Source organism: Artemia franciscana, chromosome 10, assembly GCF_032884065.1.
Source record: "Artemia franciscana chromosome 10, ASM3288406v1, whole genome shotgun sequence".
NCBI lineage: Eukaryota > Metazoa > Arthropoda > Branchiopoda > Anostraca > Artemiidae > Artemia > Artemia franciscana.
Genome location: NC_088872.1, coordinates 27,426,453 through 27,487,367, shown reverse-complemented (window position 1 = coordinate 27,487,367; position 60,915 = coordinate 27,426,453). Strand labels below are relative to the sequence as shown.

Here is a 60,915-nt window from a genome sequence, read left to right as displayed (position 1 = left end):
TTATTATTATTATTATTATTATTATTATTATTATTATTATTATTATTATTATTATTATTATTATTATTATTATTATTATTCAGGAAATACTTTCTAGCAGAAGCATTTAAAAAATAGATGTTACAGAGCATTAGCCTTAAATATTTCATTAAGTAAATTATTAATTATTGAAGTTTTATCCTGGGCAAATCTAAAGGACACAGACTTCTATACATACAAATATTATTTATAAAAACAAATTTACAAGCATTATTATAACACAGAAATAATGAATAGAAACTAAAAAAATGGAAAAAACAAAATATGAAAAAAGCTTAAAAAGGATAAAACATAAGTAAAAAGAACCATGAATTATGAACAGGCGGGGATCCTACCAACCATTTCCAGAGAGGAGCTTGTTACTGGAGGTAAATTTAAACCATATTAAGATTATTTTGAGGGTTTTAAATAAGTAAGTAAGTACGTAAGTAATTTCATTGCACGAAAATTCACATGGAATTAAAACGGAGTATAACATAAGGAATATCACCAAACGTATTTAAACAACGTGTGGATTAGCAAAACTACTGGCATAGGATGGCTATCCACGGGTTTGTTCTTCTCTTGGCGTTTTTCATAAAATATTAAGAACAAATTTACAAGCATTATTATAACACAGAAATAATGAATTCAAACTCAAAAAATGGAAAAAACAAAGTATGAAAAAAGCTTAAAAGGATAAAACATAAGTAAAAAGAACCATGAATTATGGACAGGCGGGGATCCTACCAATCATTTCCCGAGAGGAGGCTTGTTACTAGAGGTAAATTTAAACCATATTAAGATTATTTTGAGGGGTTTGGATAAATAAGTAAGTATTTAAGTAATTTTATTGCACGAAAATTCACATGGAATTAAGACAGAGTATAACATAAGGAATATCACCAAACGTATTTAAACATCGTGTGGATTAGCAAAACTACTGGCATAGGATGGCTATCCACGGGTTCGCTCTTCTCTTGGCGTTTTTCATAAAATTATTAGCGACAGGGTTAACACAGACTGTTGGATCGGATACACCATAATCACGCATGATATAGGAGTTACTCGTCCATGGTGGAAGTCTCAGAAGGAACTTCACGGATCGAAAAATATAACTCTTACTTTCGCGCATTGAGCGGACGACAGGTATTTCCAAAAAGGTGCTATATACAGTATATGTGGACGGCAATGACATTATACAGCGACACAAGATATTTACGGCAGAACTGATGTCTGTTAACATGACCAATTTTCACCTCTACGTGGCACACAAGCAGCGGCCCGGTGGAGTGGAGGCTGCGACCAATTGGTAAACCAAGGTAAGTAATACTCTCAGATGGTTTCACAACTGAATCGCCCAAAGGGATTTCTTATTCGCAGTGCTCCGCATTAAAAAACAAAACGGCAGATTTTGACACATTTAACGACAAACCTACGTTATTGTTTTCCATATTCAGTACATAAAGATTCTTTGATAGTCGATAAGTGGACCTGTTCAAATCAACCAAGTCGTCAACATACATCACCAACGAAACATCAATCCCATTTGAAACACAAGACATTGCTACTCGGGCCTGCGCTGGCAGAACACTATCGTTGTAAAAACTCGGAGATACAACCGAACCTTGCCTGACTCTTTTACAGACCAGAACAACAGCGGATTCGACCGGATGTCAGGGTATTTTGATTTGCACTCCAAGGTTACTGTAAATATAATATCATACTCTAACAATACACAAGTTTAGACTTGTTTACATGCTTCTAGAAGAATATGCATGCGCATCGACGAGTCAAAAGCCTGGATCACCTCAAAAGAGCCAATAACTAGTGGATCATGCGTTGCCTCAGAATAAGACAAAACGGCAGCAAGGGCGAAGAGAGCATCAGTGCAATCGAGCCTTACCGTAAAATCCAACTGGTGGTTTGGCATTTAGCAACAGTGTCTAAAATTTGACGATATAAACATTTTTAGAAGCTTGCATAAAACTGGTGACACTGCAATAGGGCGATACGAGGAGCATATGTTGGCTGGCTTCTCTTTTTTCAGGATGGGCGTAAGTTGCCCTGTACAGAAAACATTGGGTACAAAACCGAATATGAATATGATTTCGTACAATAATATTAACATTTCATACAAAAGACGAGTACCATTCACAAGGTGAAGTGCCCGCAAACCGTCAACTCCGCGCGTTTTTTTTTCTTTTTGAGCCTAAAGGCATTTGCAGTAACATCCGAAACAGATACGGTCCAGTCCACAAAACTCGAGTTTGATAGCACAAATTCAAGTGGTTCGAAATATGGTCTAGCTATACTAGGATTCGGGGCACTAAATTCGCTCGTAAAGTAAGCTCACCAGTCATTTGGTTCACTAGGTACGGACTTAGGCATGTTTGGGCGATCTTTCATGCAATCTTTACATAAACAACTTGGATAATTAATTATTCTCTTTGTATAGTCATTTTTCACATTCGTGTGATGCTGCTTGAGGGCTTTCTCAAATTTACGTTTTGTTTGTACACGGGGAAAGTTCAACACACCGGATTGAGGACTACCACCTTCCCTTAACACTGAGAACCAGAATTTAGAATCCTGACATGCTTTCACTAGGTCTTGATTTTTTGAGAACCCGGGTATTTCAGTACCTTTAGGAATTTTCCTAACGGGAATAGCAGCTTTTTTTGCGGTTAGTAGTGTGCGGGTGGTTTCAGCACAGAAGGCATTAACCTGTATTTTAGTTTCCTGGATATGCCTTTGCACATTGGCTTGTAATAGACTAAATGGCCCGCTGATCTTCTGAAGCGTTGTGTCAAGCACTGTCCGATAAAGCGAGCAGTCGGCCTTTGACTAATCTTTTATTCTAAGCTTTTTTTGGATACACACATTAACACATAATTCAATTGGATTGTGGTTGGCGGAGTGACTTCCCATTAGCACACTCACTGTGCCACTCATGTTTGGTGTGCATGCGAAATGGTCTATATTTGGGACTGAACCACTAGTATGTACAAAATTGAAATCTTTATCTTTTGGGAGCACACTATACCGACTTTCAAGTGCACTTAGGATCAGCTGGGACCAATGAGTTGTCAACTAGATTACAGCTGTAGTATACGACTATAACGCATTCCAGTTTCAACAACATAGTAGTCTTGAGGCACTTTGCAAAAGCTCGCACCGCTTTCGAGAATCGATGATCTTATTCTTCATCGCTGTAGTTTGTAGGAAAGTAGACATTGACGGTCACAAGGTTTCCAACCCTTATATCCATAACGTATTCAGCTGCATGGAGACTCTCGAAATCAACGGCAGAACTACATACGATCGCTAATCCACCAGAAGACCTCCCGCGTTGACGAGACTGGGCTGGTACAAAATAAAATGTATGATTGTCTAAACTTGAGTAGGCTGAGGCTATCATTTGTCAACAAATGTTCTTGGATTCACAGAATATCGCTAAGCGGACATAGTTCTTTAATTAAGGGGATCCAGTGAGACACACCTCCATTCATATTCCATGACACAATCCTAGTATTCTGTTCATTCATCGGAGCGTTTTCATTTTTCATTTGCTTCTTCATCTCGGGATATTGGAATGACTGATATGTATGTTTTTTCGATTTAAATTCTGCACATCAAAATGGTTTCGTGCATGGGTACTAGCATTCGACGTATGGCCATGGACACCACAACGTGGACAAGTCTGGAGAGTGGAGCACGCCACTGAAAGGTGAGCAAATTTCTGGTAATTATAGCATCCTTTTGGGAGGTAAGCAAATTCTTCAATCAGAAAGTGTTCAAAATCGAGTTTGGCAGGCTTTTCATAGCCAGATCTAGCTGATAACGGGGGGAAAAATACAACTTACAGGTTCGACTAGCACCACACTGCTCTTCACTTTTGCAACATGAAATGCAGGGTTTCATCATTTCGGCATCATATATGGTCGGAATGTTTTTGATCACGCCTACAAAATCTGAGGATTTCGCCTAAGCTTCTACACTTTTTGAATTCTGATTGATTGAATAAGCAATGCTGTCAGCCTACTGCTTTGTTTTAACAGCGATCCGCCATTCAGATCGGTTTCTTTTCAATTTGGCATCATCAACCGATAGCTGTTCTCCTCACGTGCTAGTAGGAAATTGTTTTTGTTCTTCTGGTGTGTTAGTGGGGGGCGGGCTCTTCAAAATTACGGAATAGGATAGTGGAGAATGTATATCTGGGGTGGGATTAGGTTGGCTTCCGTCGCTTATAGGATTGCCGGAAGGCCTTGAGAGAGGAACTTGGTTTTAACATTCGAAAAAACCCGAGAACTGCCGCCACATTTCATTCACCGACGATAAAATACATGCGCCTACTTCTGCTCCACTGGCCAGAACTTCTGGGATCAAATATAACAAAATTTGGGAGTTTTATCCTTTCTTTAACGTATCATGCAAGTAGCTTATCAAAATCCACTAAATTATCCTCATCTTGTACGCAATTCGTATATCAATCACCAGTTATGGCCTCCTTAGTTAATAGTTTTTTTGTCTTTACAATCGAATCTCTATTAAAAAATTCCACAGCTCGTTTTAAAAACACTTCCTTCTTTGTTCTGACAGCCATTGATCGCGATGCATAGTTCAAACGGCATTTAGAATTATGGTCTCTCCCATGCTTGAAACCGCTTTTACACTTTTACACAGGGATAAATTCGATGTGTACCCAATGAATGCCAGAATACCAGCGGGTATAGAATGTACCCCAATAAACAAGGGAAGCGTCAGTCCCCGTTCACCTTATCCCTGCAGTTTAAGGGATGCTCTCCCGGCAGGTACAACGGCACTTGCAACGAGGAACTGCCCCTCTACTGCTTGCAAATTACGGTTAAGTTAATGTCTTATTAAATCACTTTACGTCTACACTCTTTGAATGCTCAAAATTAACGCCATTTCTTAATCTCTTCCTTTACTCAATTTCACTTGTCACGCAATCCAATTAGATTCAGAGTTAAATCCAGTTTTTATCCTCACAGTTTGAAGACAAAACCAATACGATATTTAAAAACATCAATATTAATGAAAATGTCTCGTTTTCTTGAGCCAAGACTATACATTCTTGATTGACATGCGCACATTTGAATAATATTTTCTCTTCAAGTTTAACTTAACCTCTTTAGAGCTAAATTTAAGCCATATTAAGATATTTTTGAGGACTTTTAATGAAGATACCTTGTTTCTTTGACTGAGCGTTAGATTTCACTCCCCCTCATCCGAAAATTTCTTTTAACTTCTTCCACCTTAACTTTAAGCTGTAGAACATGTTAATTCACGCCACCTTGGCAATATGTGGCTGGCCCGTAAAACCGACAAAAAGCGGTTAAAACTCGACAAACGAAAAGACTAAGCGTGAAAAAAGCTTACAATGGGTAAAATATAAGCATAAAGAACCATGAATCAAAGAAAGGTGAAAACCATAGTAAGCAATTCCATCGGGCCCATTCGCATTCAGTCCCACCGGGCTCCTAGCTTCCAATGCCACCGGGTCCCTGGTAATCTTTTAGGGGTGATAGCAAGCAAATCCAACAGGAAGGATTACTATTAGATGTAAATTTAAACCATTTTAAGAGCTATTCTTGAGCGGTCTTAACGAAAATACCGCGTTTTGTTGAACCGAGACTATGCATATTCACTCGACTATGACAACATGTGGCCAGCCCACCCTTTAGCAAGCAATTTCAGGGTGATGGGGGAACTATTTGTACATACAAATTATAATAATCAAACCAAATTTACAAAGCATTATTAAAAAACCAAAAAGCAGCTAAAACTCAACAACGGATAAAACAAAACTTGAAAAAACCTGACATTGGATAAAATATAAGCAAAAAGAACCATGAATTAAAGAAAAGTGGAGGTCCTACAAGCAATTCAAGAAAGGAGGGGGTTGTTATTAGAGATTAGTTTAATCCATATTAAGAGCTATTTCTTAGAGTTTTTTTTTATGAAAATAAAACGTTTTATTTAACCAAGGCTATGCATATTCACGCTACCGTGATAATATGTGGCTAGCACAACTTAGCAAGTAATTCCAGAGGAAAGAAGGTTGTTATTAGAGCTAAATTTAAGCAATATTAAGAGATATACCTTAGAGGTCCTAATGAAAATCCCTCATTTCTTTTAGATTTCAGTTCCCCCGCAGCCAAAAAATTCTTTTACCCCTCCCACCTTAACTTTAAGCTGTAGAACCTATGGGCTAATCAATTTCTAGCCTGTGACAATGAATGACTGACACATGGCACCCTCTGGCAGGCATTATTACATATGTTACATTTTTCGGGTATTTTTCTGAAAAAATATTTGTTTAGCCCAGAATCGAGCGTTCATACATAATTAAAAAATCCACATTAGTGTTCATTTTGATGACTCCTAGAAATTGAGGCTATCGTGGCACAATACAACAGCCCCCAAATGAGACCCTTCTGGCACAGATTATCACACTTAAGGGGTTTTCAACCTTTTTTCCACAAAATATATTTATAAACTAATAAATGACAATTGTCTATATTTTAACTTGTTGCATGCTGAGTTTTGCTCGCAAAACTTGTTGCATGTTCATTTCTTCTCATCGTGAGAAGGATTTTGTCCATGGAACTTCTGCGGGCATATTTTTGTTCGTGGAACATGTTGCGTGCTGATTTTGTTTGTGAAACTTGTTGCGTGCTGATTTTTTGTTCGTGAAACTTGATGCATGTTGATTTTTTCTTCATGAAACTTGTACAATGATTTTCTCCTTGTAAAATTGATTTTGTCCATGGAACTTGTTAAGTGCTGATTTTTGTTCACAGAACTTGTTGCATGCTGAGTTTTGTTTGTGAAATTGTTTCATGTTGATTTTCCCCTCGTGAAACTTGTAGATTCATCCTTCTCCTCGTGAAACTGATTTCGCTCATGGAACTTGTCGTATGTTAGTTAGCTGACACGTCTTCTAACCTAACTTGACCTAGCCTACCATGTGTAGGGTAGGTGAAGACTCCGAAACGCTTGGTACACTCCCTCAAACCTAACCTAACCTACTACAAGTGCCATGAACAAAATCAGTTTCACAAGGAGAAAACCAATGTAAAAGTTTTACGAAGAGAAAAATCAAGATGCAACAAGTTTCACGTACAAAAATCAGCATGCTACAAGTTTCATCCACAAAATCAGTTTCACGAGGAGAAAATATCAATGCTTAAGTTTCACGAAGAGAAAAATCAAGATAAAACAAATTTCACGAAAAATCAGCACATGGCAAAGTCTAAGGACAAAAATCAGCACGCAACAAGTTCTATGAATAAAAAATTAGTTTCACGAGGAGAAAATTAAATATACAGGTTTCACGAGCAAAAATCAGCAAACGACAAGTTCCATGAATAGAAAATCAGCACGGAACTAGTTCTAGGAACAAAATCAGTTTCATGATGAGAAAAACCAATGTATGAGTTCATTAAGAGAAGAATTAAGCTACAACAAGTTTCACGAACAAAAATCAGTACACACCAAGCTTCATGAACAAAATCAGTTTCACAAGGAGTAAATCCAATGTAGAAGTTTCGAGAAGAGAAAAGCCAACGTGCAGCAAGTTTCCCGAACAAAAATCAGCACGCAACAAGTTTCAAGAACAAATTCAAGACGCAACAAGTTCCACGAACGAAATCAGTTTCATGATGAGAAAAATCAATATAAAAATCAACTAATGTGTGCCTGAAGATAACACCGGAATGGTAGATTCTGCTATGCTGGCCTCAATTAAAAGGAGTCATCAGAAGAAATGCTATTGGGAATTTCTTATAAGGTTTAAACGATTGATTCTAGTCTAAACGGATATTTTTGGATAAAATGTCTGAAAATGCCCTATGGGTGATAATGGTTGACAGAGTGTGAAAAAGGGCCAGTCATAATGAGACATGATTTTGTGAATTGACATGGCGCATCACGTTGAAGGTGGCTTGCAGAAACAAGATATACTGGATTTAAAACATATTTTTAACAGGAAAAAAAACCTGAAAAATGTCTTAAGAATGATATGGGGTGCCAGAGGGTATCGTGTGCCGTCCATGGTTTGCCACGGTGGCTTTAATTGCCTTGGACTAGCACGTTGATGGTGGCTCGCTAGAAAACTATCCAGTGGATTTAAAGCATATTTTTATAATGAAAATATCAGGAAAATGCATTTGGAATAACGAAATGTGCCAGAGGGTGTCGTGTGCCATCCATGGTTTGGCACGGTGGCTTGGATTGCCTTGTACTAACACATTGGTGTTGGCTTTCTATAAAACTATCCAGTGGATTTAAAGCATATCTTTGCAATGAAAATATCAGGAAAATACATTTGGAATGATGAAGTGTGCCAGAGGGTGCCGTGTCATCCATAGTATGCCACGACAACGTGAACTACCTCGGACAAAGACGTTCTATAGCTTAAAGTTAAGGTGGGAGGTGTTAAAAAAATTTTTCCGCAGAGGGGGAATGAAATCTAACACTCAGTCAAAGCAACGAGGCCTTTTCATTATGACCTCCCAGAAATATCGCTTAAATATAGCTCTAATAACAACCTTCCCCCTCTTAAATTGCTTGCTAGGGTGGGCTAGCCACAAATTGTCACGGTAGCTTAAATATGCATAGTTTTGGCTCTAAGAAACGTGGCATTTTCATTAAAACCTTTCAGAAATAACCGAATACAAAAATGTGTCTCATTTTTCATTGTTCGTGTGTTTCATTTTAAAAATTTTATTTTGCTAGCATCAAGATTTAATTTATGGAATCTATGAGGCGGGTGCATCTAATAGAGCAATAGAAACAAGACATTTTCATTAAGACCTGTACGGGTTTTTCAACCTTTTTTCGCCCAATAATAATTTGATAAACTAAAATGACAATTGTTTTTACTTGGACAGCGGAAACTTGCCGTTTCATTTATAGATTGCGATGTAACCATGACATGTGACACTCAATGGCTGACACACAGCATCCTCTGGCAAGCATTATTACATATAAGGGATTTTTTGGACATCTTCCATGAAATGTATCCGTTTACAATAGAATCGATCGTTTAAACTTAATAAATAACCCCAACAACGTTTCTTCACATGACTCCTGCCAGTTCAGGCCACCGGGGCAAAATCTACCAGCCTGAGAACCTGGTGCACATTATCACAGTTAAGGGTTTTTCAGTCTTTTCCCCACAAAAATAACTTTATACGCTAAAATTGACCATTGTTTTTATTTGAACAGCGGGAACTTCCCATGTCGTTGTTTGATTACGATGTTCCATGATAATTCTCATCCTGTGACCCTCAATGGCTGACACGCAGCACTTTCTGGCAAGCATTATCACACGTTGTGTATGACCCCAAAATGGAATTTTTGACATATGAAGAAAAAAATAATGAAGGTTACCTTAGATGGAGCGCCATCTAACCTTACTTAACCTATCATGTTTAGGTTAGGTTAACGTAGCCTACTAACATGTAAAAAAAAGCTGAATCCTTAACAAACGGTGCGAGTTTGCATAAAATACAAGAATCTTATTGTTTATCTAGCGTTAAATCTGGTCAGTTGCAGGTACCCAGAGTGAGACACGTTGGTTGCAGTTACCTTGGTTAGTTATAGGTGGGTTGCTGGTACCCACGCTGTTGGAAATGGTACTTTTAGTGACCAAGGACTATTTCCTTTTGTTTTGGGTAAGCTTGTATCATTGTCTAAGAAGATATCTCTAAAAATTGTCTAAGAAGGACTATTTTCCTATGTTTTGAACAATTTTGTATCATTCTCTCAGGAAACATCTCTAGAAATTCTATAAGATGGATATTTTCCTAAATTTAGAACAAGTTTATATCATTCTCTGAGAGAAAATTTCTAGAAATTCTCTAAGAAGGACTATTTTCAAAGTTTCGATCAAGTTTATATCATTCTCTGAGAAAACATTTCCAAAAATTCTCTAATAACGAGTGTCTTCCAATTTTTGAACAAGTTTACATCATTCTCTATAAAAACATCTCCAAAGATTCTCATAGGACTATTCCAATTTTTGAACAAGTTTATGTCATTCTCTACGAACACATCTCAAAAAATTCTCCAAGAAGGAATATTTTTTTATGTTTTGAACAGGTTTATATCATCCTCTAAGAAAAGAAATTCTGAAGTTTTTCTAAGAAGGATTATTTTCCTATGTTTTGAACAAGTTTGTATCATTCTCTAAGAAAACACTTCTAAACTTCCTCTAAGAAGGACTATTTTTCTGTGTTTTGAACAAGTTTATATCATTTCCTAAGAAAATATCTCTAGAAATCCTCTAAAAAGAATTATCTTCTATGTTTTGAACAAGTTTATATAATTTTCTAAGCAAACATCTTTGAAAATTCTCTAAGAAGGACTATTTTCCTATATTTCGACCAAATTTATTTTATTTTCTAAGAAATCATACTCTAAAAGCTTTCTAAGAAGGAGTATTTTCCAATGTTTTGAACAAGTTCACGTCATTCCCTAAGCAGAAATCTCTAAAAATTCTCGAAGAAGAATTATTTTTCTATGTTTTGAATAATTTTTAATGATTCTCTAAGAAAACATCTCTAGGAATTCTCTAAGAAGGACTATTTTCCTATGATTTGAACAAGTTTATATCATTCTCTAAGAAAATATCTCTAAAAATTCTCTTAGAAGGACTATTTTCCTATGTTTTGAACAAGCTTATAACATTATCTAAGCAAACATTCTAAATATTCTCTAAGAAAGTATATTTTACTATGTTTTGAACAATTTTATATCATTCGCTAAGAAAACATCTCTAAAAATTCTCTAAGAAGGACTATTTTCCTATGTTTTGAACAAGTTTGTATCATTTTTTAAGAAAACATCTCCAAATATTGTAAAAAGGGTTATTTTTCTATGTTTTAAAAAAGTTTGTACCGTTCTCTAGGCAAACATCTCTAAAAATTCTCTAAGAAGGACTATTTTCCTGTGTTTTGAACAACTTTAAATAATTCTCTAAGGAAACGTCTCCAAACTTTTCTAAGAAGGACTGTTGTCATATGCTTTGAACAAGTTTATATCATTATCTAAGCAATCATATCTAAAAATCCTCCGAGAAGGACTATTTTCCTATGTTTTCAACAAGTTTATATCATTCGCTAAGAAAACATGTCTAAAAACTCTCTAAAAAAGACTATTTTCCTAAATTTTGAACAAGTTTATGTCATTCTGTAAGGAAACTTCCCTAAGAAATCCTCCCAAAATCCAGGTCATCTCTCTTTGACTTTGGTGAAAAATCCTGCTAAACCATCTCAGACTCTAGTAGACCCCCTATGAGCGCGGTAGTAGTACCTATGTCTCTGAAATTTCCTTTTCTTGCCTCTTTGACTTTTGAATAATCATTCTAAACGTTATAGTTGTTAGCAGACCCTAAAAATAATGGAAACACAAGAAACTTATGCAATAAAATATTTTCATTGAAATATTGGAATGTGGAATCTATATATATATAAAAATAAGTTGTTTGTGTGTCTGTCGACTGACGTGATGTCTGTGTGTCGACTGACGTCATGTTTGTTGACTGACGTCATTATGAGGATTGAGCATTTTTCCGTCATGAAGTTGTTTGTCGACTGACGTCATGTTTGTCGACTGACGAAATTACAGATCGGGACAACAGGACACAGGGAATATAAATGAAGACCGGGACACTCAAAGAGAAATTACAGACTGGGACACCAGGACAAAAATAACGACCGTGACACAAGGAATATAAATAACGACCGGGACACAGGGACAAAACTAAAAATGGGACGCCGGGCGGGGGGAAAATGGGGATATAAAAATGACGACCGGGATCCAGGGAATGTTCAAGGGCAATCATTAGAATAATGAGGTATAGATCTGAATACGGATTTTTTTCCCATGGACAATTATATGTTGCATGTTCAAGGGTCGATAAACCTGACAATCTAATTATATGCACAGACAATGGGACAGCGAAGAATGTTGTATATTCGCAAAATATAAGTATATAAGGCTTTGTATATGACGTCATTATAAGATGACACTACAGACCGGGACAGTCAAACGGGACACAAATGACGACCGGGACATCGGGAAACAGGGAATATAAATGGCCACAGGGAATATAAATGACGACCGGGACTCTCAAAGAGAAATTACAGACCGGGACACCGGGACACAGGGAATATAAATGGCCACAGGGAATATAAATGACGACCGGGACTCTCAAAGAGAAATTACAGACCGGGACACCGGGACACAAATAACGAGTGGGACACCGGGACACAGGGAATATAAATGACGACCGGGACACTCAAAGAGAAATTACAGGCTGGGACACCGGGACACAAATGACGACCGGGACACAGGAAATATAAATAACAACCGGGAAAAAGGGACACAACTACAACGGGGACGCTGGTGGGCACAGGTGGGATATATAAATGATGACGGGGACACAGGGAATATTCGATTAGCAATCACCATCAACAAAGCTCAAGGGCAATCATTAGAATAATGAGGTATAGATCTGAATACGGATTTTTTCCCGATGGACAATTATATGTTGCATGCCCAAGAGTCGGTAAACCTGACAATCAATTTATATGCACAGACAATGGGACAGCGAAGAATGTTGTATATTCGCAAGTTTTACGTAATTAAAAACATATAAATATCTATCTATATTCACAAGTGGGACACAGGGACACAACTACAATGGCGTTTAACTAATATGGCGGTTAACGACTTACTCGCGCGGGGGGGCTTGGGGGGGCGCGAAGTGCCCCCACCAACTAGGTGTTGGGGTGGCGCGAAGCACCACCCCAACAGCTAGTATCATCATAAAAATGAATGCTTTGTATCCATCTTCTAAAATACTTCATTTCGTTTTCAATTGAGGTGTCACAATTTCCATTTTGGGGTCACACACATCATATTATAATGCTTGCCAGAGGGTTCCGTGTGTAAGGTCATTGAGTTTCACAGGCTGGTAATTGCCATGGAATATCGCAATTTAACAATGAAATGGGAAGTTTCCGCTATTCAAATAAAACCGTGGTCATATTTATTTTTATAAATTTATTTTTGTGGGCAAAAGGTCGAAAGGCTGGTATATTGTGCCACGCTGGCCTCAATTGCCAGAAGTAATATAAAGAAATGCTATTGGTTTTTTTATTAGGTTTAAACGATCGATTCTACTGTAAACAGATATTTTTGGAGGAAGATTTCCGAAAAACGCCACACTTGTTCTGATGCTTGCCAGAGGGTGCCGTGTGTCAGCCATTGAGTTTCAGAGGCTGGAAATTGCCACGGAAATCACTATTTAATTTTGAAATGGCAAGTTTTCGCCGTTCAAATAAAAACAATAGTCACTTTTAGTTTAATTACATGATGAAAAAGTTATTTTTTACGGAAAAAAGATTGAAAAACCCATAGGTGTGCTAATGTGTGCCAGACGGTGTTATCTGGGTGGTAGATTGTGCCATAATGGCCTCAATTGTCGGGATCAATCAGAACAAATATTATTGGGGATTTTTAAGTAAGTTTAAACGATTGATTCTAGTGTAAACGGATATTTTTGGATGAAAATGTCAAAAAATGCCATATGTATAGTAGTGGTTGTCACAGGATGCCAAAAGGCCATTCATAATGTGGCAGAGTGACTTTAATTGACATAGTGTGTTTCATTTTCAAAATGTGATTTTGCCAGGATCAAGACTTACATTAATGGAATATAACAGATAGGTGCAACTAATAGAGCAATAGAAACAAGATATTTTCATTAAAACCTTTCAGAAATATCGCTTAATATTGCTTAAATTTATGTCTAATAAGAACCCTCCCCCTCTGGAATGACTTGCTAGGGTGGGCCAGCCACACATTTTCACGGTGGCGTGAATATGAATTAACATTAACAGCACTCGAAAATAACCAAATTCAAAAATGCCTCTTTTTTCATAGTTTGTGTGTTCTATTTTTCAAATCTGATTTTGCTAGCATCACGATTTAAATTAATTGAACGTAACAGGCAGGTGCATCTGATAGAGCAATAGAAACGAAACATTTTCATCCAGTTCCCTCGGAATTATCTCTTAACATGGCTTAAATTTACCTCTTATAACAGCCCTCACCCTCTAGAATTGTTTGCTAGGGTGGACCAGCCACATATTCTCTCGGTGGCATGAACATGCATAATCTTGGCTCAAAGAAACGTGGCATTTTCACTAAAAGCTCTCAGAAATAACCGAATACAAAAATATGTCTCTTTTTTCATCGTTTAAGTGTTTCATTTTTCAAAACGTGATTTTGCTAGTATCAAGAATTGAATTAATTGAAAATAACGGGCAGGTGCATCTAATAGAGCAATAGAAATGAGGCATTTTCATTCAGACTTCTCAGAAATATCTCTCAATATGGCTTAAATATACCTTTAATAGCCCCCCTCCCCCTCTGGAATCGCTTGCTCGGAAGGGCCAGCTACATTTTGTCGCGGTGGCGTGAATATGTACAGTCTTGGCTCAAAGAAACGTGGCATTTTCATTGCAAGCTCTAAGAAAGCTCTAAGTTTCATTTTCATAATGTGATTTTGTTAATATCAAGATTTAAATTAATGCAGTGTAACTGGCATTTGTATCTAATAGATCAAAAATAGATAGCATTAGGATGCTTTTGCGCTCTCACGTGGAAAGGGTTTGAAACACGCGATCCATTTAATAATTTTAGGAAGCAGGAAATGGAATTTTCTATGCGTGGAATAGGTTATCACTTAGAAAGTATCCCCCAAATCATAATATTAGAAAGCGTTTCATAGTCCGGCTGTCTAGCGCTCCATTCTATTAAGGGAAAGTCCCTTTTGAATCCTAATTTGGACAAAAATTTTTGGAATACAAAGATTCCCTGAAAAAAAAGCACTGGAAGAAAATGAAATCTCTTAAAGTATTATGTAACAACCCACGTGTGCATTGTCATTACGTATCAACCCACATGTTCGTCCGTTACTACATAACATCCCACACGTGTGTTGTCATTATGCAACATCCCACGTGTGTCCCCCCGTCATTACATAACACCCACGTGTGAACCGTTTTTAAGTAAAACCCATGTGTGTGCTGTGCTCAGTTATAAGCAGGAATCCCCCACAAGACCTGACCTCCAACAAGTCACCTAAGATTACGTCACCACCAATAAATCTATTAAGTCACGCAAGATTGCATCATCCCTTAACACAAGTAAACAATCTCTATTGCGTAACAGCCACCTGCATCCATTTGCATAAGAAAACAAACCCCTATTACGTAACAACCCAAAGTAAACAAGCCCCTATTACGTAGCAACCAAGAGTAAACAAATCCCTATAACGTAACAACCAAACCCTATTACGTAAAAACCAAGGAAATTACGATTTGGCGGGCCCCTGATGGTTTTTCCCTGGCCCTCATGGGTGTTAAGTAATTAACACGTGCATCGTTTAGAAAACGTTCCCTATTATGTAACAACTAACAGTAAACAATTCTGTATAGGTAACAAGCACCTGAAGCCTGAACAAAATTAATAACACCTGCGTCTTGAAGAAGTTTCTAAAAAAAGTGACGTGCCCGGGATTCGAAGGCGGAACTAGCCGGTCAGAGCCAAAGGGCGGTTAAGGCCTCGCGGACGTCCAGACATGATATTCTTTGTTCAGTTCTTTTTCAATCGCGACAAATCAGACAAACATTCAAGGTTATCAGATTTCACTGACGTCATTAAACTCAAGGGGTTTCTCACTGAAAATTACGATTATTGCATTGCTTTTCTTCGTAATTTGGCAAGTAAATAGGAATATTTATTTGCAAAAGAACTATTATTCGAGGAGAAAATTAGAGAAATTATTATTCGAGATTTTTTTTGGGGAGGAGAGGGGTTCAACTCTTACGAAAGAAATACCAGGAAAACACGGGAAAATTAAATATTTCGCTAAGAAAATTAAACATTTTACAAAGTTGAGGTGGATGAATCCCTCCCCTGCGTGTGTGCCTGTGGTCTGGTCATCATTATTTGCCAGGGTGCGGTATAAAATTGTGGAAATTACCAATAAAAGGTACATATTTTTGGGTTTTTACTTCATGCAGACCTATGTACAAAAATAAAATTTAAATAATTGCTCCTAGTGAAGTGACCAATTTACTTCATTTTATCAAACAGTTCGTGGTAAAAACTGTAGTAAGGAGCGACCCGGCTCAATAGTAAACAAAACTCTAAAAAACGGGTTTTTGATGTCAATAGCAACATGAACAAAATCGCATTTTAATGCTTACTTTAAATATATCACTTTTACCTATCTAATATTACGAGTATAAAAAAAATTACTTTATTTTAGAAAATAGAGGGAAACACCCGCTAAAAGTAATAAAACCAAAATTACACCCATCCGATTCAGCATATCAGGGAACCCTACCGTGGAAGTTTCAAGCTCCTATCAACAAAAATGTGGATTTTTTTCCAGGGGTGATCTTATCGAACCAGTTGTCCTAGAATGTTGCGAGCAGGCTCATTCCAACGGAGATGAAGTTATATATAAGTGAATTATATATAATATAAAAAAATGAAGTATATAGTACCCTTTTTAAGTGATCCAAAAAATTGGAGGACACCTAGGCCCCCTCCCACGCTAATTATTTTCCCAAAGTCACCGGATCGAAATTCTGAGATGGCCATTTTATTCAGCATAGTTGAAAAACCTTATAAGTATGTCTTTGGGGACGACTTACTCAACCAGAATCCCCGTGGAAGGGCTACAAGTTACAAACTTTGATCAGTGTTTATATAGTAATGGTTATTGGGAACTGTACAGACGTTTTCAGGGGGATTTTTGGTTGGGGAGAGGGGTTGAGAACAGGGGGTTATGTTGGGGGAACTTTCCATGGAGGAATTTGTCATGGGGGAAGAAAATTTCCATGAAGGGAGCGCAAGATTTTCTAGCATTATTTAAAAATAAAACAATACAAAAATAAACATGAAACAGTTTTTTCAACTGAAAGTAAGGAGCAGCATTAAATTTTAAAACTAACAGAATACAGAAGTTCGTTACGTAAGCTAACTCGTAAGTTACGTATATCTTTTATAAGCAAAAACGTTCGTAAAAAATTAAAAGTTCTAGTTTCCTTTTTAAGTAACCAAAACATTGGAGGGCAACTAAGCCTCTTGCCCCGCTCCTTTTTTCTCAATGTGATTCGATCAAGACTATGAGAAAGCCATATAAATATGCAAATTTCTTTTTAGTTATTCATCTGTGGAGAGCCAAAATCAAGACATGCATTAGTTCAAAAACGTTCAGAAATTAAATAAAAAAAGACACGTTTTTAACTGAAAGTAAGGAGCAACATTAAAACTTAAAACGAATATAAATTACTTCGTATATGAAAGGGACTGCTCCCTCCTCAACGCCCCGCTCTTTACGCTAACGTTTGACTCTTTCTCTGAACTCTACTTTTTAAAACAATAAAAAACTTTAGCGTAAAGAGCAGGGCGTTGAGGAGGGAGCAGCCCCTTTCATATACGAAGTAATTTCTGTTCGTTTAAGTTTTAATGTCGCTCCTTACTTTCAGTTAAAAAAACTTGTTTTTTTTATTTAATTTATCCCTATGGGTTCATTAAAAAATATTCTAAAGCTCGAGTGTTGCTTGTGTATTTGTATATCTGAATTTGTATTCGGATAAGACTGTAATGACACACGACAACTACCGATATTTAGCACAGTTGGATTTATATAAATGGTTCTCGCATCTCCATACTTCTTGACAACCTTACGTTGACAATTTCTGGTAACAGTGCCTCAAAATATAATTTTTGTAGATTTGGCAGCATTTTGTTAGACCAGAATTCTCGGTCACGACTAATCTTCTCGTAATATAATTCCTCTTCCCCTAAAAATATTACAAAGTATACAAAATCAATGTCACAACATTCCACTTGCATTTGAATTTGGTAATAGTAGTCATGTGTTCTTTTCAGCTTTATTTCACTATTAACGTTCGTTTCAAGACAGGTATTTTTAACCGCTATCCACTCTTCCAATGTAAGCCCTTTTGCTGTCAAAGGGCACTTTACCTCCAAAAGAGCCTTCTCACCCGAAGGAAAAATTGCTATCCCGTCCGGACTGACCCCTAGAAACCCATATTACTTGTGAATGAAAAGCCCAGCAGAGTTCACAATGCAACCCGTTTTCTTTGCAAAAGCTGCAATGGCAACAGGCTCATACATCTTACCATGCTCCATTGCCTTTGTTTGGCGGTTTCTGGGATACAACAGCTGCCGAACTAATGAACCCACAGTCTTCAACCGCCTTTTAAAAACAGCACCAGCTACGGAAGCAGTAATTCTGTTTTTTTCTGTATTCTATCCAGTTATTATCGATAGAAGTTTTCTGAAGCCTAGTGGCTTTTTCGATACTGAGGATTTCCGTTGCAGTACATTGGAGACGGGTCAAAAAATATGTTTTTGCAATTTCGAGCGCACTGCAATCAAGATCCGGAGCGGTTGCGTTCGAGCCGTAGTTTTTGTCTGCTCCGGTTGGCTCGCTGATTTCTTTTGAAGGGAGTTTTGTGGAAGTATTAGTGAAAAGGCGCTTTCTAGCAGACAGTTTTTTACGTCGAGCAGTAGTCATGGCCCGCTGCTGTGCAAGTTTTTTCAACTGCCTACTTGGTGTAGATCCTAGAGTTCTTCGAAATATTTCAAGGTGAGCTGAGTGACCTTTCATAAATCGGATTCCTGCTGCTTTAACACGGGTAGTATTTCGCGCACTTTGGCTAACCATGATGTTTTTGCCACCTATAAGCCTTGCAACTATGCTCATAAAATATTCTGCCAGGTTGCTCGTTTTATTTCCTATCAGTAGACGAGCCCTTCTGGTCAGCGTATCAAAGGCTGAATCCACATGGCTGAGAAAGATGTTGCTAGGGGCGTCTTCAGGATTAACCTGTAGAACTTTCCCGGAGAACGAGCAGCGTGTAGGACAAAATCTTTGGTCGCCACGGAAAAAATGCAGAGAAATTGCCTTCAGCGCACTGATGAGATCCTTTACGCTTTTCTTCTCTGTGGTGGCACATACAATTGCATTTCTGGGAAAATCACACATTTTCTTTATTATTGCGGCACTAAGAAATCTTCTGCATTCGGCATTTTCATGCTGCTTCTTATATAGTCTGTTTTTCAAGCATTTGCACGAATGATTAGCACATTCAATTTTTTCTACATTTCAGCCATATGGTACCCTTGCTATAATTTCAGAATGGGTACTCGAATCGCTGTCGGCAACAAATTGAGCATATCTTAGATTGTGCATGGATGTTGCTATTCGGAATGCGTCAACTAATATATCTGACTCCATACCTGTACCCTGGCCCCTGCCAGTTCATAAAACATGTATGGTCAGGAACAGATCTATTTACTTGATGCCTGTATTTCACGCAAGTACTGCAATATTTATTTCTAATTCCTAGATTTAAGAGTTTCTTCGAATAGAAACCTATCACCACTCCACAGCCTGAGAGTGCACGATACCTATTCCCATAACTTCGTGTACACCAGCTTCCATCAACTATAACACATGACTCTACAGCCCCATTTGGGTGAATTTTCTCACCTGCTTCCAGTGCCGTCCTTCGCTCGGTTTTCCCATTTTCGATAAGATAGTCATAGAGAACTTTTTCCAGTTCTACACTTTCTCAAGTTTCGTAAAGACTTTTTGAGACGGAGTATTTATTCCAATCGTAGAGAAAAGTTCTTGAACCTGGGCGTGAGTCATTCCACCATTTATTGCACCAACCACTACCTCTTTGTTGACACTTACTGTTCCTGTTTCTGTTTTGTGTTTCTTTCTGATAGTATTCACACGATCAAAATGAGTCCTTTTCCGTTTTTTGACTACGGTTTCCATTGAGTCTGTTTTTTTAAGCCTTCGAGGAGCAAGGGGCTTTTCTGTGTGAATTGTGGCTTCCTCATGACATGAATCGCATTTGAAGAAAAGTCTTGAGCGCAATCCAGCTCTACATTCTTTAGAAACATCATATTCGAAAACATCATATTCGGTACCTGTAAATAAAAAGCTAATTGGTTGTGAGGAAGTAAAATAGTAAAGTAGCAATTTTATTGTTTTGGTACAAAGGAAAGTGCTATAGCTTCAAAAAGGATAGGTAGTATGTAGAGTAGTGAGCGATGTAGGGTAATTAAAATATGAAATAAAATATAAAATATAGCTAGAAATGGGTGAGAAGTGGAAATTATACGATCTAACCGAAAGTTTGTTGTATTTCATTGTCATATTAAACCACCCGATTTTATTTATGTATGTAAGCAAGCCAAAAACTGTCCTGAAACTACCAATCAGGAAAGCCAAGTATTTCGAAACTTTACAAAATCCTTTGGGGCATGACAGGAAATGCCCTCTAAATCGACCCGTGTCGATTTACCAAATTTCAAGAAAAATTACTAACCGAATTCCAAGAAAAATTAAGTCTCACTTGACTCCCTAAAATCAAATTCAAAGTAAAAATCCTTGCCCCAAATTCAGTTGCATCTCAACTATCATTTAGATTTTTATTCGAGTAATCTACAAAGTTCTTATTAGTACGATTAAAAATACGAATATGCTTTTATGAGTTAGAAGAATCAAATTAGTTCGTTAGTTTCTCAAATCCTTTTAAGCCTTTGCAGACATTCTTTCAGAACCTTAAATAAAAAACAAGTTTTTTTTTAATGAAAGTCAGGAGCAATATTAAAACTTAGAACGAACAGAAATTATCCCGTATATGAAAGAGGCTGTTCCCTCCTCAACACCCCGCTCTTTACCCTAAAGTTTGACTCTTTCTCTCAACTCTACTTTTTAATACTGTAAAAACTTTAACGTAAAGAGCGACGTTGAGGAGGAAACAGCCCCTTTCATATACGGGGTAATTACTGTTCGTTTTAAGTTTTAATGTTACTCCTTACTTTCATTTAAAAAAATTCGTTTCTTATGTAATTTCTGACCGTTTTTTAGTTAATCCATGTTTTGATTTCGGCTCTCCGCAGATGAATAATTAAAACGAAATTTGCATATTTATTTTTTTGGCTAAATGGCTTTCTCATAGTTTTGATCGAACGATTTTGAGAAAAAATGAGCGGGGGAGGAGGCCCAGCTGCTCTCCAATTTTTTGTTACTTAAAAAGACAACGAGAGCTTTTAGTTTTCTACGATGGTTTTCATTAGTAAAGATATACGTAACTTACGAATTAGCTTGCCTAACGAACTTCTATATTCACTGTTTCTATTACGTATATGAGGGGGTTCGCCCACTTGTCAATACCTCGCTCATTACACTAACCTCGCTCATTACACTAAAACCTAAATTAAATTAAAGCCTAAATCCTTAAAAATGACCCCTGAATCTCAAAGGCCGTAGAATAAATAGTTGAAATTACTAAAAATACTTTAGCGTAAAGAGTGAGGGTTTAGGAGGAAATGAACCCCTTATATGTGTAATATTTTTTGTTCGTTTTAAGTTTTAACGCTGGTCCTTACTTTCAGTTGAAAACACTTTTTAATATTTATTTTTTCATTGTTTTTCTAAATCATGCTAGAAAATCCTGTCCCCTCCCCTTCATGGAAATTTTTCCTCCCCATGAAAAATTCCTCCATGGAAAGTTTTCCCCACATAACCCCCTCTTCTCAACCCCTCCTTCCAACCAAAAAATCCCACTGAAAACGTGTGTACACTTCCCAATAATCATTACTATGTGCAAACACTAGTCAAAGTTTGTAACTTGCAGGTTCTCCCACGGGGACTGTGGGGGAGTAAGTCGTCCCGAAAGACATAGTTATAAGGTTTTAACTATGCTGAATAAAATGGCTATATCAGGATTTTGATCGGACGACTTTTGGAAAAAATGAGCGTGGGAGGGGGCCTAGGTGCCCTCCAATTTTTTGGTCACTTAGAAAGGACGCTAGAACTTTTCATTTCCATTCGAATGAGCCCTCTCGCAAAATTTTAAAACCACTGGGTCGATACGATCACCCCTGGAAAAAAAAAATGAAAAATAAATAATTAAACACGCATCCGGGATTTGTGTTCTGGCAAAATTTGCCAGATCAACATTTTTGTAGATAGGAGCTTGAAACTTGTACAGTAAGGTTCTCTAATACGCTGAATCTGATGGTGTAATTTTCTTCAAAGATTAAATGAATTTTAGGGGTCTTTCCCCCCATTTTCTAAAATAAGGTAGATTTGCTCAGGCTCGTAACTTTAGATGGGTAGGACTAAACTTTATGATGAAACTTACATATTTAAAATCAGTATAAAAGTCTGATTCTTGTGATGTATTTCTTGGTATCAAAATTCTGTTTTTTTAGAGTTTTGGTTACTATTGAGCCGGGTCGCTCCTTACTACAGTTCTGTAGTAACTGTTTGAAATTACCTGTTTGAAAGTTCGCTTTATTTTGGAAATAAAATGAAAAAAAGAAGTTTTTTAACTGAAATTAAGGAGCGACATTAACGAACTGGAATTACTCCGTATATCAAAGGGGCTTTTCCATCCTCAACGCCTTGCTCTTTACGCTAAAGTTTGACTCTTTTTCTCAAGTTTTCTTTTTAAAACAGCAAAAATCTTTAGCGTAAGGAGCGGGCCGTTGAGGAGGGAAAAACCCTTTTAATATACAGGTTGTTTCTGCTTGTTTGAAGCTTTAATGTCGTTCCTTACTTTCAGTTAAAAAATTTGTTTTTATTTTATTTTATTTGTGAACGTTTTTGGATTAATACATTTTTTTCTGTTTCTCTGTTTGCCATCCTGGCATGTCCAATGAATTGTGGGACAGAATAGAAGCAGTTCAAAAAACGTGTCTAAGAATTATTTTCAAACAGGGTAAAGGGCCTTACATTTCCCTTCTTCGGAGAGCAAATCTAGTCACCCTTAAGGAAATGAGAGTACATTGTGTTTTGCCAACAATACCGTGTATAAGGCTTGTACTACTTCTCTTTTCCCTAGTGAACATTTACCCAACCGCCGCGCCGCGAATCCAGAATTTTTTTATATTTTTTCGGGGGGGGGGAGCACATAAAAGGTTGCTCCGCTAAACTTTTGGACAAAGAAAAACCAGCAATTTAAAGGAAATTAAAACAATTTCTAAGTCGTAGGTAGGTAGTGGACATGGACTTTTATTTAATATAAAATCTGATGAGTTCTATTGAAATTAAGTCAATTAGAAATATTAATACAAAAAAGTAAGTTTATAAGAACCACCTCGCCATAAAAACAATTAAAAGGTTGCTCACTCTCTGCAAAAAAATAATATATTTTATCTTTTCTGCATAATTTGTAGCATTTGCACTTCTGGTGACTATAGCGAGTTAGTTAAACTTTGTATTGTCAAAAAGAAAATTAGTACCATATTTTGGTATCATGCATTCTTTTGAACTAATGTTGATTAAACATTAAATAATAGTTCGTTTGATTGTGTAGCAGGAAAAATAGAACAAAGAAATAGAAATATAATGATTTCTTAATGTTGCTATTAGCAGCAGATTAAGTCGGAATTTTAAATCTCCCCTCCTTACGAATGAAGGTTTCCGCCTCCCAGTTGGCATTTGTGGTAATACGGACAGATTCCCTTGATAAACTTAAATTTAATTAAATACTTTTTGGGGACATGTGTCATTAATAAAAATCTAACAGAGACTGCAAAAAGTAACTGAAACCTTGTTTAAAACATGTTTGCAAAAAGAAACAGCCTTAATAATTAAAAACTTACTAAAAACTCGATTATTAAAAACCAAATACAAAAAAAAATCGTCCCAAACAGAACCAGAACAAGTGGTCCCAACCACAAATCTACTACTATGTCAGGGGGAGGGAACCCCCTGCATCCACCACTGCCCCACGTTCTATTTCAACAAAAATCCCCCTTCTTGCCCCAATAAGAGTTTCCACTGAAAGATATAGAAGAACGTTCATCCTTCACATAGTTGAAATTTTAAATTAGTAACTTTCCCCTCTTCTCACTCCACTTTTAACTTGTAGTTTTAATGCTTATTTTGCAATTGCAAACTTTACAATTCTTGCTAGTTAAACTAAATTTTCATTTTGTTTAAATTTGTTTTCCCGATTTTAATTTACGACTTTTTATCGTTTGACTTTTTTACTGATTGCAATTTTATGAGTTTAAACTGATTTGATATTTGTTACTGATTGACATTCACCATTTTTTAAATTTTGTTATTGACACTTGAGTGTGAATTTGGCCCTTTTGGGCTTATAGCCGTTTTGTAGAAATAAATCTTGTCTTGTCTAAACCGTAGTTTGAAAATAATGTGATAGATAACCCGTGAAATATGACAAGAGAAGAGCCAGAACTTGAGTACTAAGATGAGATTGCTAAAGAAATAGCGAAACAACTGCCGATTATTCAATATAAGCTTTAAATTGTTGGTAAAAACAACAATAGTGAAATTAAACCAACCTAAGCAGATACCGTCGGAGCGTTTTTGGATGAAAATATCTTTAAAAGTTATCGAGCATTCTTTCTCTCTAGCAGAAAAGACAATTATCAAGAATTACTAAGGTACAAGTTGTATTAATTGTAACCCAGAATAATTCCCCATCCTAATAATTTTGATAGCAGTAAATCAATGACCTAAAATGAAAGACAAAGAAAAAAATTACATGTGGCGAATCACGAGCTTTTCATAATTCTCAAAAAGGTAAGGTAGATCCACAATCCAGCGTGAGCCTTTTACAAGGTCTGACCCCAAATTTCTTTCAGAAGAGATAACTTTCAACGCAAAAGGGGAATTTGTTCCAATTTCTTCGGAACTTGATTCGTCGTGAACCGAAGCAACCGTTAAGCCTTCTAACAAATATTTTGGTAAACGCGGTCTGCCTCTAGCACGATAATTTAATTTCAACTTTTCACGATGGGCCTGCACATTTGGCGAATTGAGACCTCACTTATTTCTTTTTTTTCCCATGTTACTGTGGTCAATAACAAGAACTATATAAGAATTTTACTAGGGTTGTGGCCATTTTTATCGGGGTTTATTTACTAAGGGGTTGAACTGTTTCTTGGAAAGGCCTTGGACTTGAGACTGGTCATTGACTGCTTTTGTAGTTCTACAGCAACACTCGAGTCTTGCTATAACAAATTTAAATACTCTGGGGACATTTTGTTTCTCTCACATTAGTTATTAATTAGCTCGTTTCATATATCTTTAATTCTTATTTCAGTAGGAGATTATGCAAAATTGTACTTATACTACAATATATAAATTTGTCCTGGATTTATTTTAACGGTACAATAAAAGCCAAAACGATAAATCATTCTTTATAAAATAAAACCTTTGCTTCTTATTCGGACCTTGTGCTGTGTTCAATTTATCTCTAGGATTAGACGCAGCTTATCCTGAATTAAATGCAATACAATTTTCTTATATATTTATTAACCGGCAGTTTGGTGTCTGCACCCTACTTCTTCTCTAGACTCTGTTTAAACAGGTTACAACTAATTAATGCTTGACTGAATCGCTCCTGAACAATCCGAGTGGTTAGTCCCTTGGTGTAATTTATGCATTCTTAGATGCTCCGATTACAGCTCAATCTAACCTTTTGAGGGGAATTTTTGATTTCGGAACATAAATATGTAAAGTATTTGAAGGGACTGCAGCCAGAAGGTATATATTATAGAAATAAGTTTCTGATTGGTGAATAGAAAATTTTTTGCTCTATTTTTGATACCCCACAACAACAATGTAAGCATAACAGTCTAGAATGCAAACCCGAAACAGGTTTTATAATTATTTTGGAATTATAAAAAAAAATAATTGTCGGCTTTAAGATTTGATTAGGCCAAAATATTCACCAGGTTTTTTTTACTTCTATTGACATAAAAACCACCAAAATCACTAATTCAGGAACGTCAGGCAAACTCCAAATGTTTAACATGTGAGGCATAGGAAGATTCTTTGAGAGTCCGTCCTGCCTTGATACTCCAATTTCCTAACGTCACAAAAATTCATGGAAGTTTTAAAGCGATTTTTCGTAGTAGTAAGGGCTAAACTCTATCATGAACTTTTTCTAAATAATCATATACTGTTCTGGATTCGAAGCACTTGTTTTAGAAATTTTTAATATTAGAGCTCCCATCAGTGTTTCCTCTTTAAGGTCCCCTCCCCCAAAGTACTTTTTTGGTTTTTAAGGTGAACTTTTTCATTCATACATTTGGGAAATTTCTAGGGATTTTCACATGCTTTCTGAATTTTTAGGGATTTCTAGGATTTATCATTTCGAAAATGTGAAGATTCTTGGGGTTTATAACAATCCAGTCTTTGTTTCAATAGTATTCTTTGTACAAGGGTGAATGAACAGACATCATGTAATTATTATTCTTAAATATTTTGAGCCTGAATTAATGAAATTTGCATGCAGCTATCGCTTAATTAATTATCCACCTTGCTTAATGCTTTTTGACAGAACAGTTCAATTGAACTTTAAACGACAAGAGCAAGAGAGTGATCAATTGTAGTGGAAGAAGATAATTTTGAACAACCTAATAATCAATGGAAAGTTATCTTCTTTCTCGAAAAACCAAATATTCAGGCAAAAGAGGCAGTACTGAGGGGAAAAAGAATAATCTGTATAAATGCAAAGTTTGTTCAAAAATGTTTTCTATCAGCTCTTATTTATCCAGGCATAGAATATTTAATAAAGGAGAAAGACCCTACGAATGTGAAATATGCTTTAGACTTTTCTCCAAGCTCACATTTATCCAGATATATGAGACCTCATACGGGCTTTGGGGGGTTGTATCGACCCGGAAGTTTTGGTTGTCCAATCTAAGGACTATTTTGAACACAATGACTGTCTCAAAATTTTTATCGGATGCATGTAGGGAGAAGTGGGAGTCTAGTTTCCCTTGGATTACTTGTGACTCTAAAAAAGGGAACTAGAGTTTTCAATTTCAAATCTAATGAGACCCATTCGATCATCACTTATACGAACACCTTTTCCGTAAAAACATTATATGCCCCCGGAATCTGTGTGTGTGCGTGGGGGGGGGGGGTGACCCTGGAGCTTTTGTATCTGAACTATTTTGAACAAAATTGCAATTTGAAAGTTTTGATCGGATGTCTTTGGAGAAATAAGAGCGTGGGGGGATATTTGCCCTCCGATCACCTTTGACTGTTAAAAAGTGTACTAGAACTTATGATTTCCAATCGAATGAGCCCCCTCCCAAGTTTATACGACCAACGATCCCACCTGACGTGCCTTTGGAAAAAAAAACAACAAAAAAACATTCAAGCCTTATGGCCTTTACTATAGGCAACGCTATAGCGTTGCCTCTGATTCTTCTATTACGGTGTCGATTGTTTTAAATTTACTATATCTAGTATCGGAGATAGCGAACTTGATAAACACCTTATTGGATAAAAACTTGAATAATAGATTTAAATTAAATCTTTGGTATTCCGTTTCATACCTGCTATTTCTGGAACATACGGACTAGCGTATATTTTTTCGCTTAAGCCCGATTTTCATGGGTTTAGCCTGATCTTTGTGCATCTCCTCGCCCCTAGAACCGCCAAGTGTGCTTTCCGTTATTTCTTAAAATGTATCTAATTGCAAGCCAATCCAAGATTTAACTTTTATAAACTGTTGTGTCTAATTTTAATATTATATTTACCAACCTTGGCGTACGTTTCCTTTTTCTGGAAAACGATCTCTTTTCAGGCTAATTTTCATGCCAGATTTTTAGTTGATAAAACAAAATTTTTCGATTTGCTTGCACCCAGTTTACTAAGGAAACTTCTGATTTTATATATTACTAAATCATATGAGCATTACAGGATAAAATCCCCAAAGGGTAAAGCTTTGAATTATAAATTTAAGTTAAATCTTTGGTATCCCATTTTATATCTGGTATTTATAGAACATGCCGATATTAGCGTATATTTTTTCGTTCAAGTCCCATTTTCGTGGTTGATTTAGCCTGATTTTTCTCCATACCCTCGTCCCTACAATCCCCACATGTGGCGTCCGTTATTTCCCATACAATTTCCAGTTGCAACCTACTCCAAACTTGAATTCTAACAGATTGATGTGTCTAATTTTATATTATTTATGCTGGCCTAAGACTGTTTCTTTTTTCCGGAAAGTCTTTTCTTTAAAGACTAATTTTCATTCCAGATTTTTAACTCGTCAAACCTAGTTTTTGGATTTGCGTAAACCCAGTTTACTGAGGTAACTTCTAATTTAATATATGATTTAATCTCATGAGCATCACAAAAAAACCTCACAGGGTAAAGCTTTGAATTTCAAATTTAGATTAAACATTCGATTTTCCCTTTTGTAACTGGTATTTCCAGAATATGCCGACATTAGCCTACATTTTTCCGTTTAAGCATAATTTTCAAGCGAAATACTTTTCATAATTTCGCAAATATAAGACTGGAAATTTCGAGATTTCTCCAAACAAACCTTTTAAGTTTCAATTTAAAGCACTTTCTTTTAAAATTTAAGAATCAAAACTCTTTTTATGTCATGAATGAATACTTTTTTTGTAGAATTTCGGATATATAAGGCTGTAGATTCCAGATTTCTTCAAATAAACCATTTATAGTTTAACATTGTTTCATTTTTTCACAATTCAAACTTTTTATTTTTTAACTTTAAATGGCCAAAGTTTAGTAATTTTGGCATACCTTAAGAAAATGAAGTAACTTTAAAGCTCATTACAGTGAAATCCATTCCCCCCATCTCAATGCAGGAAAAAGCAGCATACACATATTGTATGCATATATATATATATTTTATATACATATATTAATATAAAACATTATTGTACCACATATATCTTTACCTATTCAAAAATCATGAAACTGGAAAAATAACTCACCATAGGGGTTTGCAATACATAAGACCCCTTACCCTAAGGAAGAAACAAATCTAGGAACATATTATTGCGATTTCAACTCTCTTACCTCAATTTACGAAACTCGACAGGAGGAAGCCAGCATTCATGTCCGAAAATATCAGATATACCAATAATTGGCATATTACACATACCTTTAACTATTCAAAATTCATAAAATTGGTAAACTAACACACCAAACGGGTTCAAAATCGATAAAACCTTATAACTTATGGAAGAAACTAATATGTAGACAAACTATTGCGATTTCAACCTGCTTAGCTCGATTTAAAAAAAAAAAAAAACTAGACAAGAGACTGTCTGCATATATACACAAAAACACCAGATATACCAGTATATACCGTGCAACACATATTTTTATCTATTCATAAGCCGTAAAACTGGAAAACTAACTCACCAAAAGGATCAAAAATTCGTTAAACCCTCTAGCTTAAGGAAGAAACTAATCTGAAAACACGGTATTGCAATTCAGACCCTCTTAGCTAAATCATTTTCTAGAAACAAGAATTTTTGTCACTTCTTGTGTGAACAAGCATTGGAATTAAAGACATAGGATACGACAGATTTACTTTTTTCGGAATACATGTACCACTTAAAATGCAGTTCAGATGTTTGAGAGTCACAAGTCTCGGCGTAAAGCATAAAATTTTCCTCATTTTCTATTTAAAGTAATTTTAAGAAAAGTGGGGCTAAGCAAACACACCGTTAATAATCAAATATTAGGGGGTTTGAGCTGTATATGACTTGTGACTCTTGATATGGACATTCATAACACAAGCATAAGATCAATATGTGATTATATTAAAGATTCAAATGGGTATATTAAGAATAAACATTCATTAGACTTCTATATTTAAAAAATAAACCATCCACTATAAATACAAGATAATTATTTAAATCCTCTTAAACTGGAAAAAATCTTCGTACATCGGAGCTGGGAAGACAAATCAAACATGAAACTTGATACGAAGTTGTCCTTCTCAGATTTTCTACCATGAAATATCACCACTAAAACTATCTTCGGATCAACACGAATGAAGAAATAACTATTCTAAAAAAAGAAATCAATTAGAGATGACAGTACTGTGTCAATAACAAGGAACAGATATCAGATCTATAAGATTGACACTCTGCTTGGCAATACAGATCCCGGGATTTTATTCGAGCTGCCATAATTTGCCAAGCGATTTATTATTACACTTCATTTCTTTTTATTCTTTTAATATTTTTTGGGGCTGGGGTTTGAACTAACGTAGCAGGGTAAGTTAAAGGTTAAAGAAATTAATTTGCCCACCCTTCCCCCCAGTTAGTGTCGGCAGATTTTAAAGCTGCGTCAATTAACTCCTTAAAGTTGATGTTTCCTACAGCTGAGATAAAATGTTGGTTCTTTCAACCTGTTTCAGAACGTCTGAATTAAAGTTCCAGCGCTTGGGCTCCAGGAGCGGTACAGAAGTGATCCTGAGTTTTCTCTGCAGGTTTGGATGACACTATCTCTGGCATTTCTCCCTATCGGCGATGTTGTGTCAAATTTCCAAGACCTCCAGGGGGAGCCTGGCAGTGATTTTGCCGAGTTAACGGACTACTTCGAGGACACTTAGACAACCTCTAGGAGGAGCGTGGCAGTGATTTGGACTACATCGAGAACATCTATATAGTTTATCTAAGATGGAACTAAAGGGTAACTGCCCCTATTGCCTCCTGACCTATTGAATACCTACAATCGATGCACCCTGAGCCTCCCGTGCAGTGAGCTGGTGGAGCGCTGGCACTCTCTGATGCTGTCATTAACTGTCACCATTTGAACTACTGGAAGTTCTTGGAAATCCTGAAACGCGAACAGGGCTACACGAGTACCATTGTCACTCAGTTAGCCTTTGGATTACCCCCCATTCCAAGAAAATGTATGTCTGTCTTAATCTTGGGATTTCAAGGATATGCAAATATATGACCCACAGGCCCCCTAGCCATTTTTGAAAGCCATCGCCTATAATATTAGTAGTTGGTTCTTTTATTTCGCACATTAACCAATATTTTTCTTAACAACGGTGTTTGATGGACTTTTGAAAACCTTATTCATTTAAACTTTTTTTGTACTTAATTGGTTTAAGAAGTTCTATACATTTTAGATTTACTTGGTCCTGAAGAGTTTGACTCCATGGTATTTAAATAAGAAGAAAATAAAAAAAGAAAGCCCCTGAACGGCACTTCAGACGGGAAAACCTTCTCATGTACCATAGTTGTCGATATCAGACCAAATCCATGAAAAGTAAATACTCGTACTTCTTAGTCCCAGTCTGTTATTTCTGTCCACTTGAATATTTCAAAATTTCCTCTTTTGTTTATTGTTTTTATACATCACACTCTCCCTTTGGCGACTCGATTTTGCGTTTGGGAAAATTTTCTGCGATGGAGGAAATACTTGGGGGGAAATCCTAAAGGGGATTTTCTATGGAAAATTTTCTGGGGAATTCAAGCTCTAGCACCTTATTTGGCATGTTTAATGAACTAGAATCAAACATTCCTTAAGGTTTTCAACGCTCTTATTTGTTATATTTACAACCTTAAACATTTTGTACTTAATTGGATTAAGATATTAAACACAACGATTGAATTTCAGAGAGGGCAGAACATAAGAGCAGTAACAATATTCTAAGCTTTACACAGGACCACTGTATCTTTTTCGTGGTAAGAATGGTAAAAACCACACAATAAACTTAACTGATGTTTATAAAATCGCGTTTAAACATTGCAAAAGTCTAAAAAAAACACCTTTGTAGGTGTTTATCTGTGTAACGTCTTTATTACGCGGCTTTTCTTTTTTTCTAAGTGTAGAATTGATTTAGAATACTACAAGATGTTTCACTTTATATACATATATATTTTTGGTATTATTTTACACGCAGAGAGACAGAATTGAAATTAAAGTTTCGTCAAGTAATTACTCCCAATGATAAGCTCTTTCAGACGACACATGTAATTATTTAATGACATATGACACCCTGAGCTTTTCGGGAATTTTCACAACAGCATTAGAGAGAGTGTGGGAGATATAAAGAAGGAAATATATCAAGGGAATAAAAATGAAGCTTGATATTAAGACTAGTTAAAATGATTCGATTTTTTGTCGGTGTATCCTTCAATGGTATCCCTTTTCTACTTTTAAGCAGAGCCCTATCCCGGTTTAATATTGGAGTCAATAACCCCTTCTTTAGGTCCTTTGGATACAATAAGAGCCCCATCACAAAGTTCTTTTCGAGTTGCTAGTCCCTTGTATCCAGCTAAAAACTTCTACGGAGAGTCTTAGCATTTTCCGGAAACAATATATTCTCGGTGAAACCAATCAATTAATACAACAAGAGCCCTATACATATGATGTTATCTCAATTTCCGGTTGATAGGGAAATTTCTGGAAGCATTATTATCCGAGTTTCGATTACCAAGTATGTTGTTCAATAACTGAAGCGAGTTAGATTGCAGACGCTAACCCCTCCTATAGGTCCTTTGGGTACAACAAGAGTCATATTTCAATGTGCTATTGGAGTTGCTAGTCCCTTATATCCAGCTAAAAACTTCTAAGGAGAGTCTTAGCATTTTTGGAAACAATATATTCTCGGTGAAACCCTTCAATTGATACAACAAGAGCCCTATACATATGGTGTTTCAATTTCTTGTTGATAGGAAAATTCCTGGAGGCATTATTATCTGAGTTTCGTTTGCCTAGTATGTTGTTCAATAGTTGAAGTGACATGATGTCTAATAAACGAATTCATTAACCGAAGTGAATGTTGTTCAATAATAGAAGTGAATGTTGTTCAATAATAGAAGTGAATGTTGTTCAATAATTGAAGTGAGTTTGAGGTGACATGAGGTCTAATAAACGAAGCTTTCATATGGATTTTACTATAAAATGGGAAGGGATCTTTTTGCAATATAATCGTATCGAGTCGATTATTGGTTATTAATAATTGATTATGACTAAAACCAGCGAGGTATAACTTTTGTAATGTAATGGACCTGATCACATCTGTTTTCCGGTAACGGGCTTGCACATGAGTTTGGGTCCCCACATTGCCATCCAGGACCCAACGTCTCCCACCAGGGCCCCGATTCCCCCTCCAAGGCCCCAAGATCCGTTCAGATTTGCCAGATCTGTTGATTTCGAATTAAAATTAAGTAGTTGTGGGCATAAAGCCAGGACTAATTGTGGAAAAAGTCAAGACAGATAGTCTAAATGAGTGAGACGCAAATCTGGCATAAGCCCTTTTAAGGATTGTATAAAAATGATATCCGATCAATTGTTGATAGATATGTCTATCTATCATCCGTCCATACGTCATCCCTCTGGCAGAACTAAGGTTGATAGTCATAGAACTAAGGGATGAAAGATCAGATTGATTTTGAATTAAAATTAAGGGGTTGTAGGCATCAAGCCATGGGTAATATTAGAAAACGCCAAGACAGATAGTCCAAGTGAGTGAGAGGGCAAATCTAGTATAAGGCATTTTTATACTGAGTCACCAATTAAAAGATTTGGAACTTACCAATTAGCTGAGTTTTCTTATGCAGAGGTCATTTTCAGTCACCAATTAAAATGACTTGGAATTTACCAAGTAGTTGATTTTTTTTTCTATGCAAAAGTGCTTTTATTAATTTTCGATATTCAGTAACCAATTAAAAGACTTAGAATTTACCTAATAGCTGAGTTTGATCTATAATAATGCTTTTTTTTTATTAATTTTTGATACTCAGTCACCAATGAAAGGACTTGGAATTTATCAAGTAGCTAAGTTTGTTCTATGTAAAAGTTTTTCATTAATTTTTGATACTCAGTCACCAATTAGAGGACTTGGAATTTACCAAGTAGCTGAGTTTGTTCTATGCATAAATGCATTTTTAATAATTTTTATACTCAGGGTACGTTCCATAATTCAACCTTCGTTCTAGCATTTAACATTGTCTAAATTGAAAAAAAAATCCCAAAATAATAGTAGGTTCCAAAACAAAATCTAAGTTCAAAAAACCTAAGTATAAAAAAATCCCAAAATAACTGAAAGTCCAAAAAAAAGAATCGTTACGATGTAGTGACGCTTAACACCAGTTGGCCAGCGCCCCAGAAACAATAAATTTTTAAGATACCACATCATTCTTGAAATTTTCTAACACATGCCAAGGAATTTTAGGAAATTGGCCCGCTTGTATTCATTGTATCGTTTCATCGAAAACATGATGGATTACGCAATACCAGATAACATATCATTCTTGAAGTTCTCAGAAACATGCCAAGAAATTCTTGGAGATCATGATGTGGGCCCACTTATATTTGTTGTATTGTTTCACCGACAACATGGATGATTAAGCAATACCAGATAAGGCATTAATCTTGGAAATCATACAATTCTCGGAAACCAGTTTGCTTGTTTTTGGAATGATGCTAAAAAAGGGTGCCGGGAAACAAAAAAAAATTGTAGCATTTACCAAAAATCCAACTCAATTGAGAAAATTGATTGCGTAGTTAACTTGTTACGATATTGTGACGCTTAACATCAGTTGGCCAGCGTCCCAGACACAATACATTGATTTCCTTACAATGTATTTCTAAGAACTTCAATGTGATTTTAAAACATGGAAAAAAGTTGAAAAATCTGTAACAAAAAGTTGGGGGGAGCAAAAACTGGGAAGGGTCATTGGGGCCCCGGAGGGAACCTGGGGCCCTGGTGGGGACTTGGGGTCCTGGTGGGGGACATTGGGTCCTATATGGGAGTGTGGAGACCCAAAATCATGCGCAATTGCGATACTGGAAAAAAGATGTGCACAGGTCCATTACATTCTAAAAATGTTTCCTGGCCGGTTGTAATCATAATCAATTATCAATAATTGGCTCGATACCATTATAGTAAAAAAGATCGTTTCCAATTGTATAGTAAAATCATATCAAAACTTCGTTAATTAGACATCATGTCTCTTCAAACTCACTTCAATTATTGAACAGCATACTAGGCAAACGAGACTTAGATAATAATTCTTCCAGAAATTTCCTTATCAACCAGAAATTGAAAAACCACATGTATAGTGCTCTTGTTGCATTAATTCAATGGTTTCATCGAGAATTTATTGTTTCCAGAAAATGCCAAGACTCTTGTTAGAAGTTTTTAGCAGTACACAAGGAACTAGCAACTCTAATAGCATATTGGGATATGGTTCTTGTTGTATCCAAAGGGTCTATAGGAGGGGTTAGCGACTCCAATAGTACATCGGGATAGGGCTCTGCTTAAAAGCAGAGTAGGGATACTAGTTCCTTTTCTCTTTTTCCGACTTTTCTTCAATTTGAATAGTTTCATTTTCATTACAACACAGACGATTTTCAACCAATGGAAAATTTTGATCCTAGCTCTGCTTTCTTTTTTTTTGAAAAAGGACAAAAAGAATTTCTACATTTAAAATGTTTACTTTAATTCAAATAACTCACAAGGAGGCCGATTCAGTTCTTGTGTCCTTCTATTGTCATAATAAATTAGAGGTGCAGATATACATAAACATTATCTTCAAATGAAAATGCCTTTTCTAGTTGCGGTAAAGTGCAATAAATAAAATTTTTCGATGAATTTTGTCCAGCTGTTTTCTCCCCTCACTGAAAAAAGGATACGAAAAGAAAATATACAAATGAAAGAGCCGTCACTTACTTTGTTATCAGACAGAGGTATAATTCTATCGTAACTCATAGAGGAAGATGGTTTGGAAGCAAGTCCTGAGTTCAGTATGTCCAATTGAGAGATATCTGGTTTCTAGAAAGAGAAATTAAACAGAAGAAAAATAAATGTCGATGTCATTCATTCATTTTGAATTCATTTTGAATTCATTTTGAAATTTCATTCAATGAAGATATCATTTATGCGCAGAAAAAAAAAGAAGTTTAGATTGTAATTACGGCAACCGTCGTATGCAGGCCGATAATGAAGTTCAAAAAAAGAAATAAAGAATTAACGTAAGTTTGTCAGTAGAAATACTTAAAAATGAACGGAAGAAACCTATCTTCTTACACTATTAAATTTACCATCTTACAAATTTGAAGTATTTGAAAATATTGAATCAGGAAGATGCGCATAACTTCTCTCTGGGCAGGGCGTATTTTAGTAAAAATAAAAAAGAGAAAAAAGTCAAATGATAGTACCAATCAAGAACATGGGCTAGAAATGAAAATGAATTTGACGGTTTTTCATCTGTTTTTTTTTTTCAGGTATTATGACCAGGGTTTATGATTACTTGTGATTTTTGGCGCTGTATTTACAGTAAAAACGTCTAATGTTTTACATTAATTTCAATCATTATTTCCCAACATTTTTTTACTCCGTGCTTGATATTGACAAATGTACAACTTAATACATCTAAGAAGCAGTGTCGGGCGATATTAGATGTCGCACTTAATACTGATATCGAATATCAAAACTTAAATATCGATATCGAAAACGATACTATTTCGCCTTTTTCTGGTATCGACCGGTGAAGGTCCAGCAGAAAATATCCAACAAAGAAAATTGTTTCGCAAATGGCCGAAAACAAGAATATTGTATTTAATCCACAGACTCAGATATGCCGATATATAGCACACAGCTGTATCCATAAGTTGCAAAGGCCTATTCTCAAATTACTTTTAGTGTGGGTGGGCTCTCAAATGTTGCTGAGAACTTTCAAAAGTCTTGGCTGCACGAAATATCTTCTAGGCTTATAGGCCTTGCTCAGATCACACTCTAGGTTAGGTCATGATTGCCGCATACCTCCATTCACTTTTCTAGAAATTGTGTATTATCTATGACAACCATCTCCGAGTTGAGAATAAAATAGCAAGTGACGTGGATTGGGCATTACTCGAATCTTTAGCAACATATGCAAGTACCGATTCAGCCACTACAAAATCAAGCCAGTTTGTGGGGAGTGTATGATGGAGTTTCAGTAGTCCATGCACAGTAAGCCTGGTCAGCAGCTGCATCTATCACGGCTATCCAGATTTTCAGTGGTTCTATGAAAACAGATCTATTCATGACGTGGAGGTCTTGTAATGTGGGTCTCAGAAATACCAATACGAAATTGTTATAATATTATTGTTCATGCCCGCCACCAATGTCCTTTTTGAACGTGGTTTCTAAGCCTTATCAAGTTAATCAAATAGTTTGTGGTAACAAATGAAAGTAAGGGGCAGTAGTGGTGGGAGATGGGTACAGACTTCACACCCTTATTTGGGCACTAAAGCCTGTAAATACTACAGACAGAACATCTTGTAAAGGGATCTATAGGTCGCCTATACTACAGATGCCACACCTGAGGCTAGTCCTATCAAATGCCAGATGAAAGTATAGAGGGTGCATCTATTTTTACATATTTTCATGAGAATCTCATTGACATATATCTATGAGGCCCTAGCAACCAGCCATAGTAACCAGATCCAATAAAAGGCTGATTTTTTGAATGCCCAGCACATTCCGTCCTTTCCTGAGCTTTTTTCCAGATTAACATAAAATGGTCACCAATAATGGTAGAGTATAACTTTGAGACATCGTGGGAAGATACCACTCAATGTCAATAGCATATTGTATGATCAGCAACATCTGATGATACACCGCTCTTGCTAGTCTATCTCCATTTCTTTTAATTAACTTCAACCAAATCTAAACATCAAAATAGACCTACGCAGCTATAAAGAAAATAGGGCTATATCCCCTTTCAGAATCTGTGAATGAGCAGTCTGACATAGACTAAACACTCTTTTATAGTACTGAAGCTGGAGAGACTCAAACTGCTGTGCCGCTTCTCCACCCCAAATCTCTGCTCCACATTCTACCACTGCTAAACTTTTGCATTAAATATACTAATTTTTAGGTTTTTAATTCCCATCATCGCTGGGTTTGTAAGTATTATAGACATGGCAACTTTACCTCTATTACTTCATCAGCATGACTCTTCAAATTTCCATTTTCCGATAAAACATATCGGATATATATGTTTCCTATTTCCACTACCTACCGTATAGCAAAATTTCGGTTAAAATCAGTTCTAATCGAATTAACGATAATTTGTCTACATTTTACCAAAATAGTGTTTATTTAGTTGTAGTGTAACACTTTTTGGTTCTTTTCTACTTACAAATTTGATCAGAATAAACCTTTGCCAGATGCTTTACAAGGGGAAAGTCTATACACGTAAAACATATCAAAATAGCACGCCCGTGCTGTTCTGCATTAGAAGTTCAGTCGTATTTGTGGAGAGACCTAGCTAGAGGGTGATAAGGGTTCTTATAGTAGGCTCTTACCATTTAGCACATTTGCAGATGCATATTCACTGTATAGCAGGTAGAGGACGGGGATAGAATAGGGCCAGAAATATTCTAGTATTTTTGCTCTATCTCCCAAGACCACCAAACATTGTATAATGTGGCAAAACAACGACATACTTTTTGGCTACACAACGTAGTTTTTACAACTTTATTCAATTCAAAACTTTAGTTTCGAAAATGAGCTGTTCCTGGCTAAATGATCGAAATTATTTCTTTTATAAGATTTACAAAAATGGAAATATACTAATAAAAAAAGATTTTGTGCAGAAAAAAAGAAAATTAGATGCATGCCAAGAACTTGACTTACTTCTAATGTATATAGGTAACTTGAAATGCTGGGGGTTGAAAATGATTATTTGAATAATATCTAACCTCTGGATAATAGAATATTAAGGGGTTTGTTTCTAACACATCAATTTCTTCTTTTCTCCAAATTGGGAGCCTATAGCCAAGACCTGGAAAGTCCCTTACTTCAGTGAGATCATAGATAAGCGCCACACATGAAGCCTCATATTTCTTCTGAAACGAGTGAATCCTACAAAGAAAGAAAACTAAATGTCAAACCAAATTGAAAGAGATCCCCCATTAGAACCAAAACTATGATAATTGTGCCACTTTCGTTAATCCCTTATATTCTGGGAAAAAATATGACAGTTAAGTTTCTTCATACATTCAGTTGAATGATTTCAAATGCATAAGAGATCCAGAATCAAATTGCCATACGAAAATGAGTATGACAAATGATAATAAAGGTTTTTTGAAAAATTAAGTGTAATATGGACTTAGTAAAATTATGGACCAAGGCTCATAGTATCATTTATAAATTTAGTATGAAAATAAACCCACATTTTTCAAAACTGATAAAGAAGGAAACAATTAAACAGAAACTTTAGTGGTGATGAGTGTTTCCAATGGTTAACACCAAACCAAGATTTTGAGCACCCAATTAAAGTTGATACAATAGAACCTTCAACTTCAACTATAGTAACTCTTGGCATTAGTTAGCTGTCAAGTTTCGGGATTCAGCAACACCCTACACAAGGGTGGGCAGAAAGAGGGCTAGAGTTTCATTCCCACGTGATTTGGTCCAATCCATATTTAAAGGAGTAGGGGGATGTAGGGCCTGTAAGTTTTCTTAGCCAAGGAGAAGGTCTTCACGCAGCCAATATAAGATGAAAAGCACACATCTACTTGTATTTTACCACAGATCGGGAGGGGTAACCTGAAACCAGATAAGCTTTACCCTCAGTTTACTCAGGGCAACTTAGTCTCGTTATCAAATCACTTTGGCCAAAAATGATTTAAAAAATTCGTCTTCCCAACAAAATATCATTGCTCCTAGTTCTTTTTTTATTATTATTTTGATCATTAGCGGTACAGGTCATTTAGCCACTTAAAGATCTAAGCTTCACTATTCAGACTGATTACACGAGAATTATATTCCCACTTGGTTATCATAATATTTTATCATAAAAATTCGCTTCTCTGTCGTAAAAATAAGCTGTTAAAATGCATCCAAGGGGACAGGGAATCGGGCCTCCACTCCGAACCTCTCTACTAAAAAAAACCTTTAGCTCCTTGATTTCGTATAGCCAAAAAGCAATGCTCCTTTTAAACACCACTTAAACTGAGTACCCTTCCCCCCCAAAAAATAGAGGAAAAGATTTCGGGAAACAACAGTTGTTCAAAATCAAACCCATTCTCTGAAAATGGAGTATTTAGGCCAAACGAAAAATGGATTGATGACATATTCAACATGCCCAGATATCTCCTTTTTTTAAGTCGGGATAAAGGCATTTATGATCAACTTCCACGCAATCTATTCAAACCATAATTACTCTAAACCTGCAGTTACAAGGAATGTATTTTTATTTTTTGCGACAAACATTAGCCAAATTACAATAAAAGCTCGCTCTGTTCCTGGATACAAGCACAAGGAATACGAGTTTCAATCCAATCAAGATAAAGAAGTTTTGGGCCCATTTTAAGGTGACTCCTACGCCTAATTAAACTTATTTTTGCATATTTAGGTCCCGGATTACTGAATTCCAGATATAACCTTTAAGCCGGTAGAAAAAACCTTTTTTTTGGGGGGGGGGCCGTTTTCGCGTGAAGAGATATTTTTTTATTATCGTTTTGCACATTGGGCTCTTTTGGCCCATTATCGCAGGGAGGGTGTGCGTGCCCCCAACCTAAATTTTTTAGCCTTTGGACTTAAGGATTTAAGTTTCAAGCCGCTAAAAGAAACAAACAAGTTTTGTAGCCTTTTTAGTGACCTATTTTCAGGCGAACTAATACATTTTTTTGTGTGTCAGGGTTCGTCTGGCCTATCATAAGTAGAGTACGATTTGGTTTATACCTTAGGAATAGCTACAAATCTTTTTTTTTTCTTATTCGTATGGTGAAGCATATTTTCATTCTTTTTCAACCCTGAATCTTTTTTTATAGTCCCCCTTTTTGATCGTTTTCCCTTTCCCCTCGTTATACTGACTATTTAGGATAATATCATCAAATTTCAGTTGTTTCTTCAAAATTTCTCTCTTCGACAGAATGGTCAAAAGAAAAGAATGTGTGCTACAAAAAAACAAAAATGGTCGAAAGCAATGCAATACCATCATATGGGTACAGTGATATCTCAAATACTATGCTGGACATATATTAAAATATGTATCTTGGATACCCAATAGGTTACAAAATACAAATGATAGCTTTCTTTCCAGATTCCCTAATCTGATTCACCGCATGCTAAACTCAGCTCATTTTCTTTAGCATTATGGAAACAGTAAGTTTTCAATCTTGTTTATGCTAATCTATGCATACTTATGTTATTTCACTTAATCCCCAGTAGGATTTACATAAGTTTTGAGATAGTTTTCATACACTTATTTTGGATGATGAAACCTCACCATCATCCTAAAATGGTACATTGAAACCGTGAAAATCTTTAACTTACATGTAGATATAGTCAATCGAGTGTCTTCCGCATAGCACACGCATCTCGCTAACACTTGAGTTTTCTAATAAGACATTATAAAAGTATAAAGAAAATTTGGCAACCAGTGTAGATTTCCATCTATTCAGCCATTGAAGATTAGGACATATGGGTTGTGGTTTCGAAAAGAAAAGCTTCCTCGTCTGAAAAGAAAACTGTTTAGTTCAAAGCTGAAAAAATATCATTGCGCCTACAGCGAAAGTGGATTCTGAATATGATATAAAAACGAGAAGAAATAAAATAATTTAAAAATAAGTTTTTTCGGACGAAAGTAAAGAGCAACATAGTCAATCGAGTGTCTTCCGCACAGCACTAGCATCCACGCTAACCCTTGTGTTTTCTAATAAGAAATTATAAAAGTACAAAGAAAATTTGGCAACCAATGTAGATTTCCATTTATTCAGCCATCGAAGACTAGGACATATGGGTTGCGGTTTCGAAAAGAAAAGTTTTCTTGTCTGAAAAGAAAACTGTTTAATCCAAAGCTGAAAAATGTTATTGTACCTAAAGTAAAAGCAGATTTTGAACATAATTATAAAAAGAACGCGTTTTTCTTAACTGAAAGTCAGGAGCGACATTAAAACTTAAAACGAACAGAAATTATTCCACATATGAAAGGGGCTGTCCCCTCCTCAACACTCCACTCTTTACGCTAAAGTTTGACTCTGTCACATTTCTACTTTTTAAAACAATAAAAAAAAATTAGCATAAAAAGCGGGGACAGCCCCTTCCATAGACGGAATAATTTCTGTCGTTTTAAGTTTTAATGTCGCTCCGTACTTTCAGTACAAAAAAAAAAAACTTGTTTTTTATATATTTAATTCTGAATTCTGAATTTGTTTGAATTAATAAAGGTTTTGAATTTGGCTCAATGTACATGAATAATTAAAACAAAACTTGCATACTAATTTTACTTTTTTTGAAACTAATAATAACCTTACAATAACCTACGTTTGATTTTTGTTTCAGTTGTTTAAGAATAACTCCTGAATCCCAAAGGCTATTTAATTAGAATTACAGGCTCTTTTTAAAGTTAAAAAAGAAACTTTTGCGAAAGAGCGAGCTACTGAGGAGAGGCAACCCATCTCTTGTACGTAATATTTTCTGTTCGTTTTAAGTTTTAATGTTGCTTCTTACTTTCACTTGAAAAAACTTGTTTTTTATTTAATGCTGATCGTTTTTTAAATAACGTTGGGCCCAAGTCCTTCCCCCAACTTCTTAAATACGGGTATTACAGTTCTTTCCCCTCGTGATCGTTCCAAAATCATTTAGGGATGATTTCAATTGAAAAAAGTGTCATAAACAAAAAGCCGATAAGTAAATATATCAAGCTTAGCAGTTGATTTGCACTGTAGTTGGTTGACAAATTATGAGGTTGCTGATCACAAATCTGAGGCTAACCTGTATGTCGTATATCCAATCCACTAAATACGCACTTAAAATATATTGTTTGATTTTTGCCTTGGTTGATATTTAAAGATTTCTGATCAAGCTAATATTGAAATATTAAAGTCAAAAATAAGTAATGATAAATACACAATACAATCGCATTTCAAAAATACGATTTTCAAAAACCTAGTACGCATGACCAAAGTAAGTGTGAAATGAACTCTTTAACCTGTTCCTTTTTTATTTAACTTCTGATCATTCTAAAAATAGTGCCGGAAATCCAGGCTCAATGAAAAGACCCTCCTACGTACCCCCACCCCGAATTTTTTTTTTGTACACTTCACGATAACGAATACTAGCTGTAAACAATTGGTATAGTTCATAGCTTGCAGGCCTTCCCCCCGGGGACTGTGGGGGGTCAAGTCATCCTCAAAGACATTGTTATTAGGTCTTTTGACTATGTTGAAAAGGATGGCTATTTCAAAATTCTGATGGAGCAATTTTGTTAAAAAAGGGGCGTGGGAGGGAGGCTAGCTGCCCTTCAAGATTTTTAGTCACTTAAAAATGGCACTAAAACTTTTTATTTTCGATCAAATGAGCCCTCTACAAAAAAGGAAAAAAAGAACGAAAAATCAACACACATCCGTGATCCTCCTTCTGGCAAAAAACGCAAAATTCCATACTTTTGTATATATGAGCTTGAAACCTCTGCCATTGAGTTCTCTGATATGCTGAACCTGGAGGTGGGATTTTCATTAAGATCACTAGCTGTTTTGGGGAGTTCCCCCTTTTTAAAAATTTGGTAAACTTTCCCAGACTCGTAACTTTTGATGGGTAAAATTAAACTTGATCAATTTTACATATTTTGAATAGAATCGAAAAATCGGTTCTTTTGGTGTATCTATTGTTATCAGGACTCTGTTTCTTAGAGTTTTGGTTACTATTGAGCTGCATCGCTCCTTACTTACAGTTCGTTACCATAAACTGTTTTGATATAATTATTTTGGAAGGTTAAAAAACTTACCGAAACATCGATTGGATTCGTTCGAAGCAATCAGTTAATTTGTTATATGAATAACTAATTCAAACTTAAAATGAACGGAAATTACCAAAAATGAGAGTGGGGTTTCAGTCCCCTTCTATTTCAATTAAGATTAAATTGTCACCTGGACGTTAACCAAAAGAGAAAAAAAAAGAAAATCAGAATATTAATAAATTTTCAAGAAAAAAAATTATCAACACAAATAACATTTGACAATTACTTTAGCAGTATTATTTGCAAAATAATCTTATTTCCATCACTGTTTTCTTCCTTTTAAATGGATTCCTTTTAAGTCATAGTCAACGCAATAGTGCTGACTTAATAATGAGGTTTTCGGCCAATGCTATATTTTCAGCGTCATTATGCAGCGGATGGAAAAAATCATTTGGTCACAAATTAGCGCACATATCAAGTGCCAAAGCCAATCGAGAGCAGCATGATACCCTATGTGTCCTTGGAAACCCCTGTTGTCCAATTTGATACGGTATTAAAATCCGATATAGCTAGTTTAATCAAATGGTTCGAATATTTGAAGATCTTGCCTACAGAGCTGACATGATACGTGCAATTCCAGAAGAAAGCACCCCAAATCTTATCAATCAGCCCTATTCCAATTTTTTATTGATTTTTTTTTCTGTTTTTGTGAGCTTGTCTTACAAGTTCACAATACTAGTGTGTATTAAATTCATATTATTAATAACATTCATATTATTAATAACATGAGTACATTTTTATAGATTTTCTAAGGTAAATAAAGGTTATTTAATTTTGATAATATTTACCTCTCTTCCCTGAATCATTAAATTCCATTCATCTAATTTAACTTTAGCTTCTTGTAAAGCAATGACAGATGGATAGAATTGCCATTTCTGGATGTCAAGGTGAGCTCTCAATAGTTTTTGAAGGGCTTCTGTTTCAAGACTGAAAACAATCAGAACATAAACAAAATTATTGTTGCCAAGATAATAACAACCCGGTAAAGACCAGTTCTTGTCCAGCAGCATTTCTTATTGCTGTCATTGAGCGACAGCTTTACAAAATAGGCTTTTCTTGATACTTATTATAAAAACGCTTTCCAAAAAAGTCTTTTTCATAGAAATGACCCATCTTGGAACCAAAACGATCAGAAATAAAGTCATGCAATAGTTCAAACTTATAACGAATAGGAATTCCTAAGAATGAACAAATAAAACCTAAGCAAACAGAAATTCAAATGGATTCAAATCATGGATAAAAAGCAAAGCTTTCTAAAGCAAAGCTGCGCGTATCGTGGCTGCAGACGTCTGTTAAAAGTGATTGAGTGCTTTCTTTCTGGCCGTTTCTTCCGGCTTGTCCTCGATGGATTCAATTCCAGTGAATAACCAATAAAGGCTGACAAACCCCAGGATAGTATCTTGGGACCTACGTTTTCCCCTATCTAAATAAATAACATCTGAGACACCATTACAAGCCCTCTGCATCACTTTGCTGACGAACCCATGACACACTTGGCCGTCCCAAAACCCGGAGAGTCAAGTTAAGCCTCCCTAAGCCTACAGACAGATCTTTTTTTTTAAAACAGAAAAGTGGTCTGATGCATGGATGCTTTATTACAATGCATCAAAGCAAAAAAAGCTGCTGATCTCCCCATCGAGAAGGCCATGCACACAGCCCAACTTCATCTTCAAGAAGGAAGCTATAAAGAGAGTTGAAGAGCTTCACCTCCTGGGAGTTATGGATCACATAGGGGGGAAATGGGCAAGTAAGAGGGACTTGTTGCCCCTCCCTTCCCCACATTACTTTACCCGTACAAGTAGAACAAAAAACTTCAATTCAATTATCGATTGACTGAGCCGCCTTTCAAGTTTCCATTACTACAGCTTCCATACAAAGTGTTCCAGGGAAAAATTTACAGGGGAGCCAAGTGGATATTTACTAAGGCAGCGTTTTAACGTTTACCTTTGATAATTTAATGCTGTCAATTTTCAAGAAAAAAAGCAAAAAAGAACAAGAGTTTCTCTCAAGGACTTCGCTCTATAAATTAAGAAATGATTAAGAAACAAGGTATTCAAAAGTCAGAGTCCATGAGTTTCAAGAAAGAGAAAAAAGTAGTATCATCACGACTGAAGTATTGGTTCAATAAAATTCATCACACAAGATTAGTTGAAACTTTAAAAGCCAATTTAAAACATTAAAATTTAAGGAACTAAGTAAGACAGTGGCAGAAACAACTGTGCACATTAGTTTTAATTTCACATCATCTACGATAAATGCTTAGAGGTAACACAAGTATGGACAAACTTCACAGGAATACAGTAAATAGCAGGGGCGTAGCTCCAGCATTTTATTGGACGGGGGGCAAGAGGGGCTCCACATATGGATAGACAATACGCATGGGCTATCCTTCAGGGGAAAGCAGTTGTGGTTCTGGCATCTTCAATTCGCTTATACTTGCTGTAAGTATTAAGCATTATTATTTAAGTATTACAGAAAGTAAGTAACTTACGACCACTACTTTGTTTAATAAAGATAAAATTTCAAAAACTGCAAACTGTTTAAAAATGTTAGTTCACTTATTTCAAAGTCGCACCCCTAAAATTTCTGCACCCGTGGCGAATGCTCCCTTAACCCCCTCCTCTAATATCACCTGTGGAGAAGGGGGTATTGGAAAACTTGTGAAAAAAAAAATAGAATAGCCAAGACGCATCCGTGTTTTTTCGCAATTGAAAGACGCAAGAGTCCAGGGCGCAAGAATAGGTTTGAAGATTGACGTTAGTAGGACCAAGTCGTTTAGAATTGGAATATGAGGGGGAGATGTTAGGTAACGAGAAAAACGATCAGGGGGATAGCTTCACTAGCCAATACGCATCTGTCTTTTTTCGCAATTGAAAGACGCAAGAGTCCATGGCCGAGGAATAGGTTTGAAGATTGATGTTAGCAGGACTAAGTCGTTTAGACTTTTAATATGAGGGGGAGATGTTAGGTAACGAGAAAAACGATCAAAGGGATAGCTCCACTCACTATGTAGAAAGTAGAATAGCTAGGGCATAGAGTGTTTTACTTACAGTTGAAAAAAACTCTGGAAGCGTGAGCGCTTCAAAAAGCTGAAGAAAAAAACGTAAATGTTTTCCAGGGGAATTGTCAAAGGACAATTTTTGATACTCGTTTGACAGATCGTATATCATTAAGCTTCGCAAAAAAGTGCGACTTGGTTCCATTTTCTAGAGCTATAATGAAAGAAAGGTTGAGATGAGTAGCCATGTTTCATGATAAAGAATGATAGATTGTCAAAGATTGTGCTTTTTGACCGTTTATTTGGGGCCAAACGAAAAGCAGGTCGTTCCTGAATGGGATAAGAATATATCATTAGAAAGAATTTGAAAGACACTGGGAGGAATTAGTGGGAGAGGTAAAAAAATAAGCTTCGGATAAATGCAGTAGAGGGGGAGAAGGCACAGCTATGCTTTCCTTTCACGGCTTAGTGCTGCAATGAGTTATTATTGTTAATAGTAGCAGTAGAAATTATCCTCCCTGTAGCCCCCCCCCACTTAGGCATGTCTCTTTAAAGAGAAAGCCAAATTGTTTCAAATTCAAAACATAACTATGTAGAGAGTAAGTTGTTCTAATTTTTTTGTCATCAATTACTATCAAAGGAATAAAATTTCATCTTATATTCTAAAACTAATCAAATTAAGTAGCATCAAACAGCCTTGGCTTTTTCCAGGGTCAGTACTTATTTAAAGTACTAGATTATCAGTTAATGTTGCTTATCAGAATGTGATGTACAACCATATACACTAAATTTTATTCATCACTTACCTAAAAACAGCTTTAACTTGAGTGAGAATAGGATGATAAAACTTGGACACATTGGTTTCACATATGTCACTTATGACTGGTAGCAAATCTTCTACTTTGGCTCCACTCTTAGATGATGCGATTCCTGCTAGTTTATCATAGCTGAAATTTCAGAGCTAAGGAAAACGTTGGAGGAGAACAAAAACAAAATACTGAAATAAGAAGTAGAATGACAGAATTTTGATTTTCAGATTTCGAGAATGCAAATAAGCAAAAAAAAATTTCTTTTATCATAATTGAGAATACTTGGGTCTAACTTAGTTGTTTATTAGCAAAGGTCACAGTTTAAGCTGCTTTTGGTATTCAGAGTTTTAATCATGTCGGGTTATGTAAAATAGTCATAAGTGTTCATCATTTACTTTCAATTCTGGAAATAATGACAATTTCTAAAGTGACAAACTCAGTTCATTAAGATAGATTCATTGAATAATATAATTTAAACAGTAGAATTAATATACTTTTTTTCTTACTAATACCATACAGTAGTAAATAATAATAAGAGCCATAAATGAATGAGTTACATAGTTTCAATAGCGAAAAAAACTTTCAGAAAAGGAAAGAACGTTATTAAAATCCCAACAGACATTATTTTGTTTAAGGATGGAAGCTAAGAAGGTTGTACAAGAAGCCAAGAAGCCTACAACAACTACTATAGTTTTAGTTGCGGCTGTATTTCTTTCCTTTTTGGATAAATTATACGAGGTTATTTTGACACCTTTTTTCACATAGTCTTAGTTGACAGCTCTAAAATTCCCACGAGGCCTTGGGTCATAAAGGATACAATTCAAGTAGATCAACCCGAGCAGCACAAAAATGACTCAGTTGACCAGACAGGTGAGAAAGAAAAGAACCATCATTATGTAAGCCATCAATTCTTCTAAAATCATCACGCAACGTTTCATAGGTAGTCTTAAGTGTGCTCTGGAAAAAATAATAATGAAACCACAGATATGGACATCTTGAATCCTTTGGAGACGGGAGAGGGGGAAAAGAGATCATAGAATTTTTCTTACATGTATAAAAATTACAATAAATGCCCTTTTAAGCCCCAGATTTTACATTTTCTGTGTTTATGGGGAAAAGGGGAGTGGACTTACTATTCTCTCAGTTCTTTGATTGTATGTCTGAAAATATAAAAGTTATAAGTCATAAATTTTGAAATTTCTTTATGACTTTGAAATCATATACACTCTGAGGCTATGGTGGTCAGCCCTATACAGAGGGGAGGAGGTGAGAGGATCTACTAAAGAAATGCTTAACCAACTCTTTTCAGAAAATATATGCCTAAGAATTATAGGTTTTGTTTTTAACCCCACGAACTCCCCAGGAAGAACTCTCCGATGTTCCGTCCAAAGGCTCAGGCCCATCTTGCACCAATCATTTAGCTTATCAGATTTTAATTACAAAGACGCCATCTATCCTGACAATATTTTTTAAGTGCAGGTGTACATTGCAAAAACCTAGGATAGGACAAAAGGAAATTAGGACAGTGCTGCTAAGGCCTATAAGGCCAAAGAGTTCATTTTCATGTGAAGGCTTTCCAATTTTCCGACAGGGCAGTCCTTTCTACTAATTACTTTTAAAAATATTATATAAAAAGGAATTAAAAAAAGATGTATTAAAAGACTAAGATGAGCAGAAATGAACTCACAAATTGAGTCAAACCCAAAGCAAACACAAATTAATACCACTGAGTAAATGTACCAGTACTGAAATGAATAATTACATCAAATGAAGAGACGCAAAATATTGATTTAGATGAATCCTAAAATGGATAGAACTTACAATGAATAATGAAATCAAACTTAAAACAAACGGAAATTACCTCAAATAGGAGTAGAGCTACAATTCCCTAAATATAATTGGCCAGAGTATCATTTGTGCTTTACTGAAAACAAAACATATTTTCAGCATTTTTATAATTAGAACAATGAAAAACAAAAATCTCTTAAGAGTTTTATAAATTAGTATCATCATAAACACAGCAATAGCCGCAACTAAGCAATGAGCAACAAAAACCAATTGTGGGCGAAAGCTTAAAAATGTGTACTAGAAATACAAGTGTCTATTGATAAAAAATGCCATTGAAGCTGATTTAGGAACTACAATTTCAATAAAACAAATCAATAACCGTTTATTGAAAAAACAGATTATGGGAGTTCCAAAAAAGGCCCTAAGATTCATCCAAAATAGTGATGAAAAAAAGTCCACAATTGAAATCACCACCGTCAAAATCCTGCAGAAGAGAATTGCACTCTCCCACCTTGTACAACACAGAAAACCATATTTTTGATGTATCTATTTTTCCATGAATTAACTGCATCAAATCAGTGGTCAAGGAGTGTTGGGAGAGATTCATTTCAACCAAAATCATAATATCTAGTGCTTTTTACAGTAAAAAGGCTTTTTCCGCCATTTTGTATCACAAATATCAATTTTTGCCCCAAGAAGATCAAACTGCCAAAGAATGCAAATTCTGAATCAATTTTGATTTTCAAATCAATTTTGATGGACATTATTGAACATTGTCAATATTTTTGAACTTGGTTATCAAAGACCAATTACATTTAATGCATTCAGACTCTGTACTTACAAAAAGTAGAGCATTTGTAAAGTAGTTTGTTCAAAGTAAAGCATTGAAACTAAGCTTAAGAAAATCAAACAAGATTTTCTATTGATAGACATTATTGAGGCTAGACTGAAAATTCTTGATGTTTCACAGGAAAAAAAATGTTCAGAAAATGAGAAATTTGTTAATTTTCCAAAGACATAAAGTAAATGTTATGTTTTTGGACTGCAAACCAAACAGAAACTTTTCATATAAAACATAACAATAATGTTACAAACATAAGATATGTGAGAGTCCTGTCAAGGGCTGAAAATCCAATGGATGTTCCTGTAGGGCTGAATGTCACATTTATTGATGTCACAGAGGATTACTTTACGTGTGTGGTAGTACCTAAGAATTATTAGAGCAATCTTTGTTTGCTCTTCTTTTCCTAATTCTCTTATGTTAGCCTTTTTCTTAGTGTAAATGTATAAGCAGTCTACTACATAATGAGACATGTTAATAAAACAATTCTTACTTTGCAATATGCAAACTAATCCTAGAAACTTATTTTCCAGCAGGAGAACTTTTATCATCACATCTTTTGCTGTTGTACAATTTTTTTTTAAAATTGTGTAAAATAAACATAGATTTGAATGCATTTATTCATTTTCAAACAGTCTATATATGATCATTAGAGACCATCACCGTCATCTACGAAAAATACATTAATAGGCAAATATTGATAAACTAGGTTAGGTTAAGTTAGGTTAGATGGCTCTTGGGTGTTTGTTTTATGAATGATTTTCAAGACTTACGAGAATAGACATAAATATTGCAAAATATGATTGAACAAGAGCTAAGAGCTCATATGGCACTTGTAACGAGGCAAGAAGAGCTAAGAGCAAAGAGATCATATGGTATGAGCTCTAACAAAATTTTATGAATCAATAGATTGATTTAAAAGGCAAATAAGAGGCTTAATGCCGGTCAGGATTTAAAATAAAGCTCTGAGTCACGATGTCCTTCTAAATATCAAAAATCATTAAGATCTGATGACCCACTTGTATGTTATAAATACCTAATTTTTTTCTAATTCTTCCTCTCCCTTTAGCCCCCCCAAAGGGTCGAATCTGAGAAAACGACTTTATCAAGTCAATTTGTGCAGCTCCCTGAGACGCCTACCAATTTTCATCGTCCTAGCACGTCCAGAAGCACCAAACTCGCCAAATCACGGAACCCCTCCCCCAACTCCCCCAAAGAGAGCAAATCCAGTACGGTTCCGTCAATCACGTATCAAGGACATTTGCTTATTCTACCCACCAAGCTTCATCCCGATTCCTCCACTCCAAGTGTTTTCCAAGATTTTCCCCTCCAACTCCCCCCAATGTCAAAAGATCTGGCTGGGATTTGAAATAAGAGCTCTGAGACATGAATTCCTTTTAAATATCAAATTTCATTAAGATCTGATCACCTATTCGTAAAATTAAAATATCCCAATTTTCACGTATTCCAAGGATCCTGGTTTTCCCCTCCAGCTTCCCCCAGTGTCACAGGATCTGGTCTGAATTTAAAATTAGAGCTTTAAAGCCCAAGACCCTTCTAAATATCAAATTTCATTAAGATCTGGTCACCCTTACGTAAGTTACAAATACCTCAATTTTCAAAATTACCCCCCCCCCTCAACTCCACCAAAGAGAGCAGATTCGGTCCGACTATGTCAGTCACGTGTCTTAGACATGTTTTTATTCTTCCCCTCCAGTTTTATCCTGATCTCACCGCTTTAAGTATTTTCTAAGATTTCCGGTTCTCCTCAACCCCCCCCCCCCGCCAATTACGCTGGATCCGGTTGAGATTTGAAATAAGAGATCTGAGTCACAAGATCCTTCTAAATATGAAGTTTCATGAAGATCCGATCACTCCTTTGTAAGCTAAAAATACGTCATTTTTTCTAATTTTTCAGAATTAACTCACCCCATTAGATTGGATCCGTTCCAATTATGTAAATTAAGTATCTAAGACTTCTGCTTATATTTCCCACCAACTTTTATCCCGATCCCTCCAATCTAAGCGTTTTCCATGATTTTAGGTTCCCCCACCCCAAACTCCCCACAATGTCACCAGATCCGGTCGGGACTTAAAAAAAGAGCTTTGAGACACAATATCCTTCTAAATATCAACTTTCATTGAGATAAATCACCCGTTCGTAAGTTAAAAATACCTCATTTTTCTAATTTTTCAGAATTACCCCCCCCCCAACTACCCCAAAGAGAGAAAATCCGTTCGGGTTATGTCAATCATGTATCTAGGACTTGTGCTTATATTCCCCACCAAGTTTCATCCCGATCCCTCCACTCAAAGTGTTTTCCAAGTTTTAGGTTTCCCCCTCCCAACTCTCCCCCAATGTCACCAGATCTGGTCGGTATTTAAAATAAGAGCTCTGAGACACGATATCTTTCTAAATATCAAATTTCAGTGAGATCCGATCACCCATTCGTAAGTTAAAAATACCTCATTTTTTGTGATTTTTCAGAATTAACCCCCCCCCCACCAACTACCCCAAAGAGAGGGGATCCGTTCCGGTTATGTCAATCATGTATCTAGGACTTGTGCTTATTTTTCCCACCAAGTTTCATCCCGATCCCTCCACTCTAAGTATTTTCCAAGTTTTAGGTTTCCCCCTCCCAACTCTCCCCTCATGTCACCAGATCCGGTCGGTATTTAAAATAAGAGCTCTGAGACACGATCTCCTTCTAAATATCAAATTTCATTGAGATCCGATAACCCGTTCGTAAGTTAAAAATACCTCATTTTTTCCGATTTTTCAGAATTACCCCCCCCCACAACTATCCCAAAGAGAGAGGATCCGTCCCATTACGTCAATCATGTATCTAGGTCTTGTGCTTATTTTTCCCACCAAGTTTCATCCCAATCCCTCCACAATAAATGTTTTCCAAGTTTTAGGTTTCCCCCTCTCAACTTCTCCCCCCAATGTCACCAGATCTGTTCGGGATTTAAAATAAGAGCTCTGAGATACGATATCCTTCTAAATATCAAATTTCATTGAGATCCGATCACCTGTTCGTAAGTTAAAAATACGTCATTTTTTCTATTTTTTCAGAATTAACCCCCCCCCCCAACTACGATCACTCCTTCGTAAGTTAAAAATACGTCATTTTTTCTAATTTTTCAGAATTAACTCCCCCCCCCCATTAGATCAGATCCGTTCCAATTATGTAAATCAAGTATCTAAGACTTCTGCTGATTTTTCCCACCAAGTTTCATCCCAATCCCTCCAATCTAAGCGTTTTCCATGATTTGAGGTTCCCCTACCCCAAACTCCCTCCAATGTCACCAGATCCGGTCGGGAATTAAAAAAAGAGCTTTGAGACACAATATCCTTCTAAATATCAAATTTCATTGAGATCCAATCACCAGTTCATAAGTTAAAAATACTTCTATTTTTCTATTTTTCCGAATTAACAGGCCCCCTACTCCCCCCCCCAGATGATCAAATCGGGAAAACGGCTATTTCTACTTTAATCTGGTCCGGTCCCTGATACGCCTGCCAAATTTCATCGTCCTAGCTTACCTGGAAGTGCCTAAAGTAGCAAAACTGGGACCAACAGACCAACAGAATTTGCGATTGCTATATTTCACTTGGTTAATACCAAGTGCCATAAAAACTGGAAATACAGTGAAAGAAATAGAATAGAATATGGTTTATTGGATAAAATAGCACAAGCATGTCAGAACAGTTACAATGATAAAACAGATGATAGGGTGATAGTCAAAGCTAAGGCACTTGTGACCAAAGTCAAACAGTTCATGGTAACGAACTGTAGTAAGGAGCAACCCGGCTCAATAGTAACCAAAACTCTAAAGAATTGAATTTTGATATAAATAGCTACATCAAAAGAATCGCATTTTAATGCTGATTTTAAATATATAAGTTTCATCAAGTTTAGTCCTACCCATCAAAAGTTACGAGCCTGAGAAAATTTGCCTTATTTATGAAAATAGGGGGAAACACCCCCTAAAAGTCGTAGGATCTTAACGAAAATGACACCATCAGATTCAGCGTATCAGAGAACCCTACTGTAGAAGTTTCAAGCTCCTATCTACAAAAATGTGGAATTTTGTATTTTTTGCCAGAAGACAAATCACGGGTGCGTGTTTATTTGTTTGTTTTTTTTGTTGTTTTTTTTCCCCAGGGGTCATCGTATCGACCAAGTGGTCCTAGAATGTCGCAAGAGGGCTCATTCTAACGGAAATGAAAAGTTCTAGTGCCCTTTTTAAGTGACCAAAAAATTTGGAGGGCATCTAGGCCCCCTCCCACGCTCATTTTTTTCCCAAAGTCAACGGATCAAAATTTTGAGATAGCCATTTTGTTCAGCATAGTCGAAAACCATAATAACTATGTCTTTGGGGATGACTTACTCCCCCACAATCCCTGGGGGAGGGGCTGCAAGTTACAAACTTTGACCAGTGTTTACATATAGTAATGGTTATTGGGAAGTGTACAGACGTTTTCAGGGGGATTTTATTTTATTTGGGGGTGGGGCTGAGGAGAGGGGGCTATGTTGGAGGATCTTTCCTTGGAGGAATCTGTCATGGGGGAAGAAAAATTCAATGAAAAGGGCGCAGGATTCTCTAGCATTACTATAAGAAAACAATGAAAAATAAACATGAAAACGTTTTTTCAAATGAAAGGAAGAAGTAGCATTGAAACTTAAAACGAACCGAGATTATTACGCATATGAGGGGTTCTAAAAATACTTTAGCATAAAGAGCGAGGTATTTAGGAGGAGATAAATACCTTGCTCTTTATGCTAAAGTATTTTTAGTAATTTCAACTATTTATTCTACGGCCTTTCTGATTCAGGGGGTCATTCTTAAAGAATTGGGACAAAACTTACGATTTAGTGTAAAGAGCGAGGTATTAACGAGGGTACAAACCCCCTCGTATACATAATAAAAATATAAGGTTATGAAAGTTTGTTACGTAAGTTAATTCTTAAGTTACGCATATTTTTTACTAATAAAAACGTTCGTTAAAATTAAAAGTTCTAGTTGCCTTTTTAAGTAACCGAAAAATTACAGGGCAACTAGGCCTCCTTCCTCACCCCTTATTTCTCAAAATCATCTGATCAAAACTAAGAGAAAGCCATTTAGCCAAAAAAGGAATTAATATGCAAATTTCATTTTAATAATTTATGTGCGGAGAGCCAAAACCAAACATGCATTAATTCAAAAACGTTCAGAAATTAAATAAAAAAAACTCATTTTTTAGCTGAAAGTAAGGAGCGACATTAAAACTTAAAACGAACAGAAATTACTCCGTATATGAAATGGGTTGTCCCCTCCACAATCCCTCGCTCTTTATGCTAAAGTTTGACTTTTTGCCACAATTCTACTTTTTAAAACAATTAAAAGCTTTAGCGTAAAGAGCGAGGGATTGTGGAGGGGACAACCCATTTCATATACGGAGTAATTTCTGTTCGTTTTAAGTTTTAATGTCGCTCCTTACTTTCAGCTAAAAAAATTAGTTTTTTTTTATTTAATTCATGGTAAGGATGTAATGTTGTGATTCCAATGTAGTAAGTTTAAGCCTAGCCAAACCTTCACTGTATGTAGCATAGGACATCTCCAGAATAATTTTTATTGCTCTTGTTTTAATACTTTCAATTTTAGAACATTGGTCTTTGGTCAACCCAGGGTACCAGGTCAACACAGGTCAAGCATATTCAAGACAGGGTCTTATATAAGAACCATAAATTATTTTAAGGTTTAAACTGTTTACGAAGGGAGAAAGATTTAAAGAGAAAACTACCAGATCTAAATAAGTGGGAAGTGTGGGGCTTCCATTTAAGGTCATTGTCCAACTGCACACCAAGCAGCTTTACCATATTTAAACTTGGAATGCAAAGGTATTGATAGTGGGTATATTTTTCAAAAGGAGAATTGCATTAAACTATTATCAAATGAGAGGGAGCTGGAATGTAACATGGATGTTTTCTGGATGGGCTTGTTTGATGCTGTTGAAAATTTGGATTCATGTTAATTGGAGGGCTGGTGGCAACAGTGGGCTGGTTTGACAAACTTTGTTTTTTGGCTGATCAATGTTCATAGTGATAATACTCAGGAGAGAGTTTGACAGTTGACGAAAATTCTTTCCAGTATTATTAACAAGTTTTTTGAATGCATTATAACCATGATTTAAATTAATCTGGTCATAACCAAAGCAACAACCACTTCCAAACTTACTACACACTTTTTGCTGTAATAGTTGGCAGTCAGGGACCTTACATTCACCCTCAATATTAAAACTGGAGATATTTACATTTTTGCCATTTTTGCCATTTTTGCAAATATCATTCCAGGCGAATTTGCATATGCCCTTACCTGTAGTCAATTCATGACTGCTTATCTTAGTTGTCTTGACCTTTAGTTCACATTCATTAGTATTTGATTTTGTGTTATCTAGAAATGAAGATAAAGGTTCTCCTGCTGGAAAATATGTAAAGTGGGATTATTTTGGATGTTAAAGTAAGAAATGTTTTCTTAACATGACTCCTTATGTAGTTGACTGCTCATATATTTACACCTTTTTCTCTTATTTTAGATATGGTTTATATCTAGTGACAAAATCTAGAATAAAAAAAAACATATACATAAAATTAAGTTAATAATTTTAGCCAAAATGCTCAAGTCATTCAAAATAGTATGTTTTGAGCACCAGTTAAGTGGCGTTAATAGCAATCAGATGGAAGTTTCTTGTGACCACGAGTTCTTCATCCATTCTTCAAAAATCATAGGAGATTGTCCCTCTGGCAGCATTATGGTTGGAGTAAAAAAAAAGCCTTAAGTGTTTTGCTTGAAACCAATGATACTTTTGTTGTGGTTGATCTAGACCATATCATTGTTCTTACAGTTCTACTAATTATGGAAAGGAACAATCTAACAAACGTTTTGCTAAAGCATGTACAAGTATCTCAAAAATTTCTCATAAAATACAAGCATCTGGCAAAGCCATTTTGCTTTGTGGTGATTTTAACATTGACCTCATTATTCCTAGTTTACCATGGTCCCAGATATTATTATCGTCACTTCCAAAAGATCTACCTGTGGCAGTGATTAGCAAAATTTTTACTTATGTTCATAACATTTATAATTTCAGATCATGAATGTTTTAAAAAGTTTCTTGTTAGAGTATCAGAGGAAATTTTGATTAGTGATCACTCTCACCTTGAAGTGTCTGTTACTTTAAATGTGTCTTGTCATAGGTGTTGTAGCCCAAAATGGTTTCTGAGGCAGCTTTGGGATAGAATTGACGTAAACTTATATCAGTGTGTGTTAGATGATATTCTCAGTAGAATTAGAATTCCTTTTCACCTCCTGTCACAGTCTCAAAAATTTCATTTGTTGGAATTAGATATTTATTATGCTGAAATAGTTCATGCAATGAAAGTTGTGGGTTCTGTTGTGATTCCTGTTATTAGAGTACATAGAAATACACAAAAATGGGATGGTCTGCTATACCAGGGTTACATGAAGCAAAACAGAAAAATTGGTTATGGTATCATATTTGGAATCAATGTGACCAACCAAGAAATGGCCCCCTTTTCCAGATTGTTAAATCAACAAAAAAGAAATATATAAAGTTAGTGGAAACTCGGAAGAAACAACAAGTAAAACATATATCAACCAAGATTAGGAATAATCCAAAAGTACTTAATAATGAGGTTAATAAATTAAAATCTGATTTATCAGACCAAATCCTTCTAGATCAATGGTATGTAAACTTTACTTCAGTCTTCTCATCTAACCTACCATCAACTGAATTGAGTTATTGTGAATTGTTGTAGGCTATAAGCATTTTCTCAGCTGAGCCCATATAAAAAAATAGTTTGTTTTTCACCATCTTTGATTTTGACTCAAATTAGATCACTAAAATGTGAGAAGACCCTAGGTCCAGATGGTTTGTTACCAAAGCACCTTATGTATGGTTCTACAAAATTACTAGAGAATCTAATGCTATTATATAAAATAATACTAATCCATCATTATGTCCCTTCTTTGATGGGTGAAGGTAAAGTAGTTTGTATATGCAAGAAGGGCAAGGATCCTTCACATTGTCCATCATATAAACCTATAACACTTTGTTCTGTCATTAGTAAATTATTTGAAAAAATTTTACTTCCATGTTTATCAACAAAATGTGATGTGGGGGATCATCAATGTGGTTTTCAAAGTGGTGTAGGGGTTCAAAATACACACACAATAATTCTAGAAATATTGGAACACCACCATAAAATTAAAAAACAACTACTTGTGAATGGAATTGATATTTCAAAAGCATTTGATAGTATGTGCATAACCATGCTTTTTTGTCATTGTTGTGTAGTGGGGTGAACCCATTTATAGGAAAGTGTTTGGTAGGCTGGTATGGTAATTCCTCTGTAAGAATTTTTTTTGGGAGGGCAACTTTCAGACTGAATTTATTTATGTCATGGAGTTAAACAATGATCAGTTCTTAGCCCCTTTATATTTAATAATACAATAAGAACAGCTATATGGTTCCTACCCCTATATGTGATTGAAGGTATTGACATTAGCCACTTGTTGTATGCTGATGATATTTTGTTGTTCTTGGATAATTTAATATCAATGCAGAATGTAATTAATGTATTACACTCACATCTACAAGAGATATGATTAGAGATTGAACCTTCTAAAACAGAATTCCTAGTGGCAAAAAGTAAAAGTGGTATCCAGCATCATTCAATTAGGGTGGAGTCACTAAATATTCTCAATCAGAATTCATTTGATTACTTTGAGTTGCCTTTTGGTCTGTCAATTGAAGGTATGTGGGAGTTTGAAGGTATGAAGGTATTATTGTCTGTATTGGGAAAACTTAGGAAAACATATGGCCTGCTAGTCAGGGTGAAAGGTCATTCTGATAAAAACACTTGCTATAATTTACAATTCAATGTTACACCTCATATATTTTAATTGTTCTATTTTTGAAGTTTTTGAGTAAAAGTGATAAAAGTGTATCTGTGTTCACTGTGTTCTGGTTTTCTTAATATTTTCTTGGATTCCACCATGGTTCAAAAATAGGTATATTATACAAAATTGGGAATATTTGATATTACTGTTAAAATGGATCAACAGTACAACTGATTTCTTAGATAGTGTTAAGAAAATAGAATAAATTTTCCCCTTAATTGTCTCATATAATGGAAAAACAGTTTTGTTGTCACTTCTTTAATAAAATATATATTTATGTGTTATGTTTATGGGTGCTTTTTTATTAGTTATGTTGTTATTTATGGGTCATGTTTTGTGAGAGATTTTTTTTTAGTTACTTGCAAAAAAAAAACTATAACCTACTTATTTTCATTAGAAGTGTAATTTTTATATTTTTCAGTTTTCTTTTCATACTCCTCTGTGTACATCTTTTGTATATATAGAGGGCACAAGTAAATTATTATTATTATAGGAAAAATATAATATGGGCTATATATTTGGATAAGGTTAAAGAGGTTAGGTTAAAATTAAATTTGTGGCAAAAGTGATTAACCTATTATATTTGAAAAGACTGCAGTAAAAGGCTTCTAGTGGTATATTTATTCTTAGGTTTCAGCCCTATAATTCAACATCATTTGCTGGTGCTAAAGCACTGAAGGGCATGGTTTTCCTGGTATCTTAAGCAAACAAGTAAAAAAGAACTTAGACTACAATACAGCACAAATTATCATTACTAAACTTAGAATCAAAATAAATTAGGCCTAATTTAATAAAAAAACTGCCATCTATACAGAGCTGTCTTCAAGGCCTTAGAAGTAGGCACAGGGAAAGAATGAGCGAAAAAAATGTTTTCTAAGGACAAAACTTTGGTCCTGAAAATTTCTCTCACCCTAATTTGTCTATTTTAAAGATTATCCTCTAATTTCATCTAAAATTTTCATCAAATTTTCCTAACAAAATTTTTTTCTAACCTCTTTCCTTAAGAAGCCTTTTGATGACAAGAAGCTAAGGCTACAATACAATTTTTCTGAACAGGCCAGTTGAATCAACAATAAGACCATAGAATGCCATATTCCAGTTAAAACCTTGGACGGTTCTTTTTCTTTTTCAATAGCATCTTTTGCCTTGTCAAAAGCGAAACTTGATAAATTACTAAAGTAGGTTTCAAGAACCTTGTCTTTTTCTTTTGAAGTCATTGCCGTTAATGACCAGCGTTTTCACGATTTTCAAGTTTTGTAAAAACCCCATATATTATGCCGTCTTTTCATTTAATTAAATAAGGAAACAAGTTGTTTCAACTGAAAGTAATTGAGGAGGGAGCAATCACGCTTATACAAGGAGTTTTTTGTGTTAGTTTGCGTTTTAATGTTGTACCTTACTAATCCTTCTATTTTGAGTTTATGTTAATTTTCAGTCGAAAAATTTGTTCCTTTTTATTTAATCACACGAAAAGACGACATAACACATGGGGATATATGATGTTCTGTTTTCAATCTTGGTTTTTTGCCTTTTATATTAATTTTTACTGTAAATGAGCCAAGATTGATTTTAAAACTTTAGTTTTTATGAGGGAAGTAAAGAGCGAAGTTGAAAATTAAACGAAAAATGTTTTTACTTCACGCCTATACAACATATACCGATGAAACTAGTGCAAATAAACAAGCTGCTGATATGTCCCTATATTTGTAGGATTAGGAAACTAGGGGTCTACTGAAAAAACAAAACCCAAATATGGAAACAAGAATATTATTTAGGAGTCAAAAGTAAGCACGTAGCCTCAC

General features: G+C 35.6%; 1 protein-coding gene across 3 annotated transcripts; it reads right to left on the bottom strand.

The window, feature by feature from the left end:
* Positions 1-29,803: 29,803 nt before the first annotated feature.
* Positions 29,804-60,364, bottom strand: LOC136032009 (KICSTOR subunit 2-like). 3 transcript variants are annotated; one of them, XM_065712077.1, is made up of 8 exons: positions 60,106-60,364; positions 48,335-48,474; positions 47,515-47,655; positions 44,499-44,637; positions 41,247-41,428; positions 38,666-38,828; positions 35,649-35,750; positions 29,804-30,019 (listed from the first exon to the last, which is right to left on the bottom strand). In XM_065712077.1, exons 1-8 carry the CDS (start codon positions 60,328-60,330, stop codon positions 29,858-29,860), a joined length of 1,254 nt encoding a protein of 417 aa, XP_065568149.1. In that variant the 5' UTR covers positions 60,331-60,364; the 3' UTR covers positions 29,804-29,857. The 3 variants fall into 3 exon arrangements, 2 of the variants coding, with proteins under 2 accessions (XP_065568149.1, XP_065568150.1); XM_065712078.1 differs by having other exon boundaries at positions 60,307-60,345; XR_010618625.1 differs by having other exon boundaries at positions 29,964-30,019; positions 38,601-38,828.
* Between the last annotated feature and the right edge of the window lie 551 nt (positions 60,365-60,915).

Bases quoted from the DNA above. Each gene is read 5' to 3' on its own strand.
- LOC136032009 (XM_065712077.1), bottom strand. From the start codon at position 60,330: ATGACTTCAAAAGAAAAAGACAAGGTTCTTGAAACCTACTTTAGTAAT. The intron at 41,429-44,498 runs GTAAATATTATC...TTTTCTTTTCAG, and splicing joins TAATGATTCAGGGAAGAGAG to ACGAGGAAGCTTTTCTTTTC. The intron at 30,020-35,648 runs GTAAGTGACGGC...TTCTTTTTTTAG, and splicing joins TACCTCTGTCTGATAACAAA to AATAGTTATTTCTTCATTCG.